The following is a 72,089-nucleotide window of genomic DNA, read 5'->3' as shown; positions in this document are numbered from 1 at the left end:
CACATTTTAATTAAACCAATGCCTGGCATATTATATTTGGTAAAGTTTTGATAAATGAATGAAAAGATAAGTTATTGAAACCATTGATTAGTGACTTTTAATAATATGGCATCTCCTTTCTATTCGTCATTAAAAACCATTAATCATAAGACTGAGGAAATAGAAAATATCTCTTTGTAAGGAAAATATTAGTGAACCATGTTATAGGGACTTAGAAAGAAATATGATTTGAAAGGTAAGTGAGAGTAAGCTTAGTATTTATCAATTATAATTTTGTCAAATGCATTCATCACCTTTGCTCCTTTTCTATGGGAAAGGGAATAAACTACCAGTAAACTCATCACTTATTGATACTGTTTTGCCAACATGAAATTCAAAAGCAATATAAAGAAAAAAACACATACTGTGCAAATGCATAGCCATCATGTGTATGTGAGATGTGTGTCTACCCATTAATAACATTATTTCCTAGTGAATGCTGTTATATTTGTCCTAAAACAATCATTCCTTTTCTTCTCCCTGAGTCTATGCCAGATCCTCAATTTTTGTCATCAGTTCCAATATTTTCATTTATCAGGCCCACTTTAAAAAATGTGTTGAGAGAGATGAACTCTACCCCTTTACATAACTGTTATATATATATATATATATATATATATATATATATATATATATATATATATGTAATCCTATTAGTACTATAGTCATGCACCTCATAATGATGTTTGGTCAACAAGGGATCATATATATGATGGTGGTCCCGTAGGATTATAATGGAGCTGAAAAATTCCTATCACCTAGTGACATCGTAGCCAATGTAATTTAGCTCAGTGCTTACTTCTGTGTTTGTAGTGATGCTGATTTAAACAAACCTACTGCTCTGCCAGTTATGTAAAAGTATAGTACAGTACATAATACTTAATAATGATAATAAACGACTATGTCACTGGCTTATGTATTTACTATACTTTACTTTTTATCATTACTTTAGTGTGTACTCTTTCTACTTAAAAAAAAGCAAGGTTCACTGTAAATGGTGTGCCATATTATGCCAGCAGCAGCCTCATATACCTCGTGTTTACCACGTCTCTTGATTGCATAATTTTCTCCTGTGCGTGATTTAGTCTCTTGTTGTTTTATTCATCACGGCCCCTAAGCGTACAAAATCCACTGCTAATGTGGCCAGTAAGAGGCCATGTCAAGTGATTGACCTGGAAACAAAATTAAAAGTGATTAAGGACTACAAAAGTGCAAAATCAGTGATGGTTATTGCTCACCAGTCAGGCATGTCCCATTTCACCATAGCTATGATCTTGAAGAACAAGAACAAAGCAATGGAAACTGCTAAAGGATGTGCTTCATTGAGGGCAATGAGAACAACAAAAAATCGAGAAGGGTCTGACTGCTTCAGACAAGGAGAAACTTCTAATGACCTGGATTGAAGATCAGACACAGAAGTGTATCCCTTTCAGTACTGTAATGATCATGGTCAAAGCAAAGTTTGTTTGCGATGTTGAAAGAGAAGGCTAGGCCCAACTATGATGTTGAATTTACTGCTAGCTCTGGGTGGTTTAAATGATTCAAGAATCCTTATTCATTGCATAATGTGAAAGTGGGTGGTGAGTCTGCAAGTGCTGATGTGAAGGCAGCTGAAGAATTTTTGGAAACTCTAGATAAGCTGATTGTGGATGAAAATTACTTGCCAGAGCAAATATTTAAAATGGACGAAACCTCCGTATTCTGGAAACAGATGCCTGAAAGGACTTTCATCCATAAGGAGGCCAAGTCAATGCTAGGTTTCAAGGCTTTTAAGAACAGGATAATAGTCTTGCTTGGGAGCAGTGTGCCAGGCTACAAATTAAAACCTTTTGTGATCTGGCACAGTGAAAATCCAGGGCCTTCAGGCTTATCAGTAAGCACACACTGCCAGTGTACTGCAGGAGCAACAAGAAGTCATGGATGACCCAGCTCCTCTTCCAAGATGCCCTTCTGAATTGCTATGCCAGCGAAATGGGAATTACTATGTGGAGAATAACATACCTTTCAAGATTTTGCTTATTGTTGATAATGCTCCCGGACATCCTCCTTTTATTGGTGATCTTCATCCCAGTATCAAAGCAGTCTTTCTCCCTCCAGACACCACCTCTTTGATCCAACCAATGGATCAAGGAGTTATAGCAGCTTCTAAGACCTACTGTCTGAGGAGGAACTTTGCCCAGGCTATTGCTGCAACTGAGGAAAACAATGATGCAATTCTGGAAAGATTACAACATCTATGACTGCATCAAGGACCTTGCTTGGGCTTGGGGTGATGTCACCAAGGAGTGTATGAATGGCATTTGGAAGAAGACACTCATTCATGACTTCAAAGGATTTACCAAGGATGAGGAGATTGCAAAACTCAACAAGTGGTTGAGATGGCAAACAACTTTAATCTGGTTGTGGCTGAGGCTGACATTGAGGATCTCCTAGAAGTGGTTCCTGAGGAATGAGGAGTTGTTAGAACTGGAAGAAGAACTCATAGCTGAAGAAGAGGCAAGAGAAAAGGAAACTCCAGAAGAAGAAAAAGAAGAATTCCAAAGAAAATTCACATGAAGGGTTTAGCAGAAGCTTTTGCAGACCTCAACGAGCTCCTTAAAAAGTTTGAAAACATGGACTCCAACACCAAAAGGTTTTCATTAATACAGAGGAATATTCATGGTGCATTATCTGCTTACAAGCAAATCTATGATGAAAAAAAGAAACAGACCAAGCAAACCACCATGGCTGTATTTCTGAAAAGAGTGACACCTCCTCAAGAAGAGCCTCAGGCGGGTCCTTCAGGAGGTATTCCAGAAGAATATGTTCTTATCATAGGAGATGACAGCTCCATGCGTGTTATTGCCGCTGGAGACCTTCCCGTGGGACAAGATGTGGAGGTGAAGACAGTGATGTTGATGATTCTGACCCTCTGTAGACCTAGGCTAATGTGTGTGTTTGTGTCTTAGTTTGTAACAAAAAAGTTTAAAAAGGAAAAAAATAAATTTTAAATAGAAAAAACTTATAAGGATATAAAGAAAGAAAATATTTTTGTACAGTTGTACAATGTGTTTGTGTTTAAGCTAAGTGTTATTACAAGAGTCAAAAAGTTAAAAAAATAAAAATTTTATAAAGTAAAAAAGTTACAGTAAGCTAAGGTGAACTTATTGTTGAAGAAAAAAAATATTTTTTATAAATTTAGTGTAGCCTAAGTGTACAGTGTTTATAAAGTCTACAGTAGTGTACAGTGATGTTCTAGGCTTTCACGTTCATGCACCACTCACTCACTGACTCATCCAGAGCAACTTCCAGTCCTGCAGGCTCCATTCATTGAAGTGCCCTATACGGGTGTACCATTTTTTATCTTTTATACCATATTTGTACTGTACCTTTTCATGTTTAGATATGTTTAGATACACAAATACTTGCCATTGTGTTACAATTGCCTATAATATTCAGTAAAGTATCATCCTGTACAGGTTTGTAGCCTATGAGCAGTAGGCTAGACCATATAGCCTAGTGGTGCAGTACGCTATACTATTTAGTTTGTGTAAGTAGACTCCATGATGTTCAGACAAAGACGAAATCACCTGACAATGCATTTCTCAGAACATATCCCAACATTGTTAAGCAACGCATGACTGTACTTTAAGAGAATAGTGGGAGTTACCTATTGTGAGCTCTCATCAGAGGGACAAAGTACAAATTTCAAGGGTAAGGGTTTATACCCATGTAAGATTCCTAAGTTCATATTCAAAGCAGGTTAGTCCTCTCAAATAACATTTCGGCGAGACTGTGGATAGTCAGTAGGTGGTCTTAATAGAGAGAGAGGTTTTATATGTACAGATTCCAATTCTGTGAGTTGTTTTAACTGGACACCACTTCAGTACAAAATGGGACACTTGAGTTGAAACAAAAGTTTTGATGAAAGGTTTTATCCAAAAGGACATGATTTATTCTTCCTTTCAATTTCCTGGCGTTTAAGACCTGCCGGGATATTAGATTATAAACATGGCTTTCATTGAAGAAAACAGGAAGAGTCAAATGGAAAGGTCCCAGGAAAGAAAGAAGAAGCCACGGGAAGATAAGAAGGAAATAGGAACACATGAAAAGTGTGAATTCTCATTGAAAGAAGAGAGTTGAGAGGGAAAGATGTATTTCATGAAGGCAATAGACTATAACAGAAAATAATTTTAAAAATAACTAAATGTAATAATAACACAATAGAAAGAAGATAAGGATAAAGCCCAAGAGATGAGCAATAGATTTTAAAAGAAAATAACAGGAAAGAAGCAGGAATTGAAATTTTAAAAATAAGAAAATAAAATTTACATGTGTTAAGCCAGTATCCTTACCAATGGAATCTAATGGAAGGCTTAGATTTGAAACTCAAATTCAAAATTAAATTTGTAATTTTTATAAAATTCTGATGAAAGTTCTAATTTTCAGAAAACCCAACAGTTTAAATGTACCTAGAAATAAATGCGTTAGCCAATTAATCAAATTGCATTTGTATTAGTTTTCAGAATCATCACAGAGCTTCAGCTTTCCTTTCTACAAACTTTCCTAGCTACAAACTTTCCTTTTCCGTAAAATTCTCCAGAAGTCTATCCTAAGGAAATAGAGATTCAAAGACGTGTGTACACAGGTATTTCACATAATATTATTGTGAGATGTTATAAAATGTCCAAAATCCAATAGCAGAGAAGTGCTTTAAATATATTATGACATTTTCAAGGATATATTATAATTCAGGCAATCAAAAATCATGTTTATAAAGAATATTTAACATTATGGTAAAATGCTCGTATTAATGGAACAGATTAGGACACAGTAATATGAAAAGTGGAGGAGCCCAACTGTGAGAATTGACGTGTATAGGGAGAGAGCGAGAGAGAGAGACAGAGGTTAAAATGATTTCTGCTTTTTTCTTTACATATATGTATATATGCGTGTGTGTATAAAACCTTGATCATATTTAACTTTTCTAATTAGTAAATATTTTAAATGATTTTGTTTTGAGACCCATTCTTATGTAGTACAGTATTACAGTCGGCCGTTCATATCCACAGATTGAACCAATCACAGGTCGAAAGACCTATGATGGCTGCATCTGTACTGAGCACATACAGACATTTTTTTCTTGTCATTATTCCCTAAACAATACAGTATAACAACTATTTACATAGCACTTACATTGTATTAGGTATTATAAGTAATCTAGAGATGATTTAAAGTATATGGGAGGATGTGTGTAGGTTATATGCAAATACTGTGCTATTTTATATAAAGGACTTGAGCATCTGCAGATTTTGGTAAGGCGGCGTGGTCCTGGAACCAATCCCCCATGGATACCAAGGGGCAACTGTTTTATTAACACAAAGTCTGTTATTCTGATTTACTTTCTCAAGTTATTTAAAGGTAAAAACTGTAAGTTATCCATTCAAGTTTCCAGTGCATTTTGTATGTACGTTCATAATAAATCTGTCATTGTATGCTCTTAGTATGGTAGCAATAAGTTTTACATGTTTGTTTTACTTTTTATGTTATTAAAATCAATTATATTAAAATATTCAGTGATGAATCAGATAGAAGAGAAGAGATCATAGAATTTTATTGTGGAAACAGATCTTAGAGTCCATCTAGTTTGATGCTTCCATTTTGCAGACTTGGGACATGATGTTCAAGGATATCCAATGTCTTGCCCGAGGTTATGTGTCTCTTGGCAGAAGTGAGGGTGCTGGTCAGGTTTCCTGACTGGGGTCTCGCTGTTCTGGGCTACTTCCTATCTCCAAACTATATATGATTATGCTTGAATCATTTTTCATAAAACTGGCCCTGCACACATTTAGTGACTAGGTAAAGATTGTTTTCAGTTCCAATCATTCACACTAACCCTTGACCACCTTACTGTGATTATCCTTTAGACTCTGACAGAACCTCATGCTAATGGATCCGTTCTTTCTCCACATCTCTTAACATTTCTTCTCTTCTAACATGACTATGCATAGGAAGTAAATTAATCATTGTTAGTTTATTAGCCTGTTAACATGTTATTTCTCTCACATAATGTCTTAGTCCATTCAGGCTACTATAACAGAATACCATAGACTGGGAAGCTTATAAACAGAATTTAATTTCTCATAGTTCTGGAGGTTGGGAGTACAAAATCAAGGCGTTAGGAGGTTCACTGTCTGGGGAGAGCCCATAGACAGCCATCTTCTTGCTGTGTCTTCACATGGCAGAAGGGGCAAGGGAGCCCTTTGGGGTTGCTTTTATAGGGTCACTAATCCCATTCATGGGGGCTCCATGACCTAATCACCTCCCAAAGGCCCACCCCCTAATACCATCACAGTGGAGGGTTAGGATTCCAACATATGAATTTGAAGAGTGGGACACAAACATTCAGTCTACAGCAGGTAACATACTGCCTTCATAAAGTTAAATCATTATTTAAGATTGCTGCTAATGGTAGAAGTTTCAGATAAGAGAAAAGGATAAGAAAATTAATATTTTTAGAAAAGCTTTTTTTGTGTGTGATTCAGCAACTCCCTACTCACAAGGCTAGCCTTTTTCTAATACAAGCACTATATAATATATCATGTACTCAAATGCCAGCAAACCTACAGCCTTCTACATGGACATTGAAGATGTGACTGGACTTTCCCATTTCCCAAAGTAAATCAAAATGAATACTTTCCATTCATTCAACAACTGTTTATTGAGTACCAGTTATATGCCTGGTCCTGTTCAGAAGCTGAAAATATAGTAGTGAACAAAGTGGACACAGTCCCACCTAAAAGAATTTTAGAAACTATAGCAATGACTCTGGATATTTTTCAAATAAAATTTTCTAAACCAAGAAATTATGGGAGAAGTCAGATCAACAACTGCAGACAGGCATGTTTAAGGATTCAGTTCTCTCTCTCCGTAACTGGAGCCCAGAATCTGATACTCAGTCAATTATATTAAACACTGATTCATATGCATCATCCTCTTGATAATAGAAATCTTCAATTGTAGAAATAACTCTCAAGTTACACTTTTCCTCTGTGCTTATTATTTTTAGTTCTGGGATAGCGACTGGTATGAGGGTCCCAGTTTTTTCGAGATCAGCAGTTGAAGCCAATCTAAAAACATATTTAAGTCAGTTTTTTCCCCCTTCGACACTGATCCCTTGTAGGTTAGGGGGAAGAGAGTGGATCCCGATGCTGTACTCTTTATTTTTCACCGTTAATTACTCTATCCTGTCATTCTCTTATTTTCTTGGAAGCATGTATGCGCTTTTATAGACAGAGGAGTAAGACAAAAAGTCCTTGGCTTTGTAGATATCTGAGATGTCATGCCAGAAACAGGCAGTAGAGACATTCCTGAAGAAAACTGTGGGTAAGCCACATGAACTATACACGACTTTTCTGCTTTTTACTTTCCCTCTGTTTAATACTAGTCTAGGATTCAAGTTTTATGTTTGGCTCAAATAATCATAGTTATATACTCCCTGAAAAGCCTTGCCTCCGACCTCGAACAGAGTTCACAAGAAGTAGACATAGCTCATCTTAGTTTTTCTTAAGCCATGTAGACTAATAAAATTAGCACTCACTGCCAAGGCTTTTAAACAGAAGCCTGTTTTCTGGTGTGGGCTGAAGAAAGAAAGAAACAGTGGCACCAATCCAGTGTTCCTCCTCCTCTTATATTCCTCGGTACCTATGTAGCGTCCTCTGAAGATCTAGGGTTCTTCCCTTCTGCTTAGATCTAGAATGACCTGAAAGTGGTAGGAATGAGTCCTCTCAAACCTTGCTGTAGTAACTGATGGGTTCCCCGACTAACGCTCTGGTCTTAAAGAAGCTAAGTCAAATCTGTTCACAAGGCATCACCGGAACAAACACACTACAAATAACCATAACCCTGGTGGCTTGTGATGATGTGCTGGACTTCTCCTGCTGCTTTTAATCCATTCACTGATGGAGGTAGGTGCTGGTGTCATGTTGGCCGGTCTCACGAGACAGGGCCAGGGGCACATTCATTATGAGCTCTTTCTCTCTTAATGTAGCACAGAAACACCCTTTTGCACATTTTATGATTAATGTGCATTACTGTGTTGTTGATGAACGCAGGGTAAATTTTGTGTTCTTAAAATGGTACTTATAGTACATAAACATGCTTGACACTGATTCTCTTTTCCTTGTTTCCTCAGACAAGGTAATCCCAGCAGTATTTTTTTCAATACTGCTGCAGAGAGGCCACAGCTGGCACAGATTGACCCCAGCCACACTGAGCACAGATTCTGATGAGCTTCAGTGGTGCTGATGCCCTTACATATGACGTGCTTGTATCATAGAGAGTGAAACAGCATCTCGTGACGGGACCTAGAATATTAGAAGAATAGTAAAGGCGGTAGGAAGAGTAAGGAGTGAGAAGTCAAGAGGAAAATTATTATCCGCCTGTAGAGTCTTAAGTTTAAAAAAAACCAAACAATAATTTGGATTTGATTTCTTTCTATCAAAGAGAAAAAGAAATCAACATCTCTTTTCTAATTTACTTGTGATCTAGAAGCTAGTATTTGGGAGCTGTAGCTCAGATTTAGTGCAACATGATTCCACTTTTCTCTTTAATTTTTCTTTTGATTAATGAACATCATTTCAGTGGCCTAATGCCTGAAAACAGAACAGACTATGCATCAGAATAATAGCTCTATTAGAATAAAAATGGTTTTGGAAATTTCACCCCTCAGGTGACATTCTATACAAAGAGCAGCCAAGTGCCTCAAATTCTGTTGGGATATAATTATTTCATAATAACTATTTTCCCAACACCACTGCATCACAATCAGGCCATAAAATGTGTTTTTGTGTCTCAGGAAAGAAGATAGAGTAAGCAATTTGGAATATTACAAAACAGGCTCAGTTGAGCAGTTTAATTTGCATAGATATCCTCATTCTCTAAAGGTCTCATTTGACCAATGAGAGTTCTAGGTTGCCTTAGTCCAGAGAGTGTTATAATTTTATATGCACACATTTGCATAAATTGAGATTAAAAGTTGCTCAAAATATAATAAAAGCAAAAGACCTATTAACACATTAACTGCTGTAAATAACATATTTTTATAACTTTTGAGATGTTTTATTCTACTGTATTTAGCATATATCTAACAGATATTTTATCAGCAAAGATATGCAAAATAAATCAGACTAGAACAACCCTATAATTATATCTGTGTAAATGTTTTAAAGGATTGTATTATAATTAAACTGTGTGGTAGTAATTTGATTATGCTATTTCTAATATGCAAACAAACTATATACAATAGTCAGATGGACTTGAGTTAAAGCAAGTTTATTCTTTAATCTCCACATCTATTTTAGTAGCCAGCAAAATTCCAAACATAATTTTTGTCCATGTAGCAAACATTTGTTGAGTACTTGTATTGCATTAAATCTCTGGGGATATAAAGATGCATAAGACTTTGTTTTTTCCCTTAAGGAGCTTACAGTGCAGTGTCAGACACTGGTACTCTATTATTATGCACCGAGAGAGACAGATGCATGCACAGGGCATAGAAAAGCCCAGAGGAGGAACCCCTAGACTAGCATGGAAGTTGAGGGATAATTTTTTAAAGGAGATTGATACTTAAGGCTCAGGTTTAAAGGATGGGTAAGAGTTGTCCAAAAATGAAGATTATTCAAAAGCAAATGACGAGTTGGACAAAAGTGAAAGAAGATATGTGATTTTTTAATGTCAGGTTTATCGAGGTATAATTTACATACAATAAAGTCCATTCCTTTTAGATGTTCAGTTCTATGAATTTAGACAGATGCATGCAGTCATGAACTACCACCACAATCAAAATATAGAACATTTCCGTCACCCCATAAATTTCCCCTTTTGCCCCTTTGTAGTCAATCAGTTCCTCCTGCCTCAGTCCCTGGTGACCATTGATCTGTTTCTGTCCCCATAATTTTGCCTTTTCCACAATATGATGTAAATGGGATAATATATTAGTCTTTTGGATCTGTCTTCTTTCACTTAGCATAATGCATTTGAGAGTCATCCATGTTGTTGTGTGTATCTGTAGTTCATTCCTTTTATTCCACTGCACAGATTTACCCTGCTTGTTCATTCATTCCCCAGTCAATGGCCATTTGAGTTATTTTCAGTTTTTGGAAATTCTGAATAAAGCAACTATAAACATTTATGTGCAGGCTTTTGTGTGGATATATGTTGTTTTCATTTCTCTTGGATAAATATGTAGGAGTGAGATTGCTGGGTCTTACGTGGAATATCTTGATGCAGTTGTCAGGAGTGTGAAACAGCGTGAGCTACTCACAATTTGCCATTACTGCAGCAAGGTAAAAGAAAGGAGAAACAGAAAGAATGGGCAAAGACCAGATTGATCAGTGCTTTTTATTTCATGCTAAGAAACTCAAATTGTATTCCCAAAGAAATGGGGAATTTTTAAGCAATGATGTCATATGCTCATATTTCCATTTCATCTGAGGTATCAGGGTGACGCTTGAACAGGCTGGAGGAGGCATTGGTAGAGATGAGGTTGGAGTCAGCAAGAACAATTTAGGATTCTATTATTAATCAAGGATCCTATAAAAGTACATATTGCTGGCAGTTTTCTGTTAAAAAGCAAAAATGGGGAGCATGCTCAAGACTTCAATGTCACAATCCAGGGATACTGTGCAGTTAAGAAAACATATTTACTGATAACACTTTCTGAGGAATTAAATAGCCCACTCCCGAGGTTCATGGTCTGGGCTAAGTAGATTTCGCTGGGAAGAAGATTCAATATGCAGAACTAAACAGGTGCTTTCTTAAGGCTGCCAAGCACTGGCCCTGAGGACCAACAACTCTTTTAATCCTCCTAACAACCCCGTGAGGTAGGTGCCATTATCTGCACTGAACTCAAAAAACTGTGCATACCAGAGCTACCACTTATTACTATGATAATCATATTACTGTGATAATCTATGGTAAATTGCTTAATCTCTGTGAACTCAAATTCCTTGTCTGTAAAATGGAGATCATAATATCAACCTCATAGGAATTTTAGGAGAATTAAATGAAACGACGTATAAAATGTCCCTAGAGTGTTGCTGGTGATCAGTATATATTACCTCCGTGGGGTTATCCTGCACCTTTCTCTAGACATACCCAATACAATTTTAATTGCTCATAAGTTGGAAATTAAGCTTGAATAATTAAAGATCAAAGAAAAAGTGAAACATTCACTAAATTCCAAAGGTTTCTAGTGAACTTATAACAATACTTTAAAAAAATCCATTTAAAAACAACGTCAACAAGAACCAGGTTCCTTCATCTGTTTTGATGAAGATTAAATGAGATAATATATATGAAACATGTCAAGCACAGACATGCATTCTCCCTCCTTTATGGTTTTGCTTTCTCATGGAAAGAATTATAGTAAAATATTTTCCATTATAATAAATAATGGGACTGGGATGTTTACTGTGACAAATAAAATCTTTAGTAAAGGTAAATTTGGAATATTTTTGAAGGACTACCATGTATTGGGAAGAATAATCTTGTTTTATGCTTTTCCTAATACCAGCATGGACCATTAAAGAGATGTTGAGGGAAACAATTTTGGGAGAAAGATAAAATGGACCTAATCATTAGAGTTGTCCAGTGGAAGAAACTGATTTTCGTTACGCAGAATCTCATAACCATCTGTCAGGAATGATTTAAAATAAATTACCACATTGCAAGAAGAGGTTAAACTAGTTGTCCTAATAATATCTCATGTAATATAATCTATCATGCTTGGCCTTTGCAATTGTATGACTTAATGATTTTTTATTTTTACTTCTTCAGAGTTTATAAATATTTTAATATAATATTACTTCATTTGAAAACCATTCTGTCTTGGAGAGAAGGGAACTCTCATACACTGCTGGTGGGAGTGCAAACTGGTGCAGCCACTATGGAAAACAGTATGGAGATTCCTCAAAAAATCAAGGATAGAACTACCATATGATCCAGCTATTCCACTGTTGGGTATTTATCCAAAGAACTTGAAAACACCAATTTGCAAAGGTACATGCACCCCTGTGTTCATTGCAGCGTTATTCACAATAGCCAAGACTTGGAAGCAACCTAAGTGCCCATCAAGGGACGAATGGATAAAGAAGCTGTGGTATATATACACAATGGAATACTACTCAGCCATAAGAAATGATGAAATCCAGCCATTTGTGACAACATGGATGGACATTGAGGGTATAATGCAAAGTGAAATAAGTCAGAGGGAGAAGGTCAAATACCGTATGATTTCCTTCATTAAGTAGTAGATAATAACAACAATAAACAAACACATAGGGACAGAGATTGGATTGGTGGTTACCAGAGGGGAAGGGGGGAGGGAGGAGGGTGAAAGGGATAATTCGGTACATGTGTGTGGTGATGGGTTGTAATTAGTATTTTGGTGGTGAACATGATGTAATCTATGCAGAAATAGAAGTACAATGATGTACACCTGAAACTTTTACAATGTTGTAAACCAATGTTACTGCAATAAACAAAAAATTAAAATAAATAAATAAATAAATAAAATAAAAGCAGTCACTCAGAAAAAAAAAAAAAAAAGAAAACCATTCTGACCTTTCAAATATATTATTGCTTTCGTATTTCTTGGTAAATTCTGGATTTCAAGTCATGTTGACACTTAGGCTACCGCAATATTTTTTGGATGACTAGAGTTCATTGAACTCTTATTTAGTTTTTAAAGACATAAATTCCTTCATTCCATTATGTACCTTGCTGTTCAATATGAGGTTACAAAAGGACTGTATCTTTTTCTGTGATATTAATGTATTTGATATATATGTTTTCAAGTGAACTGTTTTGGAAATAAGACTGCATGTTTTTGCATGTTGCATTTGGTAGCTTTGATTCATTCACAGGATCATACTACACTCTCATAAAGAGCAGGTGAGCCGTTTTAAATATAATAGTTTTTATTCTCATCAATAGAACTTTAGCATAGATACTGTTCTTAATTTTGAACATTGGGGAAAATGTACTTGATATGGAAACATTAGTGTTCCTTTATTTCTCACATACTACCAAATGGATTTTTTCCTTTGAAGTAACTCTCTATCAATTCATCCCTTGTATTTCCACTGCTGATACGCCAATTCCAGACCTTTGAAATTTCATGCCTAGAGTTTTACCCTTGTCTTACTGATTCTGATATATTCTAAACTGCTACAGAATTAAGCTTCATGAAATACCTGTTTATAAAACACTATGCATTAAACTTTCAATAGCTCATCACTACTCCTGGAGAAAAAATTAAAAACAAACACCATATGATGAGCCTTGGATTCAAGACTTCCACAGTATGATTTTTGCCTGCCTAAACAATCTGCTTTTTGATACCAACTTTTGGCTCCTTCTGTGCCAAACTCACCCCTACCAACTTATTTGCTTTCCTGTCTCCATATTCCACCTATATACATATTACCTGTGCTTCAGAAAGCAGCTCAAGTTCATTCTGTCCATGTACCTTCTCTGAGGACACTTGGCCACATTGTTCTGATCTCCTGTGGTGTTTATCACTTATGCCATCAGACAGACAACTAGAAGGCGAGGCTTGGAACGAAACCCAGGAATTGACTGTACCTGCCCTTCTTTTAAAGATGAAAAAAACAGAGACCTTGGATCTTTGAATTCATTTCAGTGCTTTTTCCTTTAATTGCTTTCATTGTTAATTAATCTTGAGTAGATGTGTTGTCTGCTGCCCATAACCCAATGTTTTATCACTCTGATTTATTTTTCCTAATTATCTTTAGATTTGAATTTGATTTAATAGTATCAATATTTTTCTAGATTAATTATTTGTGGTCATATATGCCATAACATTTGGATATAGGTGTGGAACTCAATGCATAATTTCCTAAAGCAGTTTCTTATCCACCACAGAAGAATGTCATCAAGTTAGCTGTAAGTTAACGTTACACATGTCATCAATTTAGTTCTCCCAGCCTGGTATTACCATGGAACATGACACAGTGCCACAGCCTTCTTCAAACCTTTCCCCTGTAAGCAAGTCTGGAAGGGACAGAGGGACTGCTGTTTACATAACTGCATAACTGGGAGTTGAAAATAGGGCACCAAGCCTACACATGCAGTGCTTTTGTTTTCCTTTTCTGTCAAAGCATATTGGACAGAGATTCTGTGAGGAGTTAATGAAGGATGACATGACATGCATGATGTGGTTCAGGATCCATTTAATTCTGCAAATGAATGACTTAACCTGAGAAGCAGAGTAGCTCAAGGAAGTTGGTACTAAGCTTTCCTCTGGGAGATAATATAGAGAGTGAACTGTTCAGATGTGTATGATTTTTTTCTTTTAGTATTATTGAGATATAATTGACATAGCATTGTAGAAGTTTAAGGTGTAGAGCATAATGACCTGACTAACATATATTGTGAAATTGTATTATTATTTTTATAATCTATACTCTGTGTGTGTGTGTGTATGTGTTCATAGGTTAGGAGGCTTCATTTATGAAGAATATATGTTTTAAATAATATAAGCCTAGGAATTTCAGAAGAACTGATCTCAATTAGTTGCCGTCTACCTTCTATTTAGAACAAATATTTAATTTCAGAATAGTATGATTTATTTAGTAAACTTAATCTTGAAGGATTTTTAAATATTTTTCTTCACCTCTTGTATGATGGTACGTTTTTTTCGTTTTCTTTTTTTTCTTTTGTTACTAGTTTCCTCATTTCCTTCTAACACTTACTGTATTGCAGTAAGGGGATAGTAAATTTTAAAGATTCTTTTATGTAAAGGACTTTGAGAGTCTATGATGAAAGCTGCAGTATGAGTGTCTCTTCATATTTTTTACTTAACCATTATCAATATGACCTTCATCAACAAAACTTTTCATTGTAATCAGTTACCAGTTTCACTCAAGAAACTGTAAAAATGCTGTTAAGTCATTTAGTTCCTGCCTCAAGTTGTCCTTGATGTAAGGTGACAGCACTGGCAGCACAGTGTACAGCTGTGCATTATCCACCACAGACCCTTCACTGTCCCTGGTTTTCTGCAGTACACCTGGCCATGGAGGTGCTGTATTAAGTGAAATAACATAGCACAGGGCCTGGCAAATGACAGGTGCTTCATAAATGTCTGCTCTTCCCAGGCACAGGTGGTACAGCACTTATGAACAAGCCACATTTCTTATAAAAAGTAATGCATAGAAATTATTTTCTAATTTAAAAATAATAGTAGTTAAATCCACTTTTACTCTCTGAGAAGTTATAGAAATTATTCTTGATTAAAAAGCAGCCATTTCATAATTTAGGCACACACCATGGCTGTCTATATTTTTAATGCTTAGATCTATAAGTAGAATGAGGGAAAAAAATCACTTCACTCCCTCCTCCCTCAAAACCCTACAAGCCATAGAAAATTTATGAAATTCATTTCAGTTTTTCAGACATTATATCTAGTAAGGGCAATCATTTAAAAAAAACTGATTTTTACTTAGAAGGTGGCAAGGTAATAGCTAAGAGAACATTGAGATGCTTAAAAAGATCAAAAACTTGCAGTGATTTTGTTTTGATTTATGGTGGACACTTAGCTTCATAATCTTGCTGAGCTACCAAGTGGATCTACTAAGTCTAAATTTCTAAGATTGCATCTTTAGAAAAGTACTGATATGATATTTAATTAATTGTAAGTGTTGCAATCAAATCTAATACTTGTCTTCATCATCTCCTTAATATCTAAAAACAGTCATTCCATGTGAATGTTACAGGCTGTGAAGAAACATTTCTAGCTGTAACTGCACATGGTGCCGCTGTTCCTCCCAGGTTCCTCACACCGCTCCCCAGACCTCACCTCTCACCGGGGAGCTTTCTGCTCCAGGATAACCTCAAGTTGCATGCCTCTTGTTCCCCTCCACCCAGTCAAAATCCAGATCTCTTCAGGAGAGCCTTCCTCAGGTGACTCTTGGAAGAGGAGCAATGTTTGCAATGAAATAACTCACATGACTGTATGCATGAATGTTTATTAATTCCTTACTGTGACCAGAACTTTTCAGGCATTTTAATGAGCGAGTGCTTATTAACAGACACAAATTTCAAGTTGGTAAAGTTTCAAATAGTTTGATAGCGTGAAGTGACCTCTCTAGGCCTGTGGTGGAGTTGTTCGGGTCATCTGGGCTTATTTAGGCAGCCCTGAGCTTCAACTCTGGAATCAGCTTCCTTTTGTTATTCTTGATGATCCTAGCTGCTTTGCTCATTTGACTTGCCAACCAAAAGGTTCTTTAAAAGCTCCGTCCTTTATTCTGCAGCAGTTACCATGGGAGCAGCATCAAGGATGTGAGTTTCTGATTGTGTGTGTGTGTGTGTGTGTGTGTGTGTGTGTGTGTGTGAGTGGGAGACGACAGGAGACATCATTGTTTATGTATCTTGGTCATTAGAAACTTGAATGATAGTAAAGGGAGAGCTGACTTTACTGTAATATCAGTTTTAAATGAAATATTGTCAATTTTCTGTGCGGTTATTAGCTTTTATTTCCCATGTATAATGTTGTCTTTCCTTCATTGACTAAGCCTGTCCATGAGGTAGTTAACCCGCAGTGTGTTAGAGCAGCCACCCTCTGCTTGACTCAGGTAGTGATTTATCAAAGAGATGCACCCCCCTCCTTGCTCTCCCTGCCCACCACATCACCACCACGTAGGTAATAAGATAGAAAAAGACACAAATGTGGGTTCAAAGCAGGTTCTGTGAATATACTGGTCTGGCTTTTGGGTTTAATACCTGGCAAACAGTATACCACCGAACTCTCCTTTCTGCCATTAGCATTGGAAGGCCTAGGAGAATCCAGAAGCAGGTGAAGGGTGACACTTTTGTAATACAAGCACTATTAATGGCTTGCTTTTCTCAACCCCTTGTGAATGTTGTATAGATAAAATAAGACAAAACAATAGTTTTGTGTGGCATTTATTAACCCCAAATCTCCATTAATCTTGTCAGTCTTGTATAGGAAAGCATAGACATTAAAAAATATAAATTTAGGGGCCAAATGTTTTTAGAGTTAGAATCATTGAGGTTAAAAATTCCAAGATTTCTAGTATCTGAATAACCTATGCAGATGGCAGTGTTGAGATCTTCATATACTGTGCACAAGGAAAAATGTAGAATTATCTTGAATTTAGCTTTGTCAGTGTGAAAGCACTGAAATACAAAACGTTCCAAAAATGAGCACTAACGGCTTCAATCCGTGTCTCATCCGTCATTCTTTTTCCTGAGGCATCTTAAAAGGTAAACACATGTCTTTACTTTTTATAACCAAATTTTAAATTTGCAGTGAAGAAAGAATACTGACAAAATATAGAATTCAATCAATCAAGAACATGGGGGCCACTTTGTAACAATTCTCGATATTAATTGAAAGTGATTGCATTATCTATTTAAAAAGTCTAAATTCTGTGAAGTAGAAGGAAAGCTAAATGCCAAATATAATATTTTCAGAAGCTAATGGGATCATTAAAGTGAGCTCTTGGCAGAACCAGTAGCTGCTCCATTAAATGGTTAGATTGTTTTATATTCCTTTTACCGTTTGTTTCTTGTAAGAAAAAGCCTGCCTTTGTTTGGTTTTTGTTTGTGGTCTTTTTTTATAAAGTGAAAAATTCTCAACTGTGAAAAAAACATTAGCCATCTATGCTTTTTAACTGGAAGCATTGCTTTTGGCATGCTTAATAATAATAAATATTAAACACAGTGTACTAGGTACTGTTTTAAATATTATGCAAATATTAACTCATTTAATACATTCATTTGTTGTCATAGTATTAGAATTAGTGTTTCAGAAGAAACTGCTATTGGTGATGTTCCTTGTTGCATGTAATAGGTTTCTTTACTTATACTTCTTCATGGACACAGACCTCATCCTCCTTTATCAAGAGTATCTAAAAAATACTGGGAAAATATCTAGAAAGTACTATTAGTTATGTAACTTTTACATATGTTACCTATGCTAAATGGAATAGCATAGATAAAGGCCATCGTAAGTTGTACATATGTGTGTGTTTAAAATTTGATATTATGTACTGTCAATCTCATCAATTTATATACACTTACATGTCATATAAAGATGTTATAGCAAAGTCTTTATATTGACAAGCAGCATCCAAGAAAGGGTATTCAGTGATCTGAATATTTTGAATCCAAATATTTCATAGGGTAGTATCTTGCAGACACTAAGATACACAGAGTGATAAAATGCAGGTGCTTTTTCTATTCATTTATGTTTATTATAATGGAGGGAGGAGAAACGTGTGGAACACTCACCACGTGTAAGACATAATATGACCATTTTACAGTTATCACTTTCATAAGAACTCACAACAATCCTACAGAGAAAGTCTTTTAATTTTTCCCATTTTACAGAGAAAGAAACTGAAGTTTAGATTAAATAACTGATGCAGGTTACATAGCTAGAATGTGGCAGAGTTTGTCCCCAAAGCCTTCAGGCGTATTCTCAACATTATGTGATACATGCAGTCACCAAATGTTTGCTGAGTCCCTTCTCTGGCCAAGTACTCTACTTGGTGCTAGGAACAAAGTCATCTGTTAGAGATACTGCCATGGGATCTTCACGGTGTAGTGCATGAAAGATTATGATAAAATCGTGTAAAAAGTACCATAGAATCCCAGAGGATGATAGAATATCTCTGGCTCAAGGTGTGTATTAAGGCTTAATGGTCACCTTTGGGAACTTCTATGGTACAGTCCCCGCTTCTTTCCCATGCATATTAGTGCAGCATCTTTTTCTTACATTGGTTACAGATTGTAGTTCTCGTCTCTGCCAAAAGTTATGAACCTTTTCAGTGGTGAGATCAAAACAAGACAATTTTTTTCAAATTGGAAGCCTAACGTATATGCATGTTGTTCATAGCAAAGCTGCTGGAAACCATAATTATGCTGTCATTTTCGCAGAAGAAAATTTATCATATTAGGAGAGAAAATAAGCACCGTTTAATAATGACTACTATTTATTGACTGCTTATCATGTGCTAAGCATTCTTCTACCTGCTTTACATCCAAATTTTCATTTAATTCTTAGTGTGCCCTTTGAGATGGGGATTATTGTCCCCATTTTAGAGAGGAAATTGAGGCATAGAGAAGATAATTTGCTCAAGGTAGCATAGCTAGTTAAAATGGAGCCTCGTTCAAAGAAAGTTCTAGATGCCCTCCTAGGCACTGTACCACTCTAATGATTAAGAGTTTAGGATCTGGATCCACTCTGGCTGGTTTACGTTCCAGGTCTCCTGCTTCTTTGCTTTGGACCATAGACAAGATGTTTAACTTATCTGTGCCTCAGTTTCCTCATCAGTAAGATGAGAATGATAATTATAATATTTTCTCCATAGGATTGGTTACAAGGATTAAATGAGCAGTTACATGTAAAGCTCTTTGAACAATGCCTACCATAGAGCAAATTCTCAAAAAATGATACTACTAGTTATTATATTGTTATTATTTTTTATTACTCCCTTCCAGAAGAACAAAAGATGGAAATGAATATGTGGTTGGGACTGAAGCATAGAATTTATAGCAGTTATTCTTTTGTCACCATCTGCCTGTTAACTAAAGCTACTACCTTCAGTGGGGTTTATAGTGTTTTAAGTAATGCCATTCACCTCACAGATTCCAAATTATTCCAAGACAATATTTGATCTTTCCATCCTTTACTAGGATTCATCTTATTTGAAATCAGCATCGTTCTAATTTTACTCCTTTCCTCAGATCTAAAAATCGGTGACCAAAAACGAGATCTGAACTCCACATTCAAAGTCCAAAGGATAAACTTTTTCCTAACGTTTCCTCTTATCGAATTAAAATTTCAGTATATTAGAGAGAAAAACTGATCATAAACTCTGTGACACAAACTGGCCTCACATGCTTTTATTTGTTAATTACCAATGATGTTTCTAACAAATTAATACTAGTTAATACATCATTATATAAGGATTGGAAATTAATGACTAAATGTAACTATTAGACTGTCTTATATTCCTGCCATTGTTTTATCTGTTGGTAGGGAGAAGAATTACCAAGATACAAACAAATGAATTTTCTCTTACTATGCCATTCTATTCCAACATCCTTCACCTAAATACAACCACCGTCTTCCAGGGGAAAAGAACATGCTTCCAAGGGGGTGGGGGGGAGCATTTTTAATATATGTACATATACATATACATACATATACATATGTATGTTTATATATACATATTTTATAGAGAGAGATATCGAGAGAGAGAAAGAGAGAACACAGTTCTTCAAGGGCTTAATGCAGAAATGTCATGTCCTTGGTTTAGGTGCTATAGCAACTGAGTAAAACTTAAAAATGGCACTGAAACTGCTCATCAAGACTCGTTCATGTCATATAATGAAAGGAGAAAGTATCAAACCAGAAACAAAATTATTGGAAGAACAATAAAATAGAGTAGCGGGTAACTTATTACCATGAAATGATTTATAGATATCTGCCCAGAGAATTTATATGAAGTGTATTGAATTTCTTCATAAAACATTTACATTATGCTTGGGTCTTAAGAGTTAGAACTGTAAGGATAGCTTTAATTGTACTGTTTTGCATACAAAAATCTTATTTCCTTGCAAAATTTAGTTTAAATTCCCATAGTTCCTCTTGCCGTTTTGGTGGACTGTATGACTTTTGTCACTCTTATTAATCTTCTGTGATGGTCCTTGTTAGAGCAAGAAAAATGTTCTTGAGGAAGCTGAATAAACCACAGAGAAATATTACTTGATATTCTCCGGGGGTGAACTCCAGAAAAGAATGAACATACCGGGGACAGAAGATCATCCTCCATGAACATTTGATTGCTGATAGAAAGAAGAAAGGGTCGGGCAGCAGCAGGTGTGTGTAATGGCAAGATAATGAGCAGTGTCTGTAGTCATTGGCAGAGTCATATCAGAGATGTTCTGTCTCAGAAAATAAAATGCATACATTTTTAACGCATATATTTATTTATTTTTAAACTTGAGGAAAATATGTTAAGGGACTTCCAGGGTTATATGTTGGAGTGAAGCTGTATAATTGAATTTCTTTCTCCCAAACTTAAGAAAATTAACCAAAACATGTTTTAAAACAGCAAAAGTACACTGTCAGCAATAAAGCAAAGGAAATGGCACCACCTTAGTCATAATATTTGAATAGTGGTAGTCAGGGAGACAGAGAATGCCAGAAATCACCATGTGATATCTCTACTTCCCCACCCCCATCTGCCGACCCCCTCACCACCCCACCCTCCCCTAAGAAGTACAGGGGACACAATCCTCAGAGTAGCTGAGGTAGAACCTCCTCCCCCACACAATTCAAAACTAGCTTATATGGTGAGGAGGCATCCTATGGGAAAACAGAAAACTCCTCAAGAGAGTGAAAAAAAGAGGGGGATGCTCAAAGCCTGTGCTACATTTCAGCAATTCACCAAAGTCAGGACGGCTTTTTGTTTTTTCCCCAGCTTAATGGTAAGCTGGAAAGGAAAGGCAAAATGTACATAATCACATAGAAAATTATGTCCTGCAATTAGTAGGGATTAGGTAGAATGGAAGAGAAAACAGAAAATAAATCAGACAAGCTCCTGTGAAAGAACAGTTTGTCCTGTGAGAAAAGATGCGAAGAATCCCAGTTGTAATGTTTCTCCTCCATCAGACTAAAGTGTCTATGGTTAAAACCTGAAAGTTACTGCTTACCCTTTTCCTATCAGACTGACAGCAATGCAGAAGTCTGGCGTTACCAAGTATTGGCAAGGGTCTTGGGAAACTATAACTCTCATACTTTGTTGATGGGAAGGTAAATTGATACAAACGTTTTGGGAAATTATTTGGTGATAACTACCAAAATTTAAAATGTACATGTTCCATGACCCAGCAATTCCACAGTCATGCTGGAAAATTATATACACCAGAACTTTTGTTGATTATATGAAACAGCAAAATAGTAGAAACAATTCTAGTGATCCTCAATGAGGAAAGGACTTAATTATTTAGTCACTGTTCAGTATTTCTTTAATGCAGAACAGTGACTAAAAATAATAAGAGATCCTTATGTTCTGATGTGAAAAGATCCAAGCTATATTAAGTGAAAAAAATGCAGAATATTGTGTGTATTGTGATAAATAAAACAAAAGAATATGCGTACATCTGCTTTTTTTGGAATAGTTCACAAGAAAATATGGTTACTATTGGGAAGTAGTCCAAGGATTTGGGGCAGGGGTAGAGAAACAACTTTTGCTTTCCATTATATACATTTTGTTCTGTTTGAAAATTTTACTGTGCACCAGTATTGTGTTTGTTTCCAAATGTTCACTACTGTTGGCCCAAACTCAACATGCTCAAAAGAGTATCCATATTACCTCTAACCCAGCTCTTTTCCTTGTGGCACCTAAATTGGATAATAGCCCCAACCATTCTCTTATGAACACAGTCTGAAAACTTGAGTCATTTTTTAAAATCAATTATATTCTTTCAAATACAAAAATATATGCATTCTAATTGCAGAAACCTTGGGGGAAAACAAAGAGACATAAGGAAGATAAGAAAACATAAATTGCCTATAATCTTATCATCCAGAAAAGTTACTATTAAAAGTGTGTGTATGTGTTGAAGAGATATAGATAAATGGTAGATAAATGATAGATAGATAGATAAATGGATATACAAACATAGATGTATTCACACACACTTGTCATGTATCCTGCTTTTTTTCCCCCACTTAGTGTATCATGAATAAGTCAATACATATTCTTCCACATCACATCTCACAAGTGACTTACCCAATCTCCTCCTGTAAAACATTTGGGTTATTTTCCGTTTTCTTCAGTAGCATATGTAATGCTATTGTGAACATCCTTATAGTTACTTGCAGAGTCAATGAATGGCTTCCCCATTTAAAACAAACTCACATATGTGAGCACAGATGCATTCCACAGTGGAAGTAGTGGAAGATTGATGGTGCTGATTAGAAGTAAACCGTTGAAGAGAAAGTGATACATTTGTTATTTAGAAAAAAGAAGGAAAAAGAGAATATTTAATGCTAATTTTTTCTATATAATTTATTAAAAATGAGAGGTGCATCCCAAATAGGACCATGTGAAGGGATAAGAAAAAAATAGGACAAGGTAGGGCTTGAAGTCAGATGAAATGTGGCTGTAGTCCAAGCAGAGTTATGGCCTGTGTGATGCTGGGACATTTCCCATGCAAAAATATCTACCCCAACTGATGCTCGCCCGACATTCACTCATGAGATGGTTGTTCTATCAAGTTATAATTTTCATTAACAATTAGGTGAGCATGTAAATCTATTATTAGTCACTTCGGCTTTAATATAAAAACATTTGTCTAACTCTTTCTGTTATGACTAGCTAAATATATATATGTGTGTGCATGTGTGTAAAAATCTGCTGTCAGTTGATTTCATCACACTCACCTGTCTTCTTTTTGTAGGCATTTATTTAAAAGGGGGCATCTAAACATTCTGTACCAACAAGAAAATTTAACAAAGTTAGTGCACTTAACAAAACATGAAATCAAAAAGAGAAAGAGCTTTGTCAATTAGATTTGTAGACAAAACATGAAAACCGGCTGATTGGTTTTTATATGGTGCAGGTTTTCATTTGTCTTTTGTCTTTCACTTTGTTTATCAGTTGTTCCCATAAAACTCAAGCAAAAGAAAATGTAAACTGTGGGCCTATTCAATAAATAAGAAGAAAGTAGTGTTCAGTTTAGCAAACCCAGACACCTACTCTGTGTGAGGCACTAGGATAAGCTATGAGAATACAAAGATGAATTTGATAGAGTTCATGAAGTCAAGAAATTGAAAGTCTTGTGGAGGAGATATTAAATAAATAAATACATTTTAGTGTGATAGCAAAAATAATAATATGTATAATGTACTTTCTTCGAAATATGTATTACATGGAGTTGTGTTCACAAGAGTATAGAGAAGGGAGTGATTCACTGTCTGGGGGAGAGCGTGGGGTTACTGGGGAACAGAGAACACAGGACGTGATAGACCTTGAAGACTGGCAATCCCAGGTGGCTACTTGTGGAACACTGGGGCAGAGATAATAACAGGCAAAGAGGTATAGACATGTGGGATGAGGTGGTGTTTTTAAAGGACCACAGCATTTTGGTGTTGCTAGATTATAAAGTGGAGAGTGGGAGGAGATAATAAGTGGCATTTTTATTACCTAGATAAAAATAAGTTTATATTTTGACAGTTTCTCATTTAATTAAGGTTTTACAAATCCCTTAAAGAGTTTTGCAGCAAATATTTTGTTGCAGTAACGTTGTACTTAAAACTTTTATATCTGATTGCTTTCATTACATTAGGATATTAAGAATGAAAGTTAATTTAAGATGCTGGTTATAGATTTAGCAGATATTTTTTGTGTGCATGCGTTTTACGTTGGTGGCAGCTTAAATATTTTTTAAATGCTTGCTGATTGGTGGGTTGGTTTTGTTTGTTTTTTCTTCCCTTGCTTTGTGTTAGAACTAAGTCAGTCAAAATACATAAACGTGGTACAACAGAATGTTCTGCAGATTTCTTTTCAGGAGTGAATGCCTAATTGTCAAGAGTTATCTTTGTGTAACAGGTACTGAAGCCTGAAGGTAGCCTGAAGGTAAAAACAAATGGCAAGGAGTTTTTTCTGTCATTTTCCATCTCTGTAATGAAGTTATTACAGAACTGACTTACTTGTTGGCATTCTTGAACACTAGAGAGGAGGAAGGATTAAAAGGTATGGTTGGAATGGTAGGCAGGAACCAGATGAAGCAGGACTTTGTGGTAAAGAATTTCACATTGCTTCTAAGTACAATGAGAAGCCATTGGGAAGTTTGAAATAGAACAGAAAAATGACCTCTCAATGTTTTTAAAACATCACTCTATTATGTGGAAAATTTTTAAAGAAATGCAAGTGGGAGGCAGAACTAACAGCTCATGATCTATAGCCATAGTCAAGAGAGAGATGATGGTGGCATGGACTAGTGCCGTCTCACTAGAGATGATGAGAGATAGAGAAGTTAAATCTGTTGATGATTTTCATCTGTGGAGGTGAAGAAACGAGATCGATTAGGGAATCCATTCTAGGTTTTGGAAAATTTTATGTGCTGTGTACTAAAATGAAAAGATTTAGCGTGAAAACTTTGTGATAACACAAAGAGTTGTATGAGGAATCAAGATTTCTATATTGGACATGTTATGTTTCAAATGTTGATTAGAGCGCCAAATAAAGATGTCAAGTAGATGGTTGGATTTGTGAGTCTACAGCTCAGGGGAGCACTCAGAGCTGGAAGTACATGTTGGTTATAATCAGCTTATCATGGTACCTGAAGATGTGGATCTGGATGAAATCACAAGAGAAAATGCAAGTAGACAGTGTAGATTTTTTTAGAAAACTCAGTTACAACAGGAAGGAGGATCAGAGTCATGTATATCATACGTGAGCCTAATTTTGTAGAAGAAAATGGATATTATGACTGTCTATGTCTTTCCAGTCATTACTTGTATTTTCCCAGGTAAATTTTTCCTCGTTCATTTGTAACTTGTCCATGAATTTTTTATGTTAAATAATTTATGAACTATAGCATAATATAGTATGTTTCAATAATAGTATTGTAGTCAATGGGTCTAAGTGATATGAAAGTTAATAACCCATACTAACAAACACATTCCAAAACCTTATTAGTTATCTACTTTATGCTAAAACTGTGAAGATAATAATAACAAATAAAAAGAAATGCCCTGATGAGAAGTTATATAACCGAGTTCATACAGATACTTTGTGAAAAGCCAAACATGAATCTCAGGTCTCCTCACTCCCAATCCAGTGAACTTTCCTCCACACCCTAAAGGCAGGGTCAGGTTGTGACAATTTCTGACCATCAAGCATCTCCAGCCTAAGTAAATCTCTTTTACAGCAAAAAGGAACCAAACTGGTTTTTAACTGCCTTGTCCACTGAAAGGTAATCATGGTAATGTATATCACTCCTAGACTTTGCATTCTGTACTGTGTATCTAGTTAATGATTTCTCTTAAATCATCTAGAACGTGAGTGAGAAGAAAGTTTTGCTGAGGACTAAAATGTATTTTCTGTATAATACTAGCGTTATTATATCACCAAAGCAAATTCAACTAATTTTTTAAATCCTCGAGTTGACGAGAATATTTGAAGTAAAAGAGAACTGATCATTTTTGTACTTAATTTGGGGAATTAGTATAAAGTGTGCTATGAGTCCTTAGGTAATAAAAGCATTAACTGAAATAAAAACTGAATTCCATATAAACTCAAAAATTTGAAAAAGACTCAAGCACAATTTGAACAATTAAGTGTCAGCTAAACATAGACAAAAAATTGTGAAGTATTCTATTTTTATTGTGCAGATAATACACCAAGTCATCATTTTCCCAAAGCATTTCATGGAATGCTAACACACAAAAAGAGATTTTAGGGGCAAATAAATTTGGGGAACAGCGAGTTGAACCCAAACTTCTCAGAACTTGTGCAGTGGTGCATTGTTAATCTCTTAGGGTTAAATATGTTAGCCAGCATTCCCTAAATTTTTATGACTACAGATTTCCAGTTTTTTTCCACTTCTTTTAGAACCACTATTAGCAGGACATTCTTGGAAAATGCTGCTGCAAAGAAAGAATGAGATTGAAGGACGACAACAGAGGCAGACACCCTGAGCATAGTTAGAGAAACTTTATTGTCTGTGACCTTGAACGTCATCGCTTTTGTGTTTCTTATGTTCACTTGAAACCCTCATATACTTTCAAGGTTGGAATGGGCAAGTGCTGAGTTAAAGGAACACATCAAAACCGGCCCCAGGCAAAACGGTGAAGTAAGCAAAGTCTATTTTTGGCTTTTTACCTTGAGTATCATCTTGTTTTCTTTCTACTACTGATGACTCACTCAGTTGTCGTCCCTCCTCACCACCCCAGGACCCTGTTCTGAACCCCTTTCCCAGAGGGTGTTTAAACATGGCCATTTATCCCTGCTTCCCACTCCTTTCCCTGACGAAGAGCCAATTTGTGCTTAGGATACGCCACCTCTCTGAGCACTTGGACTGCATTGTCTTGTAGATTGAAGGCTCCGTCTAGGGCCGTCACAAATGTGTGTACTTGTGGCATTTTAGGCCCTGTAACAAAAAGTAAGGAATATTACTTTTGGGCAAAGGGCTCTGCTGGAAGGTTCTCAAATTATATCTCACTAGTTCCCTCTATTTTGCCTGCTATCAACACCAATACTAGAAAAAAATATAATTTCCCAGGAAAAATCGAGGTAAAGGAAGCTTAGAGGTAACTGCCTGCTGGAATGGAAAGGTCTGGGAGTCGGAGGCGTGGGTATTAGTTTTGTCTCTGTTACCAGCGGGCTCTTTAACACCTAATGTCATGGTGCCTCAGTATTCTCACTGGTCCCATGGGGTAATACTGTCACAGGACTGAGAAGACGGTAAAATGGGATATATCAATAGACATGAAAATGTTTTGAACAGCTGAAAGGCAACGTGATATTCTTTCAGCAACTTTATGGTGCATATAAGGAAATTAGGCTTGGCCTAAAACTTTTCAAAAATGGTCCCATTAGTATGTGTTCCTGAAATGAATCACTGAATATTAGAACTGAAATTGGTCTTAAACGTTACTAAGTTTAATAATACTGATAATAATCGAGGACATTCATGCCCAAAAATTTAAGCAGGATTAACTGAAGGTAAAACCCAGTCTGGAACCTAGTTGTCTAAATCTGGGGCAGAAATTGTCCTGCTCTGCCAGGACACTGCTGGAGTGTACTTAGTAGTCCTGGAGTTGACAGCCACCAGTGAGAGGGACTGAAATCAGGGTCGGGTCAGGAATCTCAGTTTCCTTGTCTGTCAATCAAGGAAGAGGAGTTGTGATTCTGTAGCCTAAGAATTAGTGATATATGTCCACAGTTTTGCGGAAAAACTAGGGAGTATGGCATGGAAAGCTTGCTGAAAAGTATTCAGTTACCGTAGAAACAGAGAAACTTCCTCTTCCGTCTTTTCCAGATGCAGAAATGAGTCGAAAATCTGTGCATACCTTCCTTAGCCTCCTCGTCCCTCTCCTGGCTGCACTGCCGAGGTCCTCTGCGTCTGCCCTGCTGTCTGTTTGCCCAAAACCTTTTAAAACGCTTTCTAGAAACTAGTACATGCAGAGATTTTAGTCCCTAAACCATATTAAAACACACTTACATCCTACATTAAATATAATTTTGATGTAAAATAATTGATAAAGGGTTTGCCTCTGCATATTCATTTAATACAAGAATGATTTCTTGCATGATTTCTCAGTAAATGTGGGCTCTTAGGCAATCTCTATATTTGAATCCCAGACCAGCCGTTTACCAGCTCTGTGACCAAGAACAAGGGGTGTCATCTCTTTGTGCGTCGGATACTCAAGTATAAATTGTGGATGCAATATGGACTACCTTAGGCAGTCAGTGTGAACAATAACTGAGCTTATAAAGAGCTTTAGAAATTGTTAAAAGATTAGCAATTCTGTAATCTTAGTAGATACAGATATTAGATAATCTTAGTAGATAACAGATATTCTTTGGACTATTCTTTTAACTTATCTTATGTTTGAAGTTTTTCAAAATAGAAAGTGAGAAAGCCCTCCATCCCAAAATGCAGCTGCTCTCCTTAATATTATCGCTGTTGTTGCACTCAGTATGCATACTTGGAAATTCTTGGGAAGTGAAAACGTCTAACCTCTACAAAATGTTTCAGATCTAACAAAATTTGCATTTAAACATAATAATTTATTAAATAATTCATTAAATTTCATAATTAGTGTTATATTTTCTTGATACTTAATAAATCATTTATTAATTTGAATTTTTTAGTTTCTGTATTTTAGAGACAATAAACTGTATTATTTTTCCTTTCAGTTCTTTAATATTTCCTGGAAAAGTAGGTCCCTGAAAGGCTGGTAGGCTTTGTGCTTGAGGGATGAAATGGTCCTACATCTATTTTGCCTCCCATTTTTCATGCAATAGATATTAAACAAAGAAAGCAGAGTGTGATTAAACATTTTCAATCCTCTTTGCTAGTCCATTGGGGTCAATATCTTAATAGACTGGTACTCTGCCACATTGCCAAGGTGACCAGCAAATGAGAAGTGCACTGGGAACAACAGTGCCTGTTGAAGAGCACGTTTGTATAGCATTGTGCTCCAGGTGCAAATCGCTGTAAGAGGTGTAATGGGGAGACCATCAAAAAGGAGGAGAGAGAGAACCTATGCAAATAGCTTTCTAGTGTGTCATCCAGGGCCCTCATTCTGAAATTCCAGTTCAGGCTGCAGAATTAACCTTATATGAGGTTGAGACAGACAGATGAGTGCCCAGGTATCCATTTAGAAAGAGATGGAGTCAGTTCAGTTGTCTCAGGGAATTTGCATCACTGAGTGGAGCTTGACTTGGTGCAAGCGTTGATTATGATTTTCCTATGAGCAGAATGTGAGGTTCTGTATTGGTAGTGACTGAGTGATTAAACATCTGTCTTTTTATGAGAAATTACTTTGGCCTATTTTCTTAAGCTTACAGTCTTTACAGTCTCCTTTCACTGATTTCCTATTTCAGGCATAGTCAGATCTGACATTAATACCAAACTCACTTAATTGATGAGTCAGTCAAAAATCACTTTTCTGGCATGCAGCAAGATGAAGTCCAAGGCGGCAGCACGATGGCCGGTCTAAAAGGTGAAAGTACCAGCTGGAGCAGGAGGAGGAAGGAGATCCTCCAGGAAAAAGAAGGAAAGGAATCTATCAGATGTGATATGGCTTTTGGAGTAAAAACAGACTTCTGATAGGGACATGCCATATCTGATGGAACTCTAGGAAAAATTAAGGATTGTGTTAGAGAAAACAATGCAAATGGGAAAAAATGGGCAACAGGTTTATAAGAAAGGAAATAAAATAAGATACTACTTGGCTTTGTACTAAACAGTAGTCATAATGATGTAAACATTGATTATTAGTTAAAAATGATGATTCCATTATACCAAGAAGATGAGAAAAAAAGTGGGCATGATCACCAAGCAAATAGGATGACATTAAGAAGATAAATTTGCATAAAAGAAAGTCATTAGATAATGGCTAAAAATAATAACAAATAGTAGGATTAGAATATTGAAAAATATGAGGTAAATACCATAAGTTTAAAAATGTTTTAAATGATTTGAACCAGGAGGGACAGGTACTATTTGATTTATTTTTTTAAACTATATGCTTGTATTACTTTATTAAATATTTTATAAATAAGGAGCACGTGACAAATACTATTATTTTTATAACTTTTTCAGTTTCATTTGCTGATCTCTTGAGTCTTAAAAATTTTTGGTAATGTACTGGTGCTGCTTGAGGAGGTAGATATTAATTTAATCGGCCTTTTATAGAAAGAGTTCATAAAGGAGAAATGCTCGGGAAGGCAACAGAATGAACACTGAGAATGCCCAGTGCAGCACCCCTGGAGGATTAGGAGGTGACTCTGTTGCTCCTCAACAGAAAGGCAGCAGACCCTCCATTCCAGGACAAGCAGCCAGAGCTGGGAGCAAGAATGGAAGGGAGCGAGAAGAGGCTTGTCTCTTTGGAGTTTGAGTTGCTAATTGAATCACTTGCATTTTCAAAAGAGACATAATTGTAAATTGTTTGCTTTTAATTCCAAAATACAAATGCATTTCCTTTTTTAACACCACTTTCACCAGTAGTGTTTTATTTATATTACAAGGTTTTGTAGGCTTTCCCCCTGAATTTTCTGGCTTTCTGGGATTGTGGTCCATTACCTTGTAACAAGGGAGCAGTAGGCAGCATGTGATGAGCGCAGTTAATTGTCATTAAAAGCTCAGTTGATGAAGTGAACATCACAGATGGCAGGGCACACGCACGTCTGATTTTCATTTGTAAGAGATGCTTTCATTATCACCACATTCGTCGGTGATATCTGCCGAAATGTGTTGGTAGTTAGTTGATGCAGAACATCTGGCCACATTGTTTTTGATTACTGGGTGACCGCATCTTCTCACATGCCCGCCAAGAATAATGTCAGTAAATCAGAGTCCCAGTTGTTGTCAATTATCCTTTCAGGGAAAGTGGTAATGGAGTCATCAAATAAAAGAATGAGAAAGAATCAAAAGAGGTCGTTAGGTCCAATGGCCTTCTAATATTTGACTCAATATTACTTATTACTTAAAAGATTCTCCTACATGAGCTTTGGACATGTCTTACTAAAAAACGTTATAACATCTTCATTTTTGTTAATAGCATGAATTGATAATTTAGTATGATGTTTCTCATCAGTGTCCCATTAAAAGGCATGTGATTCTCTCCATTAATTCTCATAACCTTTACCAGAGCAAACAGTTGCCCACAGCGTGCGGGATATTTTTGTCTTTCTGAAGTAGTCTTCAGACTGATGCCATAAGAGAAATATGGTTCTTTTTCACTCCCTAATGTCCAGGAAAGATTTCATTCAGATACCAAAAAGCTAGACGTCAACTTTATCTTTAAAATGTCTATACCATTTTTTTATTATGAAAGAAGATATTAAATGTATGGAATACACAAGAAGTTGTGCAAAAACCTTTAAACTAGATTGAACGTAGTAAAGGAATTTAACTGCTGGATCAGAAGAGAAAATTCTGATTCCAGAAGTAGTGATATACCTACATAAATAATTCAGTCTATTCCTATTGGAATTAGCTCTTCATCTTTTAAAACACCCATTGCATATGCTAAAATTCATGACCATCCCTGTTCTAAAACAGTTGTTACATTTGTGATTGCTTATGAGAATAACCACTAAATAAAAAACTAGTTCCCACAACTTAGAAAGTAACAAAATTGACATTTCCTGGTAAGAATACTAGGCTTTTGAGAAAGACCAAAAAAAAAAGTTCCATTTATCTCATTTTGGTGAGCCTTGAGTTGGATGGAAGAATAATAATAATAGCTTTTTAGTTCTTCTTACAAATCTACCATGAAATGGTAAAACCAGAATCCTCTAGAAAATTGTCCCTGTTTTGATGTTCAGCATTTTATTCGGTAATAAAGAGGTGATAAACGCATGTGAGGCCTATCTTGTCAGCCAGAAAAGGATAAATGGCTCCCTTGTAGGAGGTCGTCTCAACTTTCCAACCATATGAATCCCATTTAAGAAATGACCTTTCCCAGGATAAGTGTGCTAAGTAGAACGCTAGTTCCTGAAAGAAAAAGATTTTCCGCTTGATTCGTTAAGGAGTGAGACTCATTTCTGATGGCTTGTCTGAGCCCTCTTCCCATTTCCTCTCCTCGCCCAGCAACCCAGAAACAGAGAGACAACTTGCAGTGCCCCAAGAATGACTCTGCTCAATGTAGTGAAAACCCTAAAAATGTAACCATTTTATTTCTCTGTGAGAACAATGTGGTCTACACACAAATATACACACACGTGTGAATCCCCTAATATAGCAGTCATACCCAAGGACCACTGCAAGATGAAAATTTAGGGTCTCTTGTTCAAAACCAAGGGAAAAAAATGTTGTTAAACATGCTAAAATATCATGCTTTTTTGCTTTCTTCCAGTCCCTCTTTTGACTTATCATGATGTTTTTTTTTTAATTTTCTATTTAATGTTGTTCTAAGTTAAAATTTTAAATTATTAGCATGAATTTTACCATTCTTCTTCCCATTGTGCAATGACAGTTTTAAATGAAAATTTAGGACCATTTGACTTGTATGCAGAATCACTGAAATTACATAGTTCATAATTGGGGAGAACTCCCAAATACTGTATCCCACTCCTAACTGGCTGAAGAATATTGGGCAAGTTATTGTCTAAAAGTATGGTTATTCTAATTACACTGTATATTTTGCCTCATTAGTTTGTTTGATGGTTTTCTGGCCCGTGGTGGAAGTATAGTCACCATCACAATGCAGTGTTTTGGCAGAAAGAATACAAATGTGTTCTACCCATGCTACCTTGGCATGTGCCTCTCTGGTGAAATTCAGGCTTCCTGGGAACACTTAGTCTTGGGGAGCCTTAACGTTGACCCAAAGATTGCCTATATCAGAGCTGGAAACCTTAGAATGGCTGGACTGGGTGTATATGTTGTTTGTTCATTCACTCAGTCAACTAACGTTCATTCAGCATCGTGTGTGCCAGGCACAGTGCTATGGAGATAAATTTTAATCAGATAGGAATCTTCACTTTAAAGAACATCTAGAGGTAGAGATAAGACATCTGTAGAAATAACTATCTCGTAAGGTAGAAAGTGGAAATTACAGCAAAAAAAAAAAAAACCCACCTACATGTAAGGGAGTTTAGAAGAGAAGATGGGATGTTTTCTCTTATGTGCAAATTATATGATTATATGATTATGATTATTGGGAAAACTAGTTGCAATCAAGTAACATCTATGAGACAAATGAAATAGTTCATTAAATGAAAAAGAAACACTAAAAAATTCACAAATTTCTTACATAATAAAGTTAACTAGTTATAATGGGAAAATCCAGTCTGGAATGGCCTGGAAAAAACCAACATGTTTAGTAATAAATGTAACAAGCAGAATTTTGAGATAGTAGGAATGGACTTTCAGGTGGAGGAAACAGCGTATGTAAAGGCAGGAACTGAGGAGTGAGCAGGTGTCAGAGATGAAAAGCAGTTTGTCCTTTAGAGCAGTGCTTCTCAAATTTTAATGTGCATATGATTGCCTAGGATCTTGTTAAAATGTAGATTCTGATTCTGTAGGTCTGGAATGGGGCTTGAGAGTCTGTTTTTAATAAGCTCTCAGGTGATGTCAGTGCTGCCAATTTATTGACCACGCTTTGAGTAGCAGGAGTTTAGAGTATGTGAAGCATAACTAGAGAAGAGCTAGATTGGAACTTTAAGTAGAATGAGTAATGCAGGCTAAGAAGTTTGGGCTTTATTATGTAGAAAATAAAGATTTGTGAAAACAAATATTTTTATCAAAGCTGAACCCTTGTAAAGTTAAAAAATCAGCAGAGTTTAAGATTATATGTTTTTCCTGAATTGAATAGTGTTTCTCAAAGAAGGATAAACACCTGTATTCTCCCAGTTGAATCAGAAGCTGTTGATGTGTGGGTTCCCGGGAACCTGCCTGCTTCATAACCTCCCATCCTGGTTGAATGTTTTAGAGTCCAAAAAATAAATCTGAAAATCAAACAATACATCGAGTCATGGTTAAGCAGGATTTATTTCATGAATGCAAGGATGGTTTAATATTTAAGATCTGATTTCTCCCTCAGTTTCCCCTTTCTTGGTAAATGCTACTACTCTATATCTATTTGCTTAATCAGAAACCTGAGAGGCATCCTTAATTTCTGAATCTTCCTCATGTCTGTATCCAGTCATTCACTAAGCCCTGTAGATTCTGCATCCCCAAAGCATTTCAAATCCAATTATGAATTCACTACCTTCATTCTCCATTAGGCAGTCATTATTACTTGCCTAGACTACTACAAGAGCTTCCTAACTGGTCTTGCTGTTTCCTTTCTTCCCCCCTCTCTCCCAATACATTCTTCACAAAGCAGACAGGTGAGCTTTTGAAATATAAATCCAAACAATTCATGCCCCAATTAAAACTGTTCAGTGGCTACCCATTGCCCTTTGAATAAAATCCAAACTCCTCCCTATGGCTTGTAAGACTGATTTGTCCCCTTCTTATCTTTCCACTAATGCTTCAGCCGCACACCAGCCTTCTTGTGTTTTCCTAGACTCCATATCTCTTTCCTGCCTTATGAATTTGTCTCTCAGCTTGGATAATCATTTTTAGAAAGGCATTTCCTAATCACTCTATGTCTTTATCTTTGTTTTGAGGAAATAGCCCTCTAGTACACAGCTTGTGAAACTGTATCAGAAAAACTTTTCGTATGGTGATTTGTCAATATATATCAAATTACTAAAAAGAAACATCTATGTTTGGCCTAATGATCCCAAATCTCTGCATTTATACCAAGTAAATAGAGAAATAAGCAAAGATACACCTACAATGTTATTCATCACAGTTTATTTATAACAACAAAATTAGAAACAATCTGATAGTCCAAAAAAAGGGATTGGTTAAATATATTTTGTGCGTACATATGAAGCATTTAAAATTATCCAAATCTATAAATAGTAACATGGGAAGGTGTTTGTTATATTGTATTTAGGAAAAAATGTAAGTTAGAGAGCCTTATTGTTTTTAATAATATATACACGTATGGAAAAGTCTGGAAGACTATATACCAGTAATGGCTGTGGCTAGAGAGTAGGATATCTGTTACTTTAATGTTTTTCTTTTATATTTGTATTTAATTTCCATTCTTTAGCTACTGTTAATACACTGCTTATTTAAACTTTAAAATATATAAACCCCCTGCAAAGAGAGGTGATCATTCTGACAACTTAAAATATTAGCACTTCTTAGATCTGAAAGGGGACCTCAGAGATTATTTTATTCTCGTTATTTAACAAATCAGGAATCAGATGCTTAAGTGGTTAAGTGAATCCCCCCAAATTGAATTACAGGCAGAGCTAGGACAATTGATGTCTTGTGAATCTCAATCCACAATTTTCTTTCACAGCACAGTGGCAATCCCCAAGCAATGCTTTTGGTAGAAGCTCCTTCTAAAATATTATGTATGTGTATTCGTGAAACAATAACACGCAGATCTCTTTGCATGACTTTATTGTTTTCCAGAAATTTAGGTCTTCTGAATCTCAATCCTTCATTTTGTTCCATGGAACAATGGCAATCTCTAAAGAATTCTTTGTAGGAAAGAATAAACTGACTAATGATATGTGTATATGTGAAATACAACCATGCAAATCCACTTGCATGATTTTCTTTCCTTTTTTATAAATTTGGTGTCATATAGTTTCAACCATAAATCCTTTAAAATTGTTAGTAAAATGGAGATGTTTTTATTTCCACTCAAGTTAAAACATGTTTCAGATCAGCTACTTTGATCTCTAGAATAATCAATATTTGAGAGACTTTATCTGTAGCCAATAAATCATTGCAGAGAAAAAAAAAGTTGCAAAGAATTAAAGACATATCTTCTAATCTCATATACAGCAAAATATGGTGCAATGAAATGTAGATGGATGGAGGGTAAAGACTAGGCTAAGAATAGATACTAAAAGTGGTAATATTTTTCCTTATATAGATTGGTCTGATTTTTTAATAGTTCTCCTCTAGATAGTGCCATCATAGGAGTAGATATCACCATCAACAGACTACTTTTTGAAGAAATGTAAAGTAAGTTTTGATAAATTTTGCTTTATTGAAGTAGAATCAGAAGGTTAAATTTAACTGTATTGTTAGAGTTAAAATAATACTGCTGCCTATATTAAAATTTCATAACTAAATTATATAAATTTTAAAGTCATTACAATGTTTTATCCATCATGTTGAAAATCAAAGAGGGCAGATCAAATCAGCTCTTTTAAAATTCCTTCTTCACTGATGGCTCGTATCTTACTCTCATTTATGCCACCAATTTCCCATAAGTAGATGCTTAGGTTTTCCTCTGAATACTTAAGTTCCATTCTAATTGTAATTGATTCCAGATATTAACATTTGTCTTGGGAGAAATTACTGCTTCTTTAGAGTGAATATAGTCTCAATCCTTTTTAATAATGGTAATAGTATCCTTAAGAACATTATATTTCAAAATATTTAGGTGTTTAGTGTGGTATAAACTAAATATCTAAATGATTTACTAAATTGCATTTCAGAGTTGACATTTTAGAGATTCTGGTATCATATATTCATATTTTTTACACAACTATACTGGAGGTTATCCGTTTGGTCCCAGATAAATAAAGCTAGCCTCTGAGGCACTTGGGAAATAAATGGCAGAAATGACATAACCGTGAGTGTTTATGTTTGGCTTTGTATGTCTATATATGTATATATATGTGTGTATGTGTGCATGCACTTCTTATTACCACTGGCTTTTTAGGATGAGGAAATTCACTTTCAAAAAAAGAGGTAAAATTACATCAATTTGGACTTGACACTTCTACAAAAAGGCACGTTTTAAGTTAGTACAAGTACTTTGTTTTAGGGTTCAGGCTGCTGTCTCAGCGGTAAGTTGTCGCTGTGAATTTAGGCCTGAGCGTTTTAATTCTGTCACAGCTGAGCTTCCAGCAGGGTTTCTCAGTCCCTACTGGCTTAGGAAGGTTTCCATTATCAGGATTCTCTTTCTCATTTTAGAAGAATCCATAGTGTTAGCCTGATTATCTTCAGAATGCCTGTTCTTGAACATGTTTCAGTGTGATGTGGTTCTTTGCATATATTTGTCTATTATCATATTTATCACATATAATATTCATCTTGTGTTAAAGGCAGATGCATTTTCTGGGAAGTGGAATGATGTGTCTAACTGGAGATTGATTCATTCGTTGATTAATTGATTCATTTAGCAAACACCATGGAATACCTGCTATGTGATAGACATGTTGGCTACAGAAATGAGTGACTTGGTAACCACCGTCCACAAGCTCCAAATATAAAGAAAGGTGGAGTGGGTGGCAGTATCGATGAAGTAATATTGACAATTGTTGATCATCGTCAACGTTAGGTGATGGGTGCAAGGCAGGTCATTATACTAGTCTCTCTATTTTGAATATATATATATAATAAAGAAGTTTTTGTTTCTGTTTTGTTTTCTATTTATTTTATTTATTTATTTATTTATTTTTTCGTGAGGAAGATCGGCCCTGAGCTAACATCTGCCAATCCTCCTCTTTTTGCTGAAGAAGACTGGCCCTGGGCTAACATCCGTGCCCATCTTCCTCCACTTTATATGGGACGCCGCCACAGCATGACTTGCCAAGCAGTGCGTTGGTGCGCGCCCGGGATCCAAACCGGCGAACCCCCGGCCGCAGCAGCAGAGAGCGAGCACTTAACTGCTTGCGCCACCGTACTGGCCCGTTCTGTTTAGATTTTTAAATGAGTCCTTTATCCAGATTTCTTCTACTCAATTTGGCATGTGTATCTCCTTCCCCCGGAAAGAAACCACTGGACTTTGGTTTGTTTTCCCTTTGGATCCTTCTCTTCTGAAAGTATCAGAACCATTATTCATAATTCAACCATTTCTCCCCAGCATCAATTTCTAAAATTCTTGACTCTGAAAAGGTAAAAGATAATACTATCCACTTTCCTCCAGATTTGGGGTTAAAAAGTGAGGTTAGGAGGTTGGCTGTGTTGAGCTGCTCTCAAGAATCAGCTCCTTCTTTCCTTAGCACCCAGGCCATTAAGTTTGTCATTTGGTCATGACCATTTCCCTAGTTGATTGATGCTGTTAATTCGGTTACCATATTTCCTCTTCTTTGTTCATTGTGTTATATTTTAGAGAAAAGAGATTCTGAGTTGCGCCTTTATTTCTCCATCTTAAGTCAGGTCATGCCTCATTTTTTTATTTCTTTACAGAACCAAAAGGAAAGACAAAAATTATCTGAAAATTAAACAGCAAGGAGAATGTCTTAAAACTTGGATATACAAAATAGCTATCAGTGCCCCCTTTTAATTGCTTTTAAGTTTGCAAATATTAAGAACTTGTATTTTTTGATGACTTTACCAGAAACTTTTCTAATAGCTTAGAAAGGGGTCAGCTTCCCTCCTTCTGCTCTTCTCCTATGAACAGTTGTATCATATGCTAAAAATGTCCACATTTATGCATATTTTTATTGCCTATTACTACTATATACTGAAAATAGTGAAAAAATTGAATCAGATATTTTAGTTCTTAAAAGTGACATGAAAGCTCTTCAAAAGAACTCTTCCAGGAAAATAAAAAGTTAAGCTTCAGACTGGGAGAAAATATTTGTAAAATGTATATCTGATAAAGGATTGATACCCAGAATATTTAAAATCTCTCTAAACTCAGTAATAAAAAACAAACAATCCAATTCTTAAAAAATGGTCTTTAGATTTGAACAGACACTTCAACAAAGGGACATGAGGGAATTTTTTCAGATGATTAAACTATTCTATGTCTTGATTGTGGTGGTTATATAACTGTATGTTCATCAAAGTACCTAGAATTATTCATCTAAAAATGGTGAATTTTACTGCACATAAATTACACATCAATAAACAAACAAAAAAACCCTGGAGGAAAAATAAAAGTGTTTCAGACCCCCCAAAGTGATGTGAAAGATAAAAATATTATCACAATATTTTAAATGTTAACTAAATAAATTATCAACACAGTGATAGCCTAACTTTAGTACAAACTCTAGACGTAACCAGTTTAAATGCCTCGTCTTAGATTGGGTTCTCTGAAAACATACTGTGAGCCAGAAAATTGCATGCAGAAAGTCTATTGGAAGAGTTCTTGGGAAACGCCTATAAGGAAGTGAGAGGGCATGATTGGACACAGGGAGAAGCTACCCACGGGAGGCCATAACCGAGACCTGCATGGATCCTGTGGAGCCCTCTGGAGCTCAGATGGCCCTTCAGAGCTGTCCTACATTGAGGCAAGAGGGCTGGGCCTTTACAGCCCTCCTCAGACTGTCATTGGGCACAGGCTGTAACCTGGGAAAGGCCATTCTGTGGGGCCATAGGCAATTCCTCGTGAGGGGCTAGGTCCTGTGTCGTTAAGAGCCAATATTCCCCACATCTAGGGGGTGGCTACGTCCACCCAGAAGATGGAATCTGGGCCAAGCATCTCAGTGTCTACTACATGTGTATGTTTGAAACTTCTGTCATATTATTTTTTTAAATATTTTTAAGAACAAATTTTTAAATCTTCTATCATGCATGTACAAGGACATACATTGAAATACTGGTGGGAAAGCAAGTAAATGTCCATTAACAGAGAATTAGTTAAGTAAACTATTGTACACTCATAAAATGAAACCATTAAAATGGATCAGGAATATTTCTGTGTGGTAATAAGTAAAAATCTTCAGGATAATAGCATTATGTGAAAAAAAAGCAAAGGATAGAGCATTGCATATAGTACTCTGCCTTTTGTGTGTAGGGGGGATGGGAGAGTATCCATTTTATTTGCTTACAATTGCTCAAAGAAACCCCTAAAGAATCCACAAGAAATAAAAGTGCTATGTGGGATGGAGTTTGGATGGAGATAAATGTGAACTTGTCTCATTGGGTGTCAAGGGTAGGAAGTTAAGACTTTTCACTCTATACCTTCTTTATTTTATAATTTTTCAAACATGAGATGTGTTATCTATTCAAATAATTTAAAAATGTAAATTTGAAAAATATTAACATAAGCATTTGGCCAGGAAAAAATAAATTTAAAGAAAAGCAAAGCTTTCCATTGGCCACTATCAAAATAGTGTCCTGAGCCAAGACCATCATCACATTTGCCTAGATCACAGCGACACCTTACTACCTGGTCTCCTGGCTCTTGTTACTTCTTGCAGTTTATTCTCAACACAACAAAGAAGACTTTACAAAAAGAGGTCAGATCATGTTATTCCTTTACTCAAACCCTCCATTGGCTTCTCATCCTCTTCAGGCTAAAAGCAGAGATCTTTGCAATGACCTATAAGGCCCCATATGATCTCAGTCCACTTCTTCCCGTCCCTACTCAGCCCTCCCATCCTTTACCCTCTGACTTCATCTTCTACTACTCTGCCCTCTCTTGCTGTGTCCCAGTCCCAACAAGACAAACATGCTCCTACCTCAGGCCATTTGCACTGTTTTCTCATCCAGAAATACTCTTTTCTCAGATATTTACATAGTATATGCCTTTACTTCCTTCAAGTCTTACCAGTGAGCCTTTCCCTGGCCATCTTATTGTAAATTACAGTCCTACGCACACACATAAACACACACTCACTCTTTAGTCCTCTTCTGCTATTAACTTTTCTCCACCATGTGACATTCTCGCTGTTTATTAGCTTATATTCCTTCTCCCTCCACCAGGATGTCATGACAGATGTAATGTAATACCATGATGGTAGGGATTTCTGTTGGTTTTGTTTGCTGAGGTAACCCCAGTGCCTAAAACGGTACCTGGCACATAATAGGCTTTAAAAATTGTTTAATTAATTAATAATTTACTAATTAATTAGCTATTTCAAAAAATATTGTTCTCCTACTGTGTAGAGATCTTAGGTTAGTCAGATAAGAAGAAAAATGTGATGCTTTGTCTTGTGTTGAGTATAATTTATGGATAACTTTTGCTATGTTATTTTGAAAATGACTTGCAAAAAGAGCCATGATGTCAGTGCTTTTAGTTGCTGAGTTTTATGAAAATTTTGGGTTTGATACCTCTAAGGATACTGAACCTGCTTTATAAAAGTGATTCTTAATATTTTCATGTTTCTCCAAACCTATTTTCCAATCTTTTGTCTGGATGTAATTGCTGTGAATATCCATTGTACCTATGTGACTTTCCATTCTGTTATACCCAACATTTTCCTAGACCCTAATTCCACATCATCAGGGCTAGAAACCGTCTGCTGTTTGCACTAACTGATAATGATCCCCTTTATTATGTGCAATAATCTAAGTATAAGTTCAGCTCATAAAGATGAAGTCAAGTAAGTTTCCTTGTAACTAAACAGATATGAGAAGTACACGAACAAGAGGGAGATGTGGTAGAAACAATCAAGGCCAAGAGTGTAGGACTTTTAGGATCTTATTTTCACAGAGACATAACCACTACTTTTAAAATGTGATTAGAAGGCTGACTCATATTTAGAGAGAAAAGTTACATTCGGCAGTTGATTATCTCTTGGGAAGAATTCTTAACACAATACCTGGAGGACAAGGAGTCATACATGAGCTTAGAGCACAGAACACCTGCATAGGAGTCAAACCACACACTCACTGTGAAATAACACATGGTTCAAAATACAGCTGACCTTTCTCATGCCTTAAGAAAGGCCATTGCTGTTAATAAAGAAATGATGATGAGGGGGCTGGCCCGGTGGCGTAGTGGTTACGTTTGCAGGCTCCGCTTCTGGTGGCCCGGGGTTCACAGGTTTGGATCCCGGGCGCGCACCGACGCACCACTTGTCAAGCCATGCTGTGGTGGCGTCCCATGTAAAGTAGAGGAAGATGGGCACAGATTTATCCCAAGGCCAATCTTCCTCAGCAAAAAGAGAAGGATTGGCATTGGATGTTAGCGCAGGGCTAATCTTCCTCACAAAAAAAAGAAAGAAAGAAGTGATGATGAAACTTCAGGTAATACTATTCTCAACAAAATTGTAAGCTCTACAAAATCAGAGACCTTGTCATATTTGCAAAGATTAAGTGGTTAGCATATGTAAAGTGTATGCGACCATCTCTCGCACATGGTAAGCACTCAGCTGTTTGCTGTCATTCTTGTCATCATTTTGATATCTCCTACACAGCACCTAGTCCTTTGCTAAATACATGGAAAATGCTCAGCAAAATACTTTCAACCTGAATTGAAATGATTGTAATAGTGATCCTTTTCTTGCAAAATAGCCAAAAAAAAAAAAAGAGAAAAAAGATGGAAACAACAATGAGCATCATACAAAAAGCAAGGAAAACTATGATGTGAAAATAGAACATGTTGTGGAGACAGGGGACCATATGAGGAATCCCTGTACCTTCTACTAAATTTTTTTGTGAACCTAAACTGCCCAAAAAATTGTCTATAAAAAAAATACAATATGTAACTTATGTTTTTAATCAGAGGACATTTTCTACTATAGTTTGTATGACATTTTAAATGTGGCAAATGTGTATAATGATGAAAAATCAAAGGAAAGATGAAAAATTACTAATTCTTCCTTAGTGCATGTGTGTATGTTTGTGTATGTGTTATATTTTCATTTTGTCTTACCACAGTGTTTTCAAACATGTAGTTTTGATTTGGGGTAGTAATTATTTTTTAAAAGGCAAATACAGAAATGCAATGACATAGTACAAAAAAGATCACAGGAAAGAAAGATTCTTAATTCCCCTTTAATTGAAATATTCCCTGTTTAGTCTATTATTCTATTAAGTTTACAGAACAACAGTACTATAACTCTGAGAAAGTGAATGTTTGCTAATTAAAGACTTCCCATTTTCATCTCTAGTTATCTACAGAGGGCAGCAAAGAGCTTCAATTCAAAGACTAGCATTTGGGTTAGCAGATGTTAAGAGCTGCCTTCTGATTCAGCATCATTGGAAGCGCTGTGAAACATGTCACAATCAAGGTTCAGTTTGTTACACTTACGTGATTGTTGTTTGCCATACGTGGAGGAGAGCAAGGGAACACAAGGGTCAGAAGCAGTTACCTGATTGCAGTCAAGGAAAGGTAGCAAATCAGTATATTCAGTGTGTCAGTCATTTCATTAACACTGTACCAAGCCTTGATACTAACAAAGGTAGTTTGTTGTTGTCATTGTTTTCAGCAAATGCCCTTGGGGCTTCAGTTGGTTTGATTTTACCTTTTCCTTTCCAATTCTTAAGAACCCTTTTATTGGGGTAAAAACACTTAGCATGTGATCTATCCTCTCAACAAATTTTTAAGTTTACACTAGGCACCATGTTTTACAGTAGATCTTTAGAACTTATTCGTCTTGCATAATGGAAACTTTATACCTGTTGAACAACTACTTCCTGTTTTCCCCTCACTCCCAGCCCCTAGAAACTCACCATTCTACTCTCTGCTTCTATGAGTTTGACTATTTTAGATATGCCATAAAAGTAGAATGATGCAGTATTTCTTCTTCTGTGACTGACTTATTTCATGGCATAATGTCCTCCGGGTTCATCCATGTTGTTCCATATGGTGGGATTTCCTTCTTTTTTAAGGCTGTATAGTATTTCTTTGTATGTATATACCATATTTTCTTTCTCCATTCATCTGTTGATGGAGCTTTAGAATCTTTCCATGTCGTGGCTATTGTGAATAATATTGCAATAAACATAGGAGTGCAGATATCTCTTCGAGATATTGATTTCAATTCTTTTTTTTAATGAGGTATAATTGACATATAACATATTAGTTTCAGATGTACAACATAATGATTTTTATATATTGCAAAATGATCACTGCAATAAGTCTAGATAACCTCCATCCCTGTACATAGTTACAAATTTTTTTTCTTGTGATGAGGACTTTTAAGATCTACTCTCTTAGCAACCATCAAATATGCAATACAATACTCTTTATAGTCACTACTGTACACCATAGCTCTACATTACATCCCCATGACTTATTTATTTTGTAACTGGAAATTTGTACCTTTTGACCCCCTTCACCCATCTTGCCCACCTCCTACCCCTCGCATCTAGCAACCTCCAATCTGTCTTCTGTATTTATGACTTTGTTTGTTTTTTAATTTATTTTTTTGTTTTTTAGATTCCACATATAAGTGAGATCGTACAGTATTTGTCTTTCTCTGTCTGATTTATTTCACTTAGCATAATGCCCTTGAGGTCCATCCATGTTGTCACAAATGGCAAGATTTCGTTCTTTTTTATAACTGAATAGTATTCCATTGTATGTATATGCCACGTCTTCTTTCTCCATTTATATGTCAATGGACACTTAGGTTGTTTTCGTATCTTGGCTATTGTAAATAATGCTGCAATGAACATGGAGGTGCATGTACCTTATATCTTTTCAAAGTAGTATTTTTGTCGTCTTCGGATAAATACCCAGAAGTGGAATTGCTGGATCGTATGGTAGTTCTGTTTTTAATTTTTTGAGGAACCTCCATAATACTGTTTTCCATAGTGCTGCACCAATTTTACATTCCCATCAACGGTGCACAGGGTTCCCTTTTCTCCACGTCCTCCCCAATACTAATTATTTCTTATCTTTTTGATAATAGCCATTTTGACAGGTCTAAGGCGTTATCTCATTGTGGTTTTGATTTGCATTTCCCTGGTGCCTAGTGATGTTGAGCGTCTTTTCCTGTACCTGTTGGCCACCTGTATGTCTTCTTTGGAAAAATCTCTACGCAGATCTTCTGCCCATTTTTTAATCAGATTTTTTTTTTTTTTTTGCTGTTGAGTTGTATGAGTTCTTTATATATTTGAGATGTTAGGCCCTTATCACATATATGATTTGCAAATACTTTTTCCCATTCAGTATGTTGCCTTTTCATTTTGTTGATGATTTCCTTTGCTGTGGAGAAGATTTTTAGTTTGATACAGTACCACTTGTTTATTTTTACTTTTGTTGCCTTTACTTTTGGAGTCAGAACCAGAAACTCATTGCCAAGACTGATGTCAAGGAATTTACCACCTATGTTTTCTTCTAGGAGTTTTATGGTTTCAAGTCTTACACATTCAAGTCTTTAATCTATTTTAAGTTAATTTTTGTGTATTTAACAAACACAAAAAGATAAGTAGATATCTTTGATGTAAGGTGTAAGATGGTTGTCTAGTTTTGTTCTTTTGCAGGTAACTCTCTAGTTTTCCCAACATCATTATTGTAGAGACTGTCCTTACCCCATTGTATATTCTTGGCTTCTTTCTCATAATTTAATTGACCATATGTGTGTGAGTTAATTTCTGGGCTCTCTATTCTGTTCCATTGATGTATGTGTCTGTTTTTATGCCAATACCATACTGTTTGGATTACTACAGCTTTGTATTATAGTTTGAAATAGGGTGGATATGCCTCCAGCTTCATTCTTCTTAAGATTGCTTTGGCTATTCAGGGTCTTTTATGGTTCCATGCAAATTTTAAGATTGTTCTATTTCTGTCAAAAATGCCATTTAAATTTTGATAGAGATTGCATTGAATCTGTAAATTGCTTTGGGTACTATGGACATTTTAACAATATTAATTATTCCAATCCATGAGCACAGAATATCTTTCCATCTATTTGTATTTTCCTCAATTTCTTTCTCAACGTCCTATAGTTTTCAGTATACAGGTCTTTCACCTCCTTGGTTAAATTTATTCCTAGGTATTTTATTCATTTTGATGCATTTGTAAATGGGATTGATTTCTTAATTTCTCTTTCTGATAGTTTGTTATTAGTGTATAGAAACACAACAGATTTTTGTATATTAATTTTGTATCCTGCAACTTTACTGAATTCATTTATTTGTTCTAACAGTTTTTTTGGAGGAGTGTTTAGAGTTTTCTATGTATAATTTCATGTCATCTGCAAATAGTGACAGTTTACTTCTTCCTTTCCAATTTGGGTACCATGTATTTGTTTATTTATTTTTGCCTAATATGCTCTGGCTAGGACTTTCAATACTATGTTGAATAAAAATGGTGAGTTTGGGTATCCTTGTCTTGTTCCTGAGCTTAGAGGAAAAGCTTTTAGCTTTTCATGGTTGAGATTGATGTTAGCTGTGGACTTGTCACATATGCCTTTATTAGGTTGAGGTATGTTCCCTCTATACTCACTTTGTTGAGAGTTGTTATCATACATGGATGTTGAATTTTGTCAGATGCTTTTTCTGCATCTGTTGAAATAATCATGTGATTTTTATTCTTTATTTTGTGTAATTTGGTGTCTCATGTTGATTGATTTGTGGATATTGAACCATCCTTGTATCTTTGGAATAAATGCCATTTGATCCAGGTGTATGATCCTTTTAATGTATTGTTAAATTCAGTTGGCTAATATGTTGTTGAGTATTTGTGCATCTCAGTTTATCAGAGACATTGTCCTGTAATTTTCTTTTCTGTGGTATCCTTGTTTGGTTTTGGCATCAGGGTAATGCTGGCCTCGTAAAATGAGTTTAGAAGTGGTCCCTCCTATTCTGTTTTTTGGAAGAGTTTGAGAAGGATTGGTATTATTTCTTCTTTGACTGTTTGGTAGAATTCTCTAGTAAAGCCATCTGGTTCTGGACTTTTGTTTTTGGGGAGGTTTTTGATTACTGATTCAACCTCCTTGCTAGTAGTCAGTATATTCAGATTTTCTATTTCTTCATGATTCAGTCTTGGAAGGCTGTATGTTTCTAGGAATTTATCCGTTTCTTCTAGGTTGTCCAATATGTTGGTGTATAATTGTTCATAGTAGTCTCTTATAATCCTTTGTATTTCTGTGATATCAGTTGTAACATCTCCTCTTTTATTTCTAATTTTATTTATTTGAGCCTTCTGTCTTTTTTTCTTGGTGAGTCTAGCCAAAGGTTTGTCAATTTTGTTTATCTTTTCAAAGAAACATTTCTTAGTTTCATTGATCTTTTCTATTGGCTTTTTACTTTCTATTTCATTTATTTCTGCTCTGATCTTTGTTATTTCCTTTCTTCTACTAACTTTGGTCTTTGATCTTTTTCTAGTTCCTTGAGGTGTAAAGTTAGGATGTTTATTTGAGATTTTTCTTGTTTCTTGAGGTAGGCATTTATCAATATGAACTTCCCTCTTATAACTGTTTTTGCTGCATACCATAAATTTTGGTATGTTGTATTTCCATTTAAATTTGTCTCAGGGTGTTTTGTGATTTCTATTTTGACTTCTTTGTTGACCCATTTGTTTTTCAGTAGCATGTTGTTTAATCTCCACATATTTGTGAATTTTCCAGTTGTCTTCTTGTAATTGATTTCTAGTTTCATACTATTATTGTTGGAAAAGATTCTTGATATGATTTCAGTCTTTTTAATTTTATTAAGCCTTGTTTTTTGGCCTAACATATGATCTATCCTGGAGGATGTGTCATGTGCACTTGAGAAGAATGTGTATTCTGCTGCTTTTTGATGGAATGATCTGGATGTGACTGTTAAGTCCATCTGGTGTAATATGTCATTTAAGGCCAATATTTCCTTTTTGATTTTCTGTCTTGATGATCTATTCATTGATGTAAGTGGAGTATTAAATTCTCCTACTATTGTTGTAGTGCTGTTTGTTTCTCCCTTTAGGTCTGTTAACATTTGCTTTATATATTTAGGTGCTCCCATAGAGTGCATAAATATTTACAAATGTTATATCCTCTTGTTGGTTTGACCTCTTTATCATTATACAATGCCTTTCCTTGTCTCTTATTGCAGTCTTTGTTTTAAAGTCTATTTTGTCTGATATAAGTATAGCTACTCCAGCTTGTTTCTGGTTTCCACTTGCATGGAGTATCTTTTTCCATTCTTTCACTTTCAGTCCGTGTATGTTCTTACATCTGAAATGTGTCTCTTGGAGGCAGTATATGGATGAGTCTTATTATTTATCCATTCAGCTACTCTATGTCTTTTGATTGGAGAATTTAGTCCATTTACATTTAAAGTAATTATTAATAGGTATGTATTTATTTCAAATTTGTTAATTGTTTTCTGGCTACTTTTAAAGGTAGCTTTTAAAAAATTATTTTACTAAAATATTGTAGAATAAATTTCAGAGTCAGATTCTCACAAATACTGGTTATGGTGTTTTATAAAATTATAAACTGCTAACCATTAATGAGTACTTATCCAAGACAAATTCTATAATTTTTTTTTTTTTTGTGAGGAAGATCAGCTCTGAGCTAACATCCATGCCAATCCTCCTCTTTTTGCTGAGGAAGACTGGCCCTGAGCTAACATCTATTGCCAATCCTCCTCCTTTTTTTTTCCCCTTTTTCTCCCCAAAGCCCCGGCAGATAGTTGTATGTCATAGTTGCACATCCTTCTAGTTGCTGTATGTGGGACTCTGCCTCAGCATGGCTGGACAAGCGGTGCATCGGTGCGCGCCTGGGATCTGAACCTGGGCCGCCAGTAGCAGAGCGCATGCACTTAACTGCTAAGCCACGGGGCCAGCCCCAAATTCTATAATGTTTTAAGGTAAATTTGGTTTTGAGTACTTTTCTATTAATGTGTCTGTACCTTTAATTCTACACTTTTTTATTCATCAGTTTTTATGACACAATAAAATCCAAAATATATGCAAGATGCCACTAACCCACCTGTATCCTGAGTAGTAATTCATTGTCCCTGATTTGGTTCTGATTCTGTAATAGAGTTTACTTTGTAGGAGATTTATTAAGATATGCCCTTGAGGTCAATACTTCTGGAATGGAAGGGAAGGAAGAAAGACTGGGCAAAGGAAAAGGTCAGACTGCAGTGCAGTCCTAACCCTGCAAGATGCTCTGGGCCTAGAATGGGCCTTCAAAGTCCTCCTGAATCACACTGAGAGGATGAAGTCTTTAAACTCCCACCCAGGTGAGTCAGTGGATGTGGGCTACTCCCAGGAAGGGGCTTGACCTTGGGCAAGGCATCTTAGGCAATTGCTGCTGAGGCAGCAAGTCCTTCCTTAAAGAGATATTTGAGTGGGGCATAACAATGTCCAACACATTAATTCACAATAAAAAGTAATCGAAATGTCTTACCCTAACACAAAAGCAATGACTTTACATTTACTTAGCAAGCTTTGTTATCTTTTACACTATTAATTTATTAATTCAGGTTTAATAGCAGGCGATTTTGTTAGCAGGTCTGTGTTAGCTCCTTCAAGTGCTGGTTCTTAACTGGTGAGATAGGTAATAAATTAAAATACTGAGGTGAATACTCTATCCAAGATTTATATTAAGAAAAAAAAAACACTGAAAGACAAAAGAAAAAGTGACTAGAAGAATTCTTAATTGTATTTAAGAGAACAGTGTTACAACACCTTCAGGCCTTTATTTTTCAAAGAACCAATTTAGATAAGGACAATTCATATGTTAATTTGAAACCATTCTAATCTCCTCATTTAGGGAAATCCTTAGAGACCCAGTACTAAAGCAACATGGGAGTGGGTAACAGGGAAGTTGTTTTGTTTTAAAATAAACTGAATTGCCTTTAGTATTGTAGAAAAATATATACATTTATTTAAGATATATGGACAAACAGAGAAACATAAAGAAGAAAATTAAAATTACCCACAATCTCCCAACCCAGAGAAAACCACTAATGGTGTTGTAATTTTCCTTCTAATAATTTTTCTGCCAGATATGTATAAAGTTTTGATTCAAATTTTCTCACATATAGAATACATTTGTTGTCTGTTCCATTAAAAAGTATTCAAATGAAAACATGCTCTACTGCAGGTTGCTCCGTCAATTTGGCATATGGAGCATATAATTAGCACCATTACAAGTAATGATAAGATGAATAGCTGAACCATGGTGTATATTGCAAACTATTTCATTGGGAGAAACTCCACAAAATGGAATTATTTGGTCAAAGAAAAATAACATTTTAGGGTTCTTGATGTATTGCCAAATTGGAGTCCAAAATAGTGTGCATCAATTTATACTGCCTCAGATATTCTTTATATCTTTTTCCACAGTCCTTGCAAAATTTGATAAGGAAAAGAATATTTTACTGTTGCCTAATTTTTTATTTCTTTGATTATTAACTGAAAGTAAACATTTTTAGTCAGTTATATGTCTCTTTTCTGTAAATTATCTACTTATGGAATCAGTGCTTTTCAAATTGATTTCTAAGTCTTCTTTATACATTAAGGATATTTTCCTTTTTTGTTGTTGTTGCATTTATTTTCTCCAGTTTCTCATGTTCCTTTCACTTTTCATTAGTTTCTTGACTACACATTTTTTTGTGTCTGTGAATTCAAACATGCAGTCCTTTTTCTTTGTGATTTCCTCCTTAACTTTTAACCCTTCTAAAGTTCTTTCTCAGGGATCATATATGTGTCCACTTACATTTATTGTAGTGATTTTTTAAAAAAACTCTTTAATCCATCTACATTTTGTTTTGTTATTTTTCTGAAACTAAGGATATAAATAGATATTTTTCCAAGTAATTAATTACCCCAAATCATTTACTGGGGAGGCATTCAAACTTTTTTATCACAACTCACATTAAAAATTACATCTTACATCACAATCTAGAACACATATGACACACATATACACTCACACACATACCTATAACTGAAATGAAAGTGTCAAAAATAATTTCTATCCTTAATATTTGTGAGGAATTTTGATCTATTCTATTCTATACCATCCCATCCCGTTCTATTCTATTTCAGTTAAAAAAAAGCTGACTGTGGTCTGCAAAATTGATTTTAAAAATTTATTGATGGTTTTGACCCATTGTCTGAAAAACATGATTTACTGAATCCTTGTTTTGTGATCTGTAACTTATTTTATATTGAGTTCTTATATTCTAGTATATGTTAAAGAAGTATAAATTCTGTTCTGTTACTGTTGATTTCTGTGTAATATTATGGTGTTTAATGATTTTAGCTTTATAATACGCTTTAATGTTTTGTAGGGCAAGTCCCTTCCTCTTTGCTCAAAATTTTCAGATTTATCTTAGCCAGCTTTCATATTTATTTTTGTAGGTTAATGTAATCACTCTGTCACAAGTTAAACTTTGGAACGTGTGCCCTGTGGGCTCCTCACACCTTAGTGCGTGCTCTTAGAGCATTAGATCTTGTCTAGGCACATGCTTCCTGGGAATCTACAACCGAGCACAGGTGCTGCTTCTAAACCACCTACGAGCTAGTCAATCACCAAACCTTTCACTCTTTGGAGCAGGGTGGGCCCCTAAACCAATATGACTGTTGTCCTTATAACTAGAGAAAATTTGGATACAGAGATACGCACATGTGGAGAATGCCATGTGAAGGTTGGAGTTATGCTACTACAAGCCAAGGAACTACCAGAAGCTACAGAGGTCTGGAACAGATCCTTCTCCAAGGCCTTCAGAGGGAGCGTGGCCTTGCTGACACCTTGATTTCAGACTTCTGACCTCCAGAACTGTGAAACAATAAATCTCTGTTGTTCTAAGTGACCCAGTTTGTAGTACTTTGTTATGGAAGCCCTAGCAAACTAACACACCCTCCAATTGTACCCAATAAGTTCATTGATTTTTTAAAAAATAAACATAAAATTCATGATGGTTTATGATGTACATTGTGAAGGAGTGACCCATAAAAGTGAAATTTAGTTAATTGTTTTGTAATCACAACACAATATGAATGTTAGGCTACTAAGAACATTGGCTAATGGAATGAGTGTACTATATTATTCTCATTTTAAGTAATACTCATTTTCTTTCATGAAATTTTAATTAAGGATCAAGTTGTTCAAAAAACTCTTACAAACTCCTTATCCCAGTCAATCTGCTGACGGATATCTATATTCTAAGTGGTGCAATTTTAAAAATCTCAATGGTATTTTTTTGCACTTATGATTATTCTTCTCAGACAAAGGTTATTGAATTAAGTGAGCTATGAAACAGTTAGCTGTAATTGTGTACATTTACAACAATGAACATTAAACCCCCCATTTATCCAGAAGTTTAGGAAACAGTATATTGTGGATAATCAAATATTTTGGATAACTTAATAAAAGTATTAGAATAGATTTAATTGTAATCTCTATAAAATATACTTTAATCTACTTTTAATTATAGAATACATATGGGGAACTTACAGTACCTTAAAGTGACCATTGAAAAAGTAGTTATTCTTGAATAATTTTGGAGACGGGTACAATGACCTGTCTGCCTAAGCTCTGTATTATCTAAATTCTGTGTAAAATATAATCCTATCTTAGTGATTACTCTCCCAAATTAAGGGAAATTGAATGTTGAATAAGTATTAATTGAAATGAACATGTATAATTTAGTGAAAACGGGAAAAAATTGATGAGTGTTTACAGACTGGCTTCTGGGCACTGAAAGTGGAAATTAAAAATATACAGAAAAGGAATAATCACCCTTCCTGCAAAGTTTTTATTCAGTTTAACAGTCATGGTTCTTCAGTATGTTTTGTTGTTGATGTGGCTGTTAGTTTGGTGATGAGTTTTAATCTTCTTTTAAAATTCAATTTTAAGTCCAGTAAACAGCATATGATTCTTTGATAAACTTTTTGAGTACATAAAAATAAGAAGATATGAAGTACCTCCTTTTGGAGGACTTCAGCAAGGCATTCAGACACATTACTGAAAGTCAGGTAGGTCAGCACTGGTGCTGCGTGTGTGGCCATGAACAGGACAGAGAGGCTTGCTGCTCTGCTAGTGAGACTACGCTGATACAGAAGTTAAATGCTGCTTAACAGTCTTCATGTCAGTAAAAGTGATTCTTAAAAATCTCTATATTTGAATATTTATAACTGTAATATTCCAAAGTATTAATCCTATGATTGATCATTTTTGGAGACCAGCTGCCGCTTGCCATGGATGCTAAAATAAACTTTAAAGAGGAACAGTAAGAACCATTTATTCTAATTCCCTATATAAAAATGCACTTTCCAATTTCCCTTTCTGAAAAAATAAATGAGTACCAACCATAATTGTGTGAAATTTATAGAAGGGACCCTGAGGAATACCAACATTTAAGGAGGGACAGAAGCAAAGGAGCTTGTAAAAGGGACCAGAATGGAGGGAGAAACCAAAATGAAGATGAAGATCTTGTGATATCACTGATGCCCCAGGGTAGGAAACTTTTCAAAAAGAAGGGAGGGACCATTCTGCAACCCCAGTGAAATACTGATTTAGGCAAGGGCTCAACAGTGGATACTGATACCAGTAGGTGAAAGATTGTTCCCACATGCCAAAATATTACCCAACTGGTTGATTACTAGTTGCAGAGGGTAAATATATATATATCTTTAGAAAGAAAAACTTGACAGACACCACTTCACCAAATGATCAAACTTAACATCACTAACAGTGGGACCATCTGACATTGACATTAGAGGTGTCCTTCTGGAATGTAATATGAAGTAATCAGTATCATCATCTATGAGGAAATCTTTGCCAAAAAATGTTTAAACTGTATCTCAATAAGCTGATAGCCTTAACCTCCAGGTTACAGCAAATACAGGGGATTGAAGAATAATGTATGAAAACAATGCAACTATCAGCTAAATCTAGAGTGTGAGCCATTCCAAAGACAGCTGACCTGCCCTCTTCAGAAGGTTAATGTCATCATGAAAAAAAAATGGAATGATTATTTAAGAGTTTAAAGAACCTAACCTAACTTGTTAAAGAACCTAACAAATGCAGTACGTGATACCTGCGTATGCGCTCACAGAATGAGTAAAACAGCTAAAAGACATTTTAGGGACAATAAGGGAATATGAATATGTACTGGTTGGCAGATAATATTAGCAGATTATTGTCAATTTTCTTACTTGTGATAATGGCACTTGGCGTTATAGGAAAATGTCATTATTTTTAGAAGGTGAAAGCTGAAGTATTTGCTGAATATCATAATATCCACAAATTACCTGCACAATTATTAAGCAAAATACACATCCACACACACACGGCAAATGGCAAAATGTTAAGGATTGTTGAAGAATCTAGGTGGTGGGCATGAATGTAATCATTGTACACTTTAAACCTTTCTCTGTGTTTTAAAATGTTTCTAAAAAGTGTGTGTGGATAGAAGGAGTGTCCTGCCACTGAAAGATTTGGCAAGATAAGGACAGATTTAGCAGCAAGGAGGTTGTTTGTTTCTTTTGTGAGAGCCGTTTTAGCCATTTTGCAATGGATTGAGAAGGCAAGTAGCCGTGAGAAAAAGGAAATAGTAACTTTAGACAACACTTGGAAGAAGTTTAGCAGTAAAAAAGTAGAGAGAAATAACTGCGAAAAAGGTAGATTTGAAGGAGAGATTCTGGTTTTTATTCGTATTTTTTGACTTGGGGTTTTTTGCTTGTTTTTTGTTTTAGCTTACTCTTGTTTTAAGGGGTAAAGAGGTGACTCTTTCCGCGCTGATAGGGATGACTCAGTAGAGAGGAAGAGACTGAAGAGGAAGGAGAAAGAGCAGAGGGGGCTGTTTCAAGGTTTTTGGATGAGATGGGTGTGAGTAAGGGACCAAAACAATGGAAGGCAGAACTCGATTTTCTCTGAAACTTGTGATGCTTTAGCTTCAGGGCCCTCATTTACATGATCCTTCCCAGGTCCTGCAACTAATTTCTAATTTGCATTTTTTCCCCCCAATGAGGACTCCCTAAATTGTATAAACTTCAGACCCTACGAAACCTGAATCCACCTCTATGGAAAAGTATTAAGTAAGAACAAAAAGGTGTAAACCTCTTGTATGTATAAAATAGAACTTCTTAAACTCCAGCCAGCCTGATCATCACCAGGAGAGTTTGTTAAAATGCAGACTCCTGAGTAGTAACCTACATTCACTTTGGTGATGAAGAAACTAAGGCTCATAAAGATGACATGACTTCCTAACATCACACAGCCATTGGTGGCCAAGATGATACTAGGTCTCATGTGCTATGATTTCAGTGGTCTTTCCTCTGTACCCTGCATGCTCTATTTAGAGTATTATCCTCTATTATTTGTATTATCAGAAAACTTCTGCCTATCCTTATGTGGCCTTGAAAAAAGTTAGTCTTACTGACCCCTTCAAGTAAAATGCAAATTTTAAGAAATTTAAACTCAACTATCCAACCATATTTTCCTTTGCTAAGGATAAGGGTCTCTTTTCCCCACCTCGTCTGTTTTTTAATAGAAACACTGCAGAATTTTAGATAACATAAACCTTATCCTGAATAAATTAGCTTCTATTGCTGCACAACGAATTGCCATAAACATAGAGGCTTAAAACCACACGCACTTATTATCTCAAAATTCCCATGGGTCAAGAGTCTAGACACTGGTTAGCTGAGTTCTCTGCTCAGAGTCTCACCAGGCTGAAAGCAGGCTGTTGGCTGGAGCTTCAGTCTCATCTGAGGCTTGGGGTCTTCTTCCAAGGTCACCAATTGTTGATATAATTTTGTTCCCTGTGGTTATGGGGCTGAGAGTCAGGAACCATTCTTAACTTGCTGGCTGTATTCTCAACTCCAAGAGGCTCCCCCTTGTTCCCTGGCAAGTGCCCCTCTCCACAATGTGGCAGTTTTCTTTGAGGCTACAAGAGAATCTCTTCGGTTGGCCAAGGCACAGTCGTGTAATGCAGCATAATCAGGGGAGTGACTCTCCCCTTTGATGAATGATGTAACCTAATCTAGGGAGAGACCATCCCACCACATTCACAGTCCTGCCCGAATTCTAAGGAAGGGGATTATACAGGCCAGACATGTACTCCAGGAGTGGGAATGTTGGGGGTCACCTTAGAATTCTGCCTACCCTATACAAAGATATCTGAAAAGTTACTTCTAGGCATTTTATATTTGATGAGACCTCAATATTTTCTAATAATAATATTTCAGAAAAATCTTTGAGCTTCAAATCAATGAAGATTTTTCTCTAGATACTTGTTTTAAATCCGTTTTAACAATCAAGCAGAAACATAGGACAAGCATTCCATTCTTGGTAAAACAATGATTTTGTTATCTGTCTTTGATATGACTGTAATTGACTCTTTTGCTAATGTTTCTCCTCGTTTTTAGAGAATCCATCATAGCTTTCCTTTTGGAGATTATTATCCTTTGAATATGTATATTTCTGTAACTATTCAGCACTGTTTTGTAAAAGGAAACTAGGATCCTGTCTGATAGTTGAACAGGACATGAGTTTATAATTTAGTATTGTGTTATTTTTTTTTTAAAGCTGTGAATATAATAATAAAGATTAAAACACTATAGGGAATATGTGTCTGTGGCAGCTGTAGGTGTTAATTATGTTGTCAGACAGAAGAGTGAAAATTCAACCTCCTGAACTTGGGTCTTGGCAGGTTGGCCAAGTATCCGATTTTATTTCTCTATTGTTATTAAAATGTATTTGTTTGTAGTCTTAAATATCTTTGCTCCTGTAGATTTTTAAGATTATTTTGAATACGGAAATGCAGATAAAATCAGACTCAGTCTCTTGGATCCCAGAACTGCGTGGCTTAGCAGATTCACTAGAGAGCTTTTGAAAGCTGAATGGTGTGAACTGGATGCTTAAAGAGTGTGTAAGGCTTTGATCCCAGTGGGTAAGTCTTCAAAATTCAGAGCATCTCTATTAATAGAGGGCACATAAAAAGCTGTGGTTTTGTCTTTTCAGCACTTAAAGGTATTAATCTATTTCAATACACACCAGTAAATATGTCCATTACTTAAGCTAAAGTGCAGTGAGAATTTTAAAACAGAGGAGAGGGGGAAACAACTAAAGAAACCACTTAATCTTAATGCTTTTAAGATCTGTGAGATGCTATTTAGTATGTAAATATTTGTTGTGACTGACTTTGATTAAAAAATAAGCTTCTGAGTTCCTAAACATTCAGATTTTTAGAAAGAGCTTTTTCATGTGGAAATTTAGTAGTTACTGTTTTCAAAATAGGTTAATTTAATACTAAACTTACGTGGGTGATTGGCTTACTAACATCATACTCTGATTTTGAAAGATTTCAGGCAGGAGCAGAAGCAACCTTCCGTTTCTTATTCTAAATGGATTATACCAAATGTTAGCATTCAGAGTGCCTCCTTTGCATATTGCAGCCAAAGTGATCTTTTCAAAAAGTCTATTTGATGATTCTTCATCCATCCTTCTTCCTTTGATGATTTTAAAATGCTTTTTAGTAGGATGAAGATTCCATCTTCAACAAGACCCCCAGAGCCGCGTGACCTGGCCCTGCATCTACCTCAGTCTAGAGATTATCACATCCCATTGTCCCTCTTACTGCTGGACTTCGGTCACTTTGGTATTTCCCTTCTCCTAGTTCCTTGACCGGGTGTACTTTCTGCCACACAACCTTTGCACATGCTGTTCCCTCTATCAGGAACATACTTACACTTCTCTGGTCCCCACTTCTCTTTTTCTTACATCTCACCTTTGTCATTTCCTGGGGAAATGACTGCTCCTCCCCACCACTTCCCCACCAGTCTAGTTGAATTTCTTTGTTATCTGGGCTTATGGTTCCCATGGCGTACTGTTCTTTCCAAGTCCTTCCCTCAATTTGTAATTATACATTTATCAGTGAGATTGTTTAATTAATATCTGTCATGGCCTCTACCCCACTAGAGTTAACTCTGGGAGGTCAGGGACCTTGTCTTATGAGCTTACCGATTGATCTCTGGAGTCTAGCACAGTGCTAAGTATATAAAAGATACTGAATAAATATTTATTGAATGAATGAATGAATGAATGGATAAGTGAAAGAATGTATGAATATGATTATTTATGACCTCAGAACATTGATTATTTCCATTAAAAGCTACACCTGCAAATAGCAAAGCACAGAGCAAAGTCAGCAACCATTCTACCCATTAACAGCAAGTTGGCCTTATAGACCCATGCCTGCCAACCAGCTGGCATTATTACTATTATTTTGATATGCCTTGTGAAAAATGTTAATAAACCCAAAATAACAAAGACAGATGGTGACCTGAACACATTATGGAATGTCAACCCAGTCCCATTTTTTCCACAAGTGGACCAAACATAAGGAAAAGAAGAACGTAGCCTGAAGGGAAGCCATGAAACGAAATAGATCTGGACTGGCAGAAGAGATTTCTTGCCAGAGGTTAGCATTGAGAAGGAATTTAAAGGAATAAAAGAGCAGCAGACCATTCCAGGCAGGCAAATAGTATATAAGAAAAAAGCAGAAATGGCAGAAGAAACCAAAAGACAGAAAGTAATGTTGGCTTGGAGTGAGTGAAGAGACTAATGGTCACCAAGATTTGAGGTAGTCAGAGAATCAGTATATCGTCTATCTCCAGTTGTCTCTCCTCTTCCTCTTTTCCATGTAGGTGATGGTCTGGCATTTAAATCTCTTCTCTGAAAGTACAAGAAAATGAAATTAAATGCAGCCATTAAAACACGTTCTTCTTACAGACAGTCATAAATGGTGATAGCGTGACCTGGTCTGACATTTGTTAGTAATTCTAGGAGGTGATGCCCTTCCAATTTATTTGTATTTTTACCAGCATTAGCAGAGAGACGTTCTTCATAGACAGTGACAACAAGATCAAATTGTAATCAAATTTGTAATAAAGTAACATTTTTCAACAGTCAAGAAAAGGAAGCTTGACACATAAATGTCATCCAGCAGAATTGATATTTTAGGTTTTCTTTGCTCTTTTGTCAAATGCTGAAATCAAGACATTTTTGGATCCCTGAGATTCAATGACTGTTTCATTGAAGACTTTGGAAATTGCCTTTGAAAAAGTACAAACAGAAATTTTATCTGATTAGGATAAACTGAAACTAACTTTAACCTGGTAAAAGATTTCTAAAGAAGCATTATCTACAAGTCCTAACAGTTGGAATGGACCTCTAGAAGTCTAGTTCTAGAGGTTCTGGAAAGTTAAATTGCTTTCTTAAGCAAGAAAAATAAAATATTAAAGGTTCCAAAAAAGGGATATACAGTTAGAAATTAGAATGCAAAATGGAAAATATATTTAAAAGTGATTGATAAAAGTTATTGGCAAAAAGATGGCATATAAATAATTCTTTTATATTTCTTCCTTTAGTTGAGCTTTTCTGTTTTTTTTTTTTTTTCCTGGGAAAAATTCACCCTGAGCTAACATCTGTTACCAATCTTCCTCTCTTTTTTTTTTTTTCCATTTTTTTCTCCCCAAAGCCCCAGTACATAGTCGTATATTCTAGTTGTAAGTCCTTCCAGTTCTGCTGTGTGAGATGCCCCCATAGCATGGCTACTGACAGATGGGTGGTGTGGTTCCGTGCTCAGGAACTGAACCTGGGCGACTGAAGCACAGCATGCCAAACTTTAACCTCTAGGCCATCAGGGCTGGCTCTCTGTTTCTTAATTATTCTGTTTTGGCATAGAAAATTCCAGGACTTTAATTTTATGTACTAGGTCAACAGTGAAAGGCAGCCTTGGAAGTAATGAGGCTTTATCCAGTCATCTGATTCTTTGCATAAACTCATTGGGATCTATCTCTGCCTTGCTCTTCTTCAGCCCATCTTCCATTGAAGTCAAATGCCAGTCCGACCCTGTAACTCTTGTTCTTAAAACTGTGTCATGGCTTCCACTGTGCTTAGGACGAGCCCATCTCAGACCTCACTCCTGGCCTTACCTCTGCTCACCTCAGTCTCCTCCGAGTCCTCCAGCAACACCCACCTTCTCTTACTTCCTCAGAATAGCCCAGCTCCCTCTTTCCCTCTCTCCCTCTCAGGGCCTTTGTGCCCCACCTCCAGCTGGATTGGATACATTTTCTCTCCTCTTCATCAAGTTAGCTCTTATGCTGAGATCTCATTTCTGAGCTCCTGCACAGGGGCTTTTCCTGCGGTCCCTCTGACTAGATCCTGTGCATCCTCCTATGTGATTTCATGACTGATAGGTTTTTCTTCAAAGCATTTATCACAGTTTGTAGTTATCCACTTGTTAAACTCTTCTGTCATTGTCTGAGCCCCACTAGATAAACCCTGAGCTCCAGAAGGGCAGGCTCTCGGTCTTTTGCTCACCAGTGCCTCTCAGAGCCAGGTGGGCATCCAATGAACAGGTGCTGAGTGGATGACCAGATGAAGTTCCTGGAAGGTCTGAAACAATAAATGGCTTGTAGAGCTGACAAATTCAGGATAACTAAGATTTTTAATCTTATCAAAATTATTGAAACCATTCTCAAATAAAAGAATATGGGTTGTTGCTATCGCTGGTGACATGAAATGGCACGTATGAAGCAACAGTAAATTTTCTTAAAATAACCTTTGGAGTCAAGCGTTGTTCAGAAAGTGAAACATTATTAGGTATTTGGAGAAAAATATCCCCCTTAGAAAAGAGATACAATGCCCCTGAAAGCTGGAAATGAATATATAGACTATTTATTGATAAATCATAAGAGGAAATTATATAGAATACATTTATGAAATGGTTATAAATATTATTTTTATTAAAATTTCATGTTCATATTAAAAATAGCCAAAGCGTACAACAAAATGTGTTTGCTTTCTCATACAAACAGAATAGGCATAGGTTTGGAAGACTTAGCAAAGCATCTCAAAATCACTGGGAAGCTTTTTAAAAAAGTACATATATGAGATCTCCTGGGGAATCCAATTAAGGAAGACTGGATGGGGCTTGTAAGTCTTTATACTGAAGAATTACTCCAATTTGGAAAAGCATTTAGCATTGTCATCGATAGCCTAATAATAGCTACAATCTATTTGATGCTCATTATGTAGCCAGCACTGTATTATATGTACTAGTTTATTTAATCTTAACATCAAATATGTGATTAATTGAAAAAGAAATATATCTGCCAACCAATGAGAAACCTTACTAGAAAGGCCCTGTTTTTATTTTTTTAGTAGCCCGTGTGGTACATACAGTTGCTGTACTTTACTTAGTTCATGTATACTTGATTCCTGTTATTATTCCTTAAATGACCATGGAATGAAATGGGTTTGCATTTAGGTGGGGTTGCTCAGTGTGAATCAGGACAAAACTGGGCACAGTTTTGGGGGGGAAAGGCTGGAATGTTTCAAACCCAGAGCAGAGAGATGCTTCTCAGTGTTGCAGGCTGAACCGTCCTCACAGCTAAAACTGTCAGGAGAATATATCTGGATCGGAGGATACACCAGTGTGGAACAGTCTACTTTTGATTTAGTTCTGTTTTGGAAGAGACGGCACAAGCAGTAACTATGGATGCAACTTCAAGATCAGGATTTATCAGCCAACAGTTTCTAGTACAAATTATCGATCACTTATTTGTTGTTATTCTTGTATGTCATCATCATTGTTAATACTACTTTAGATTGAAGAATAAAAATTTATATATGTATACACAATGTGAGGATATGCATATAAATGTGCTGTAATGTATTTTATATAGAAGGAAACTCTTTCTTTCCCATCGTAGTGACAGCTGACATTTATAGAGCACTTACTAAGTGCCAGGCACTGGGTTAAGCACATTACATCCATTTTCCCATTTAAGCCTCATAACAATGCTCTGAAGCATTATTATTCATAGTATCATTACTCTATTATTATCCCCTTTTTAGGAATGAAGGCATTAGAGTTGGATAGATCAAGTTATATATGCAGGGTCACCACCCTAGTAATCAGTGAAGCCAGGACTGGAACCAAGGTCTTGCTGGAACCAAAGCCAGTGCTGCTCCTCACCACCAGGGTCAGCAGCCTTAGCCGCAGGCCAGCTTTTCAAGTCATTCTAGGTCATACACCACCTCCACTCCTGCTGTCTACCTCTCAATCTTTTATCTCCTATCATCCTACTGCTGACTCAGATACTCCCAATACCTGCCCTTCTTTCTGTTTCTCGGACAAATCTAGCTCATTCTTTACTTTGCCACCTGGACGACTGCATCCCCTGATTTGCAGTTGTTGGCTTCTTGCTCAAGCTCACCTCCTCAGGAAGACCTTTCCTGACTATCAATTTCAATAAATGCTTGCCTGTCCCAACTCTCATCAACTTCCATCACAATACCCTGTTGTTTTCTTATCATTTCTTCAAATTATCCTAAGTATTTATTTGGTTCTAAGTTTATTATTTGTCTTTCCTACTAGAATCTAAGCTCTAACAGGGAGAAGTCCCATATTTTTATTTACCATTGTATATTTGTTCTATGAATGACTAAATGATAGTAGATTTGTCTGGATTTAGCCAAAGTGTGTGCTAAATGCTAAAGATACAAAGATGAATAGAATAGGAATTATTATATGAAGAAGTTTATAATATAACAGTTGAAGAAGAAGATTTTTTAAATCTCAAATTATTATTTTGTCTTAGAGGATAATTTAAGGCTGAAATTGACACCTTAACTCTATGTTGAATGTATCTTGCAATCAGAGATAGAGATGAAAGTTCTGTCTTCAGTAAGCTCTAATTAATGCCTCCCCATGCATGTAGACATCGATGATTTGGGCCGTCAAAGTTAGGTATGGACTCTACCTATAAATCCCAAACCTTTCTGCTCTACAGAAACACCTGGAGAACATTATAAACCTAACAGGTTCTGGGATCTCGTAGAGATCCAGATTCAGTGCGTCAGGGGTGGGGCCTGGAAATCTGTGTATTTTGACAACATCTTCCCACTCCCCTGGGCTTCTGATACCCACACAGGTTTAAGAACCACCAGATGATGCTGCCTGGCTCAGAAAAAATTTCTGTGTTTTGTGCTGGCAATGAATTTTAGGAAAACAGCATATATTTGCATAACTTGAATCTAAAAAGCAAGAGTACTTTCTTCAAACAAACTAAATCTTAAAGTTGAAGTTTGTTCTTTTAAAAATCATTTATTCAGACATTGATTTAGTTTTCATTTATAAATCCTTCCTACCAAAAAGCACAAGCTACTTTACAAACATTAACCATAGGAGAAACATGAATCTTGACAAAGACACTGTCAGCTAGATAAAATGGTTTTAGTAAATGAAAAAGTATAATTCTGCCTTTGAAATTGAATTTCAAATGATATTTCTTGCTCTAGTGACATATGAATCTGTTTGCTGCTTTGTTGGTTATGGTTATTTTACATGCACTTAGACATTCTTACACATACCAGCAGTTGAACATTCTCTTTTCCATATATGCCCTTTCTTCTTTACCTTTAAATGAGAAACTACACATTGTTTCCATTACTTAAGTAGGAGGAAAGGAGTTGAAGTTCTATTTTACCATGTTCCCCCAAGTCATCTTAATTTATTCTTTTTTGATTGTCTCCAACTATTCTGAGGTGGCTTCCTTGAATTTCACAGTTAGGCCAGGTTTTTATTCACGTTCTGTCACAATCTCCAGTCACACTGTAACTTTTCTGGACTTCAGATACCTGAAATCCTGGTAAAGGATCTGAAAAAGGAGTTCTTTCCTTTCTACCTCTTAAGTTCTCTTCCACTTCTAACGATTTTCTGTACAAATCTATGGAGAAGCCACACCTAGACCTGACACTCCACAATCACCTTGTTCTCATCTTATTTTTGTTTGTATTTTTCTCTCTGTCAAATTTACCTACCCTGTGTGACATCTCCTGAAGCCCAGAATTCAGTTTAGGCTTCCTTTTAGGATAATGTCAGAAATAACTTTATGTACAGATTAGTGGGTAAAAATTGTTCAACTCCCTGGGAGGTATTTCTCTTGTACCCCCGCAGTCACGCTATACAGTACTTGATATCAAGGGCTTAATTTTGTGTGTATGTGTGAGAGGAGATCAGCCCTGTGCTAACATCTGCCATTCCTCCTCTTTTTTTGCTGAGGAAGACTGGCCCTGGGCTAACACCCATGCCCATCTTCCTCCACTTTATATGGGACGCCGCCACAGCATGGCTTGCCAAGCAGTGCATCGGTGCGCGCCCGGGATTCGAACCGGCGAACCCCAAGCTGCCGCAGCGGAACCCGCGCACTTAACCACTTGCGCCACCGTGCCGGCCCCTCAAGGACTTAATTTTAATGAGAGACATTCAGGCACTCAGTTCTCCCTCTGTGCTCTCAGGGTCTCAGAATATCTAATATGAATTAGATAAAATAAACAATAGGCATCGTTCATAATAAAATTTAGCAGAAAATAAATTACTAATATACTTACATTGCAAATGCCTAATTTAGCTGGATAGAGTTCCACGGTTAAATATGCTGTATGTTGGATTGTTCTTCTTTTGATATAATTAGGCACTAAGTTTCTGTAAAGCACATTTTTTATCCCACAGCAACAAAGAAATCAAGCTGCAAGGGAACAAGAAAAAGGTTACATGGAATCCCTAAAATGCTTAGTATCAAAAAATAGTAGTATATCTTGAATGATCCATTCCTAAAAATATGTAAGGGAAGTGTATGGCCATCTTTGTCTGCAACAGAACAATTATAGCTTGTAATTTTAGCATGAGAAATAGCACTGAGGAGGCTTTTTTTTTTTTTTAATTTGCCTGATCATTTCAGAGGGGAAAAAAAGGCTGTGAACCCAGTTTAAGTGAGTAAAATTCAATACATGTAAAACCTATTTTTAATTGGAGTTTTTTCAATGCTGTTCGCTAGTATTATTTATTTTAAAATACTTTATTAGTCAGCTTTTAAAAGAAGAATCCACCATTTAATACAAAATCTGAACTTTCCCATTCAACTATCTAGTAGAGGTTAGTTGCTGTTGATTTTGTAGTCTTTTCATACAGAAGGCTGAATAGTCCCACAAACTTATTTCAAGCTTGACATCTTGAAATACCTGAATTGATGAAAAAGAATGAAAAGTTGAATTATGACTTCCTGATATGAAATATCATGTAAACATTCTTGGAAGTGATATTATTAAACATTTCTTCCACAGTCAACACTCTGTGAGAATATCAAAATGAAGACAAATAGTAGTTTTAGAACATGTTATTTATGTGATTAAATATATTGATAAAGTTCTCTTTTATACAGAGACAAATGAGTCATTCAACAAGTATAAATCTCTGGCAAGTCTTTCTTAATTTCAGGTTTATTTTGGGGAAAAAATGTCTAGAAAAAAATTTTAAATTCATCATCATCAGAAGAGAATCTGCAATCCATTTATGGGGGAAAAGATATATTTGTTGAGGTTATCACCATCTTCATTAAGAAATCTGTAAAGAAATATGCAAAATGCCAACACTGGAGTTATGAGAAATTTTAATTTTATGTTTAATGTTTTCCTAATTTTAAAGTTTTTTAACCATAAATTTACTTTTTAATTAGGAAAAGAAAATTCATATATATATGTGGATACAAAAAAGTCTGCCCTCCTGCCTACCCCCGCTTTGGTCTGTTCCTGCTGCCCTTCCTGGCTTATCGCCCTGCACTTCTCCATCTCCCCCTACAGTTGCCTTTTAGACCACCCTCTGCCACACACACCTCTGGCTGGCCAACTGCAGCTTACTCATCACCATCCCACTTAAACCTCACCCCCTGATCTTCTCATATCAGTTAACTCATCCTCCCCTGCAATATGAACACATGTAGCTCTCTTTCCTATTACTTAATAATGATAATAGGAACATTCCTGGAATTTTCTATTAAAGAGTTTCTTCGATGTCATGCATTCTAATACCATATTTTCCATTTCCTAAATAGTAATAAATTTTTTATTTAAATAACTGACTTCTCAAATATCTTGAAAATATTTATTTTTAAAAGAAACCTCATGTTAGTTTTGTAAATTGAAATAAATATAATTGAAACAAAGCAATTTTCCTAAATTCCTGCCTAATACTCCTACTTAAGACTCTGAGCCTGAGGCCCACTGGGTCTTGGCTGAAAAGGTGTTTGCCAGTGATTGCAAGATAGCATGAAACTGAAACTTTCTCCTTGATGTAATAAAAAAGAATTGAAAAGGCATTGGAAAGAGCTGACACATTCTATGATTCATTGTCCTTTAGTGCTGCATCCTTGCAGCCCCTAAAACTGGGGCCCCTCCTCCAGTGAAAGCAGCCCGTGTTTAGATTAGAACTGCCCCCATGGCCTGTGCACATCTACCTAGAAGCAGGGTAGGAAGCCCCCGGGGAACCGTGGTTCACCAGAGTGTTGGGCTGAGTCCTAGGCATCCCCTTTTAAAGTTGATGAGCACATTAATGACCTGAGCTCCACCAAAGAAGGTGGCTGCAAAGGTTATACATCCAGAGGCATGTCACTGGAGGAGCCCTTTCGCCAGGTAAAGAGCACCCAGCAGTAGCATGTGGTAATCATATTCGGGTGTTTGAAAACCTGCCACATGAAATCATGAAGAGGGCTTATTTGATTTGGTGATAGAAACAGAGCTAGGATCAGTGTTGGGAAGATGCCCAGAGGTATATTATTGTTTAATATATATAAAGACTTTCTAAATCCTAGAGGTTTTTAAAAATACTGTGGAAGCACTAATGCCTCAGAAAATAGTGGAGGGTGAGGGATGCAAACATAGTATTTCCTTCCTTCCACGCTCTCCCAAACACAGAGGGAGCAAATAATTTCACATATATGGGGACAAACCCTGAATTATATATGGGGGCAAGGCCAGAGAGAGCCAAGGCTTTGTACTAAATCAGGAACCTTCAGTCCCGGTTTGCTGCTCCGCATTCTCTTCACCTGCCTGCTTCTTTCCTGGGACAGTGGACAGCCAGAGAGACCTTAGGTACATCGCTATGGTCAACATGAGTTACCTCCAAAAAAAAAGATGAAAAACAAGAGAAAGGAGGTCACAGAGCAAGAAAGAAGTACTTAGGATCTTCAAAGTGTAACAAACTTAGACTAAACCCAAACAAGAAGATAACTGAAGTTTGCAATAAAGAACATGGTAAAGTGGAAGAAACAGGAGCATACAGAATGTGTAAATACTAGTAGAGAGAGCACCACATAATTTTATCCTTGAGGGGAAATATTTAGAGCGTTCACTCAGTGGAGGCCAGTGACTGGCACCTAGAAAGGGCTGGGTGGGGAAGGTGTGTAGGTGTTTCAGCCAAACACTCCAGACACAAATTCAGCCACAGGAAGTGACAATCCTATTGATTTTTTTTAATCAATGGGAACCAAAGCATCCTAAGAAAGTGCCACCATGGCAGCAGGAAGTGGGACCTTTCCGAAGGCCGAACACCCCACACTCTCTCTGCCACTTCCACCCCTCGCTCCAGTCCAGCTCAGCAGTAAATGGCTTGATCGCTTTTTTCTTTTCTTTTCTTTTTTGCCAGTGGGCAGTTCTGAGAAGCTCACCCGAAAATTCCTTTCTGATCAAAATGTATGGGAACTGGGCTTTGATGGACCACTAGCAAGTCGTCTTCCCCCAGGGAAGGGCTGCTTTCCCGGAAACCTCACTCGTGCCCCGGAAAGTTCCTGTCCCGACTTTCTGCAGGTCCACACAGCAGTGGGCCCGGAACCCTTCATCCGTAGGCAGCAGTGCTTCGTGACTTATGTCCGTGGACACGATGCCTTAAAGCCAGACTCTGAGCCCCAAGAGCTCAGGAGCTGCGAGCCTGAGCTGCACGTGTGGGCGGAGGACCCGGCCGCCCCCTCCCTGCGCGCCTCTCCTGCTCTGCTGAGGACAGCGCCTCTGATTGGCGAGAGTCTGGGGTCAAGGGTACAGAGCTCGCCTCTGGAGAGAGGCAGAGAAGGAAGAGGTGAAGCGAGGGACGGTGAAGGGAGGGAACACGAGAGAGGTCAGGACTGCGAGGCATCCTTGCTTCTTTAGGGATGAGAGGACGCCCAGGAAGGAGCACCTTTGGGTTTGCAGGCAGAGTGGTGAAATGGTCATCTGAGCCCTGTGGTGGGCATCAAAGGTTTCACTGATATCTTTTGTCAAGAGGTGGACCTCGTGGCGCTGACACCCTGTCTCGCCTGTGCGGTTGCTCTTCGGGGTGGAGGAGGGGCAGCATTTGTTCAAGTGAGCAACGCTGGACTACTTCATCCACCCGCCCGGCTGTGCTTACTGCTTTTAAAAGCTGGGGGAGGCACGCCTGGCACTCAAGGGCGGGAGGGGCTTGTGGGAAAAGGAAAAAAAAAAACTTGGGCTGAATATTTGGAGATAAGTGCCTTTTACTTCATTAGGATTATTTTTCCTATTCTTGACTCTTTTGGGTTACTAAATCCTGGGAAAATTCCAGGTTAAAAATAAAAGTAACATCTATTGAAGTATTTTTATTATGGGTCTCACACTGGCCAGAATGATTGTTTGTCTGTGTTAACTTACCAAATCCTCATCAGAAGCCCATGCAGTGGATGCTATTATTCCAGTTTTACAGATGAGGAAACTGAGGCACGGGTAGCCTAAAGGAGCTATCCAACACAGGGAGGAAGTGATAGGCCTGAGATGTAAACTCAGGCAATTTAATCGGAGACCCTGCATTCTTAGCACTCTGCTCTCTCTCAAGTGATCTAGAGGAGACGCCTGCCTTGAGTAAGAGTTTGAACCAGCTAAATAAAGCACAGAGTCTATTAGGACATGAAAACCACATATCCTCCTCTATCAGGCCAAAGAGTTACTCTGGAATAACAACATATGCCCTGTTAGAAGGAAAAAGACATTGCCCATTAGGTCATATCAGTCAAAAATTGGACCCTAAAGGAGGAGAGGCCCAAAGGATAAGAGGCAGGGAGCCAAAAATGTGCAGATCATAAGAGACAGCTTCCAAAATAAGAAAGTCATAATTCAACACATGAGTGAGCCCGTGGGAACAGCAAGAGACTAACAAGAACACAAGTGGTAAGAAGCACAGAAAAAGAAGGTGTTGGTTTCTCCAGGAATTCAACCTTCATCTTCTTCCAAGTTTGTCGAAGGCTGATTCTGCTTTTCTTCTTCCAAATAACAACTGAGTCCAATTTTGCAAATCTTGATTTAACGTTCACACAATGAGCCTTTTTCTCATGTATTAAAGCAGGTACAAGAGAGCAGCATTTTGGATTGTAGAGTATGAACAAAGATTTAGTGTAGCTTTTGGTTTCTTCAAAAAGAAAAAGGCAACTCTTCTATCACTCTCTTCAACGACCGCTAACAAAATTAGGGATATCAAAAATGAGGGGATAGTAAATGACTTTATTAGTCCCTGAAAGTCCCTCCTTCTCCCCTGCCCAAAACCCGGATTGCTGAGTGAGAGAGCAACGCCCTCTGTGTGGCAGGGCTCCGCATCAGCGTCGCGTGGAATGCATGACATTCTATTAGTGCCCTATGACCAAATTCCTTAATCATGAATCGAATTTTCCTACTTCACTAGCGTCAGCCTGTTGAGAGAAAATGAATGTGTCAGACATAATGTGCTTCTGATTCCCTAAAAATAAATGCAGAAATTAAAATCCCTGGATATTTCAGTTCTGGAGTGGCAGAGATTCAGAAACCAGATGCTCTGTAGGCTTTTTGAAATAGACAGTGTGCCAGCACTAGTCCTCTGAGGACTGATGGTGCAACCAGGGCGTGTTTTATTGTCATTTTTTTTCAACCTGGATTTTCACAGCAGGACTAGATTAGGTCTTCCTGTGTGCTCTCCCTAATTCATTTGCTCTTTTTGCAGATGTTTGCCTAAAATATGTTTTGTTTAGTTGTAGATGGTTTCTTTTTCAACAGCTCAAGGATGATATTATAATATTCCCCTGGTGAGACCAAATCAACAGACTATTATTTTAGGAACTCCTGTACTGTATAGAGCATCCTGCATTTCCTAGTATTCCTTGGGAACCCAGAATAATGAATGGGCTGTGGAATATGTGGGAGACTTTTTAAAAATACATTTGTTTAAAAGAAAGGTGAAATAGAAGACAGGAGCATATGTTTTTTATGTATATTTCTAATAGAAAAATAAAGTATGAATAAAATATGCTTCTTGAACCAAGCTATATTAAGAATTAGCATATCTATTTTCTAGGAAGTAGTAGATCCTTTCTTGTATCTAAACTGTGTTAAATAACAAGTTCCTGATCCTAAAGCCCAGGTCAGCTCCTCGATTTCTGAAGAAGAACCACGTCAACCCCTGGAATAACATTTTCAAACCTGGCAGTAAAGTCAGAAATTTCATTTCCATAGAAACCAGAAATGAAACAATCACTTGAATGTGAGTGCAGAGCCACGATTAGAACAGCAGCACTTTCTCCAGCTGAGATAAATTGTCACACTGAGTATTCACAGAAGCAAATAGGAAGGATACATGGAGGGGCGAGGGCAGGGAGTGTTAGAAATGAAATCTTCTTTAGAAATTTTAAAAGGCAAATGTGAGGGTGTTGACTTTCATATTTGTAACAGTAACTGTTTGACTATTAGGGGATTTGCTTGAATTTCTAATCATCAGTTTCTTCATCTATAAAATGGGAGTCATAATACCTGCTTCTTAGGTAATTAGCCTTCACAATGAGCACTTACTGTGTGACAGGCGCAAGATGCCTTGTATGAATTTACTCAATTCTCATTATGATACTTATTTTGCAGATAACAGCTAACAGTTCTATGGTGCTTTTTCTATGCCTGGCACTGTTCCAAGGACTTTGCATATTTTTATGAACACATTTTCCTTGAAACAACCGTGAAGTAGATACAACCATTGCCCTACTTTACAAATGAGGACACTGAAGTGAAAAGCAAATGGGATAATGCATGTTTGGTAAACTGCAAAGTATTGTACACAAGTAGGTACACAATTTTAGCCTCCTTTTGGAATAATCAGCTACTTTCTGTATATGTAATTATGTAATTCTCCCGACTCCAATTTGGAAGGTAGATTTTAACTAAAATGGCATTTATTACGTGACCTAATAGTTTCTGTAAGAGATATAGTTTATTTTTTCTTTTAATGTTACAATCTATGCATGATATTGAAATATTGAAATTTGAAGGCATACTTAAGTTATCAGATAATGATCATATAATTATGTCTTAACTATTGTTAAAAAGCTCTTACAAATTACCAGAATTAATTCTAATCTGTGCTGAAAAGTAGAAGCTCATGTTTGTTCTATATCTAGCAAAATACTTAATAGTAGTGGTTCACTGGTCTCTGTTTTTGGCCATTGGTCCTGAGGTATTGTGGGATTTGAAGTTCAATATTAATCACCTACGTGGTAGTGTAGTCAGAGTTCTTACCTGTATTCATTAGTATTTGAGTCATCTTACCAAAGCAAATGGGATGTGGTCATCTGAAGTTGGGCATAACAGGTGCACATTCAGAACTATGGAAATGTGCGAGTAATTTAATCAATGCAGTTGTTTAGGACGTGTTTTTGTCTTAGCAAATGTTGCAACAGACATGTATCTATGTACTTGCATACCTTCACATCACTTAATATTGGAAAAGGGAATTGTCAAGTTGTCTCTAGCTATATTCCTAGAGCCCGATATGAGGCACACACAACTGTTCACTTTTGGGGATGTGACATCATTTATGTGCTTTATGCCTCTAACTTACTACTGTGCACAAGTCAAAACCAAAATTACTAGCAGCACTGTGTAAAATTTTGTTGGTTGTTTTTATGTAGAGAGTGAAAACTTTATGTACTGATTATACCCAATCTAGCATGAACACTTTTCTAGATTATAATAAACAAAGGAAATTTGAAAACAATTTCTTTTAGCAATCTTTTATTTTTACTCCTTGTTCAGTTATCAGAACAAAACTGTAAAAGGCTTTTATAAAAGGAGTAAGACAGGGCATTGCCTGAGATGTCGTGTGAAGCATGGCATATGGAAACGCGGCTGATAATAGTGTCAGGAAGATGGCATGTGTCACTTGTCAAAGAGCAAGAAGGGCGGGCACCGTGGCTGACATGCTGCCTGTTTATTGCATGGAAACCTTTCCAACTTCTGTGCTGGTGGATCAGAGACCATGACTGAGGATAATCAAGACATTAGGAGGATGGGAACAACTTAAAGGATGCTGGGTGGGAGTTAAAACTGAGGAGC

Source organism: Ceratotherium simum, chromosome 1 (genome assembly GCF_057802395.1).
Source record: "Ceratotherium simum simum isolate JZ-2026a chromosome 1, ASM5780239v1, whole genome shotgun sequence".
NCBI classification, from domain to species: Eukaryota; Metazoa; Chordata; class Mammalia; order Perissodactyla; family Rhinocerotidae; genus Ceratotherium; species Ceratotherium simum.
Note: the sequence above shows the minus strand (reverse complement) of the source record.